Source organism: Rhododendron vialii, chromosome 9a (genome assembly GCF_030253575.1).
Source record: "Rhododendron vialii isolate Sample 1 chromosome 9a, ASM3025357v1".
Taxonomy (NCBI): Eukaryota; Viridiplantae; Streptophyta; class Magnoliopsida; order Ericales; family Ericaceae; genus Rhododendron; species Rhododendron vialii.
In genome coordinates this window covers 3,714,977-3,775,924 of record NC_080565.1, presented here as the reverse complement: position 1 = coordinate 3,775,924, position 60,948 = coordinate 3,714,977, and the positions used below count along the sequence as shown (strand labels likewise).

General features: G+C 36.8%; 6 protein-coding genes across 22 annotated transcripts in view; 2 read left to right on the top strand and 4 right to left on the bottom strand.

Annotated features, from left to right (window-relative positions):
• Positions 1–979: 979 nt before the first annotated feature.
• Positions 980–8,431, bottom strand: LOC131302011 (uncharacterized). The gene is made up of 4 exons (XM_058328561.1): positions 6,157–8,431; positions 4,672–4,938; positions 3,912–4,003; positions 980–2,167 (listed from the first exon to the last, which is right to left on the bottom strand). Exons 1-4 carry the CDS (start codon positions 7,138–7,140, stop codon positions 1,312–1,314), a joined length of 2,199 nt encoding a protein of 732 aa, XP_058184544.1. The 5' UTR covers positions 7,141–8,431; the 3' UTR covers positions 980–1,311.
• Positions 8,432–17,713: 9,282 nt separating this feature from the next.
• On the bottom strand, positions 17,714–23,506 carry LOC131302017 (probable amino-acid acetyltransferase NAGS1, chloroplastic). 15 transcript variants are annotated; one of them, XR_009191543.1, is made up of 5 exons: positions 23,267–23,494; positions 22,769–22,866; positions 19,578–19,734; positions 19,354–19,426; positions 17,714–18,149 (listed from the first exon to the last, which is right to left on the bottom strand). XR_009191543.1 is itself a non-coding variant. In XM_058328567.1 (3 exons), exons 1-3 carry the CDS (start codon positions 23,342–23,344, stop codon positions 18,142–18,144), a joined length of 243 nt encoding a protein of 80 aa, XP_058184550.1. In that variant the 5' UTR covers positions 23,345–23,494; the 3' UTR covers positions 17,714–18,141. The 15 variants fall into 15 exon arrangements, 2 of the variants coding, with proteins under 2 accessions (XP_058184550.1, XP_058184552.1); XR_009191550.1 differs by having other exon boundaries at positions 19,578–19,847; positions 22,769–22,863; XR_009191552.1 differs by having other exon boundaries at positions 22,769–22,863.
• A 2,550-nt stretch (positions 23,507–26,056) lies between these two features.
• On the bottom strand, positions 26,057–28,776 carry LOC131302018 (large ribosomal subunit protein eL38z/eL38y). The gene is made up of 3 exons (XM_058328570.1): positions 28,637–28,776; positions 26,936–27,119; positions 26,057–26,270 (listed from the first exon to the last, which is right to left on the bottom strand). The coding sequence occupies exons 1-3, from the start codon at positions 28,637–28,639 to the stop codon at positions 26,248–26,250; spliced, it is 210 nt and encodes a 69-aa protein (XP_058184553.1). The 5' UTR covers positions 28,640–28,776; the 3' UTR covers positions 26,057–26,247.
• Positions 28,777–32,945: 4,169 nt separating this feature from the next.
• On the top strand, positions 32,946–35,856 carry LOC131299514 (cell number regulator 2-like). Its single transcript, XM_058325103.1, has 5 exons — positions 32,946–33,033; positions 33,421–33,492; positions 33,990–34,020; positions 34,298–34,479; positions 35,551–35,856. Exons 1-5 carry the CDS (start codon positions 32,946–32,948, stop codon positions 35,625–35,627), a joined length of 450 nt encoding a protein of 149 aa, XP_058181086.1. The 3' UTR covers positions 35,628–35,856.
• Positions 35,857–39,703: 3,847 nt separating this feature from the next.
• On the bottom strand, positions 39,704–54,179 carry LOC131302015 (uncharacterized). Of its 2 annotated transcripts, none has more exons than XM_058328565.1 (11): positions 53,815–54,179; positions 51,732–51,922; positions 51,577–51,637; positions 50,673–50,721; positions 48,751–48,805; positions 48,582–48,669; positions 47,795–47,913; positions 46,489–46,614; positions 45,581–45,674; positions 40,696–40,850; positions 39,704–39,917 (listed from the first exon to the last, which is right to left on the bottom strand). In XM_058328565.1, the coding sequence occupies exons 1-11, from the start codon at positions 54,026–54,028 to the stop codon at positions 39,858–39,860; spliced, it is 1,212 nt and encodes a 403-aa protein (XP_058184548.1). In that variant the 5' UTR covers positions 54,029–54,179; the 3' UTR covers positions 39,704–39,857. The 2 variants fall into 2 exon arrangements, 1 of the variants encoding a protein (XP_058184548.1); XR_009191541.1 differs by lacking the exon at positions 39,704–39,917 and adding an exon at positions 41,816–41,892 and having other exon boundaries at positions 40,711–40,850.
• Positions 54,180–60,220: 6,041 nt separating this feature from the next.
• The window catches only part of LOC131302010 (uncharacterized), a 2,964-nt gene continuing 2,236 nt past the window's right edge, over positions 60,221–60,948 (top strand). The window contains exon 1 of one of the 2 annotated variants that reach the window (XM_058328559.1): positions 60,221–60,492. In XM_058328559.1, the coding sequence (XP_058184542.1) occupies positions 60,274–60,492 (219 nt within the window). In that variant the 5' untranslated portion in view covers positions 60,221–60,273. The remainder of the gene's footprint in view (positions 60,493–60,948) is intronic. The other variant, XM_058328560.1, reaches the window with a different exon arrangement.

The following is a 60,948-nucleotide window of genomic DNA, read 5'->3' as shown; positions in this document are numbered from 1 at the left end:
AACAAGAGTCGGACACGAGAGAAGATCTTAAATCTGTTAAACCAGTCCCAAACCAAAGCAGGGGCCTGTTGTGCAGCACCGTCCGAACCGTGTTTTAGATGATCCGGATTTTAAGAACTTTTCTAAAAGAGTTTTCATAAAATCCGAACCGTCCAAAACAGGGATAAAAGGCTGAGCTGATGCACGAGAGGGATGTTGTGCAAGGTGCACAACAGGACCCTGGGTTCGTCCCAAACCCATACTGAGATTTTGTGGCCACAAAAAACACAAGTCATCATCAAGAATAAGGCCAGGCCAATTTACCACAATCTCCTTCAACAACCCTGTTTGATGCACCATTTAGTGGCCCAGAAAAGGAGGAGAAAAGATGTCAAAAGTGGAGATGCATCATCTCCCAGTTCCTTCTAGGCGACCAATTAATACTTCCAGGAAATATTTTCCATCAGAACATGGAATGCACCATGCGAAAAACATCAACTTTTGAATCTGATTTTACCAATAGTTCTTTTGCGGTTCCATAACCACTATCGAATTCAAAAACATCAACTTTTGAATCTGATTTTACCAAAACAATGAAACTTTTGAGGTTCCATAACCACATGGATCGAGAGCAGTCAAACACGAGAAAATTCAAGAGCAGCCGAACGTTCACGAGAGAAAATAAAGTAAGAAAAACACGAGAAAACAAGATGAGAGCGCAAATCAAGGTATTGCCAACAAGAGTCGAACACGAGAGATCTTACCTCTGTTATACCAGTCCCAAACACATACTACTGAGATTTCGCGGCCACAAAAAAAAAAGAGTCAAGAGTAAGGCCAGGCCAATTTATCACAATCTCCTTCAACAACCATGTTTTATGCACCATTCAATAGCCCAGAAAAAGAGGAGAAAAAATGTCGGAAGTGGAGATGCATCTCCCAGTACCTTCTGGGCAACCAGTTAATACTTACAGGAAATATTTTCCATCAGAACATGGAATGCACCAAGCGAAAAGCATCAATTTTTGAATCTGATTTTACCAATAGTGGTACAACATACACATGAATGTTAAATATAAAAGCCCAATCTCCCCCTCTTATCTAAAACTCTTCCCATTTGTACCGTTTCGAGTAAAGAAAGTTGCCAGGACAGAAAAAATAAAAAAACACATCGGAACCTTAAACTCCATAACGAACGCATTTCTTCGTTACCATTTGACTATTTTACCTATGCTTGAACCCTGTGTACGATTTATATACACAAATTGAAAACACCAACCTCCTTTTACTGCTCAGCAGTGGGTCCACCCCGACATGTTACATGTCTTGGTGTCATCTTCTTGCTTTGATCTCAGTAATTGGCGATGGTAGAGATCCGCCGCCACCGAGTGCAGCAGCGGCGGATTCTACGTGCGTGAGAAGGTACTCATAAATCTTCTTCCGTATCCTATCAACCGTCTCCGGCTCAACACTTGGACATTCTCCTTCATCCTTTCCAATCTCATCTAACCAATCATTCACGCTCTTCAGCTGAGTCAACATGCCTGCAATTTGACCGTTATCTGATAAAGCGGAAGTATCCACGTCAGCATCCAAGAATCTCTCCACAAACCCTAAGAACCAATCCTGGGACACCACTCGCAACCTTCCACCCAAGTCAACCGCTTCGCTAAGCCCGTCACCTCTTACCCATTCCACCGGTGGAGGGGCCGGCGGCTTTTGATTAACCGCAGCCCCCTCCACTAGTCTTCGTGGAGTTCCCGGAGTGAGTGCCTTCGAGCTCACTGACAGGCGGGGTTTGGTGGCTGGGGCTTTTGTTGGAGCACCTTTTGCGGAGTTGTCAATGACTAATATGGGTTGACTTATGGAAGCGGTTTTTGGGATTTGAGCAGAAACAGGGATCTGGCTTGAAGCAGTTTGCTTGGTAAATGCAGTGAAGGTTGATAAATTAGTTGCTAAAGCAGCTTGGACCCAAGAAGTTGCTTGTTTTTGTCTTTCTGACGTGATTTTAAGTGCTTCTTCTGAAGGGCTTTCTTCGTGATCCGGAGATGAACAAATAGGAATGGTTTTAGATAAGGAATCGGCAATGAGACGAGCATTGTTCAAGTTTGTGTGAAGCGTCAAGAACTGTTCTACTGCCGGTTGTGGGTTGTCTTCCTTAGCAGAGGAACGTAGCTCAGAATATGTGCTGCCATAGGGAAAAAATTTCTGGATTAGGAAGAGTCATCTTTCAACAACAAACAATATGTAATAATAGACTCACCATGAAAAGAAGCAAGATTTCAAAGGCCCAAGAAGATTAAGAGCAGTGAAGCTGTAAGGCTCTGTTTGATTGGTCGAACTAGTGATGAGGTGATATGTAATCTCCTACAATGAGTAATTCCATTGGTGTATCTCATGGTCTACCCCTCCCTTGGTGTTACCCTCTACTGTAACCATATCACTACCTACGAATAATAATAATCTTCTAACAGGCAAACTTCGTCACTACCTACGAATAATAATAATCTTCTAACAGGCAAACTTCGTTTAATTGGATGCAACTAAGGAAAATTTTCAAGTGCTTTTCCAGGGCATGAGAAAAACTCCAAACCTCATCAAGTTTTCTGAATAATAATAACCCTCTGAGTTGATTACTTTCTCTTTTGATGCAGGAGAACTTTAGAAACTCAAAGTACTCCGACCTTCAATCAGTTTTGTTGTGGCTTAGAGATAAATAAGAAAAACAGACACTGGGGCAGGTTGATTGATAAGGTTTGCAAGTCAATAAATCTTTAGCAATGGTGTCGCTGGAAGGAGCGGAGACCAATAATTACGGCTCTGTTTGCAATACTGATTTCCAATGAAGGGATTTAAAATTTTGACAAAAGTAAAAGAGGTTTAGCTACTGGAGAAATAGGTTCCTTTTCGAAATCATTAAGAGCAATGTTGCATGAACAACTGGGTCGTGTTTGTATTTAGTTTTTCTAACATTAAGAAGAAGAAGAATCTCGGAGTCCCTCCTACATAACGTTGAGCCATTCTCAAAAACATGATCACAAATCATAACTTATCCCATCAAACAAAAACAAAACAAAAAACCATATGCGTAGGACATATGTAGAGGATGTTTGTGATGCTAAGGGTCTGAAAGAGTTCACTACCTTCTTCGTAATTCCCCTCCCAGGACTAAGATTTTCCATTAGAAATCCAGTAAAACCTACGATGACTGAACATCATAAACCTAGAATAGCTCCATGTAAGGCTTTTAGCACAAACCATATAGTACTCAATATGAAAAAAGTGTTCAGAACATTCACCCATGCCCCAAGATCCAAACATCCTAAAACTTAAATTTCAGAAGCTCCGGCGCACAGACCCGCACCCTATGCTCAAACCTTCATACATGCCCCACGATAGCTTAGCATGGTGCTGCCACTAATTCATTTATCCTACCCAATAGAATGCTTTTTCCATATTTTCCAATTTCATAGTTGTAGAATATTCCAGTTGAAATTTCTAGGCATAAAAGAACAATAGTGCAAAAATGTCGAACGTAAATCACAAGTTCAAAATCATTTACTAGACAACAAGCTGACAAAGATATCCGGTGGGGACACAAACTTGAGAAGAGACCCTTGTGAATTTTTCATGCCCTTCTGTTTGTCCTCTAAACTCCTTGTCCAGCTGATATATTGCATTTCCATTTTCCAATCAACAAAATTTTCAAACCTAAGAAATCTGTGCACCACTGTAGAACTACAATAGTATTCGTACCACAGAAAATTGCCAGGAAATACTGTTGGGTTTTTTCGTAACTTCAGCTTCATTGTGGAATACTAAAGGAATTTAAGCATTTTAATGGTATAAACAGGCGAGAGCTAATTTTGGTTTACTGGAAATAATTTCAATGCTTCATTTCCTTTTTCAGAAAGAAAAATAAAAAAAATTACCTTAAACAGCGAAGTATACTCTCTGCCGCAGCAGCCTCTTGCAGTGCCTCCATAGCAGATGTTTGTGCAGCATCTCTGTGCTTCAATACTTCCTGTTACATGAACATAGGAAAGTTCTTGCCATGAAAATCAGAGAAGTGTGGAGCAGAACAACTTAAATTATGTTTTTAATTTCAATAGAACTATCTGAGTCTGCATGTGAATGTATGCTAAGTGGAAGGTCAACACTAAACAAACAAAAAGCTGAACCACCCAAGAATTCAAATTGTTGATTGGTTAGAAGGCTATTGGCCACCCAAACCGATGCAACAACAACTACAACCGTGGAAAGGAGTCTAATCTGATAAGTAATAAACCTTCAAACAACTGATGGAGGTATGTTCATTTCACATTATCGCTTATTTAGTGGCTGTCATCCGAACTAGGTTGTAGACTTGCAGGCACTATCAACATCTATATTGTTCGCTCAAGCTGTATAACCCTCTTGGCTTATCTCTCCAAAAGTATAAGCTTACTAAGGCTGTGTTTGGATCTTGGATTTGATAATAGAAACAAAAGCAAGTGGGCAATGGGAAAAAACAATTAGCTTCATAAATACCTTGCCTTCTCTTTTCCTTCCCCATACATTCAATATACAATCACAACCCAAATTAATTAGGAGGCAAAGATAACTCCCTAAGAGAAAGACTCAGAAGTTTCTACTATGAGCTGGTCAAATATGAGAACAATATTGTAGCTTTGAAAATAAGAGAGTTAATACCTTTCCAAGCCTTGAAAGAGAAGGTGGGAGTGAAGCCCATGAAACACTTCCATCCGTTAATCTCCTGTTACCAAGAGAAACCTTGACCAAGTTTCCTGGTAATCCATGATTAGCAACCTCTCCCGATGGTTTCTTTCCAACAGAATTTTTCCTCTTATTTGACTTGTCAACATCATCTAAATCCCCGTTTGCAGTAGCTTTCTTGGTAGGAACCTGAAACTTATCCTCTTTAGATGGCAACCTTTCACTTGTTGATTTTCTCGGAACCTGGTCAATGTTACCGGTCAGTGGATAAGTGCGAGAATTGCTAGTTTAGAAGGACAAAACAACAACAAAAGACCAATCACTACATGGCTGATGGCCCTTTACAAAACAAAGGACAAAGAAAAGAAACAAGTTGGGAAATACAAGACAACTCAAAAGCGGGGAAATTTTTTCTTAATTATTTCTGCATTCAAATTAAAAAGCAAGACAGGCGAATAGATTTAATTGATCATGCATAATCTTTCAACACTGCAATGACGGCTAATCAAGCTTTCTGTAACTCTTTTGGGTACATTCAATCAACCTTTCTCCATCTAAATCCTTTTATAAATGCCATTAGCCAAGACTAAAACAAGACCAACAATGACCACACTGCACTTAACAAAATAAAGGATAAAACAAAACAAAGCAATTGAAAGAACGAGACAAGTCTCAAAAGCAGTGGAGAAAAACTAAGATTCGTTTGAAGCAAGACGAGAGAATAGATATAGTCTCAAGATTCATGTATCTTCTGACCCTGCAACCAAAGCTAGTCAAGTTCTTCTAATTTATGTGTAATATCCATCAGCCAACAAACCACCAACTAGGCCAATCCTTTGGAAAGGGTAGCAAATAACAATGAGGGACCTAATTTAACTTCAATCCACCTATAGATAAACCAGACAAATTTCACGTAATTTTCAGCAAACATCATAAAATTTCCAAATTTGAAGATACCAAAATATTGATAAAGGCGCAGCAAAAAGTTAAGTAAGTACAACAAACCCAATAATGGCCGCTTGACACTCCAAAAAATAAAGGGGGGAAATGCAGTTGAAAAACATGAGACAAAACTCAAAAGCAGCAAAAAGAAAACTACGTTTCAAAACCATTTCTACATTCGAATGAAAGCAAGACAAGGGATGTGTTTGATATGTAATTCATAGATATTTTGAGTCTTTGACCCAGCATGGAAAGCTAATTAAGTTCGTCAAGCGGAAGTCTTGTATAAAAACCATTTGCCAACAAGCGAACCACCAACTAAGCAAATCATATTGGAATGCCAGTGTAGATGCTAATAACAAAAAGGGACTACATCAACTACAAATTACAATCCATCTACACCAAAGATCACAAACCAAATAATAAACCTGACAAACATCCCACATTTTTTAACTAACATCTTTTTTCCTTCCAAATTTGAAGATTCATAATGCTGATAAAGGTTTAACAAAAACTTACAGAAGTACTCCGAGACTCGGGCTTTAACTCAAGCTTGGTGGTCCTCGATCTGGGACTGTCTTTACTTTTCATCTCCATGCTTCCTTCCCAGCTCTTTCTCAGAACCTTAGGGCCCCACTCAATCCCTTGAATCAAATTCTTGATCGTACTCACACCCGGTGCTGCTTTCTTTACCCTCGGACTGGCGCCGCTAACCGAACTGGTCTTTTCCCCCACCCCTGATTTACTTGTTGCCTTAGCCAACCCCTTAATCTTAGCCTGCTGCTTAAGCCCATTTGCAAACTTCTCAAAAGAATTTGGCACCGAGTAACAACTCGTTGGGGAAGAAGGGATCGACTTTGAATTTGATGTCTTCGATTTCACCACAGATTCCTTCTTCTCTAACAAACTCAAAGCCGATTTCGTCAATATAGATGACTTTGTTCGACTCAACACCGGTGTTTTCATACCCGATTTCTCCTCCTTAGATCCACCATCTATTCTCAACTGGCTAGACTTGCTACTACTATCTTTCACTCCAACATGAATACTACCCAATACTTTAGCAGGTGATTTTGATTTATCCAAGGGTTTTGAACCCGATGAAGGATCGAAATTGCTGTTGAGGAAATTCAATGAATGGGTTGCAACAATATCTTCTGGGCTTCCAACACAAGGGTGGCGGCCCGGGACCGGTCTAACCCCGCGAATAACGGGGACCGGAGAGGCGGCCTCTAACCTTTCTACATGTATGAATTGACCCAACTGAATTTTATCACTAAGTATCAAATCATCATGTTCATCAGGAAGAGATACATAAGTGGCATGAGATGAGTCTGATACCTTTATGTAAAACCCTTGGTTTGCGAAGAGTTCACCACCAGCTAGTGCAGGGACAATGCTAACTACTTGCAAAAGAGATGATCTGTGCTCACCAGCAATGTTCACCTCTGTGTTCATGTGCTGTAGAAGCTTCACTAGAACACCAGGGACCAAAGTAGCCATTCTTGAATCTTGAGGGATCAATTTGCATCACTCTGAAGAAAGCCAGATGGAGAAGTTCAAGATTTCCTATGAGAACATGCGAAATCTTTAAAATGAGGTTGGAAAATATGGATTTCCTGCCCTCACTCTTTTTACCCCCTTGATAACCTGTTCGAAAACCAGGTTCAAAAATCTGAAAAGGGAGTTTGTTGGGGACTTCAATATGAATCACTATGAGAGAAACCAAGATGGAAAATTTCAAGATTGCCTATGAGAACAAGATAAATCTTGACATGGATTGGAAAAAAAAAAAAAGTGTTATTTTATCCTATAGCACAAAGACTGAAACTTTTAGGGTTAAGAAATATGGATCTTGTTAGGTCTTGGAGAGCAGAAAAATGGGGTTGTTGGGACTTCAATTTGCATCACTCTGACAAACCCAAATGAAGAACACAATAAAATCTAGGGCTTTTTCCTCCTGGGTTTCTCCTTACACCCAGATTGTAAAGAAAGGTCACAAATTTCAATCTTGAACCCTTGATAGGTATTAGAAATAGGGGTAAAGGGGTATCAATTCATACCCAGTTGCAAAAAGTTAACCAAAATAGTTTTAGCAGTTTTTTGATAGAACACCAAAACTACTTAAGACAAAACAGAGACAGAACCACATGTCTCAACAACCCAGATCAAAAGGTTAAAGCCCTTGGGACAAATGATGGTACACAGATTGAGAAACAGAGTGGAGTACGAAAACAACCAAGATAAGATTTGTTACTAGAAATGCAACTGTAATGAAAACCTTTCAGACAGAAGTACAGATGAAATGTCCAAAGCTTTTCCAGTACAAGTTGTGACCAGACAATGGAGAGAGGGGGGGAGAGAGAGAAGGAGAGAAAATGACTTCACAGAGGAGTTGGTTTTTGTTGTGGAGTAAAATGTAAACAACAGATGAGCAGGTTATAGAACACTGTTTTTTTCTGCAAAACCCAGATGGTCGATTTCGTAAGTTTTGGAATTGGAAACTTAATTGAACCTATGGTTTACAGATAGGAATAGAGAAGCCAATACAGTGAGATCCACATGCAGTTTCGGACAAAAGCAGCTTTTTTAGGGGCATTATTGGGTGATGAGAAGAGAAAGCTTGAGAAGTCTCTATAAATTCTGAACATGGGAGGGGCTGATTTTGCAGAAGATTGGTTTTGTGGAAAAACAAAAAAACAAAAACCAAAATAAAAAAAAGGTTTAACTCAGAAATCAGAATTATTGATGACAGAGAGGGGAGAGTATTACCTGACACAACGCATACATTGTACACATGTTCCGGAGCTGGCACACTTTTTGCCCGTCGTATATCAGGAGAGATCCCTTGTATTTTACTCTATCCGTTTCGATTTGTTTGTTCACTAGTGCTAATCCGTGCCTACGGCACTACGCATCCCGATTGAAAGGGGATGGCAGTTATATGATTTAGGTGAAAATCATGGGTACTAAACCGGAGAGTGAGAAGATGCATTACAGTTTTTGGATCAAATGAATCTAAGCAGTTCCAACAATTTGTCCCCACACCCTTCTGTTTTATAATAGAGATTTTCACTATTTAGAACATTTTACAAAAGTGTCTATATATTTCAATTTATAATATTTTTTATATGCAATATGAATCTTATTTGATATATCTCAATTAGATCTAAAATATGATGTTTTCGAAATTATGCAAAACGTTATAGATTGTGAGATATAGATAATTTTTTAAAAGGCACGTATATCGAAATTGGACAAACGGTACAGAGGGAGTAGCACTTAAGCCCAAAATAATTTTTTTATTTTTTTTGTGGCCAGACAAAGAACAACAATAAGTTTTTTTTTTTTGGTAAATGAGAACAAAAATAAATTACTAATTGTGTTTTTGTATTTTTTTTTCCAAACGACAAGATGGTAGGGTTAATAGTTAGAAGTCACACTTACGATGGAAGTCGAACACTTTTTTTCATGAGTATTCAAACTCAAGACCACTATCCCGAAAGGAAATAATTAGGATTGAACAAAAAATCTGATAAATTGTGAAATCGGTCCGGACTGAACCGATCTGCACCTTTTGGATTTTGTACATAGATTAATGGTCTGAACACGGATTGAAAAATTAAAAAATCGTGACTCGCGATTCAATTTGCAGATTTTCATTACGAAACCGTGGATTAACCAAACGAACCGTGAGATATTTATTTTATATAAATAATAAATAAATAAATATATACAAATATATATGTATTTATATAATTAATTGTTAGGAATGTTAAAAAAATATCTACCAATTTTAGTATTTTAATGTTAAAACTGTTGCCGGTTGCCGAGCATTACATTTGGATTAAAGATACAATTCCAGCTCTTGTTGTTATTAGTTGTACCATTCTGATTTTTTTTTATTTGATTTTATGTTATGTACCGTAATGATACAATCTACTAGAGTTTAGATTCTTTTGAATCTGATTTTTGAAGTAAGTCTTTGGTAGTTTATGTAACAAATATTTTCTGGTGGTGTTAGTTAAAACTAAATTCTGAGTGTAACCTTTTTCGCTTTTAGTGTGGAATATTTGCTTGAGCTTTATTTTTGCTAAAATCTATGGACAAAACCCTAACCGATCCGCGAGTCACGGATTGGATTGGAACCGAACCGTAGGACTTTTGGTCCGGACAAAGATTACATTAGTAAAAACCGTGACTAGCGGTTCAGTCCTCGAATTCCTAAAAATTTGAACCAAACCGCGATCAACTCTAAAAATAACGAACCAACCACAATACAGCCCACACTAGCTGTATTGTTCGAGTACTTTTGTTTCTTGCACTACGGAAAATAATACAGTGCTCAATTCGGACCCGGGGACCCTGCCGAGCGGCACCCCTGTAGAGCGGATGCCGAGCGGTCAATCCGGCCGTTCATCTTGGAATCAACAGCCCGGATCGAAACATCTTTTTTCTTTTCCTTTTCTTTTTTTTTAAATCTGTTCGGTACATTTGCATCCGGGCCGTCCAAAACACTTTTGGAGTGCCGAGATGCACTCGGCATCCCTACCAAGCACCCCTGGTTGGCAGGGTCTCCCGGTCCGCTTCTCAAAAGCGATGGAGAAAGTAAAAGGGTAATTCACACTATTAGTTCTCATAGTTGTTGTAAGGTTTTATTTTGATCATTAGAGTTATAATATCATCAATTGAACATGTCACAATCATTTTTATTTTATAATTAGAATTTTAAGTAGAAGAAAACGTATTTAAATAAGAGAAATCAGGTGAATCACAAGAAGCTTACTTGTATTTTCTTCATTATTTGACAAAAACCGTAATACCATTGGTCACATGAGTTGCAACTCGTGACCTTGTTTGAAGCTCGAATTGGCGTAACCGAATTTAGGAGGACTAAAGTAAAATCCTACCAAAGTTAAGGGGCCAAGGACTGCATTTACCCAAAAGAGAGAATAGAGTTTGCATTGCCAATGAAGCAATAAAGAGACGGCAAATTGTCCAAGAAGTGGAGAGAGAATCTTCACAGAGAACATGGTTTTACTACTACATTATTTGGGTTTTATCCAAACAAGTAAAACAAGGTGGGTTGGGTTGTACTACTGCGTAAGGGGGATTGAATTGCAAATAAATGCGGCTATTTTATTTGATAGTCAAATATGCATTTGGACAGACAAATGAATATTTAAGGTGTGTACAAAATGGGGACATGTGCAAGGGTAATGGCCCTAATGGGGTTGTCGGTCACCTAGAGAGAAAGAGAGAGAAGAAGATGGTTATAAAACCCAAGTGCATACTAGGGAGTTGAAAGCTCAGATCCTGGTGGCATATCGGCAGTGGGATCCCTCTTTCTCTCTCAATGGAGTATATGTTTTTTTTTTTTTTTTTTATCAAGAGTGGCAGTAGGGGTGCAATCGAGTCGAGTCAAGTTTTGTAGTGTTTGAACTCGGCTTGTACTAAACGAGCCTAAAACTCTAGCTTAATTCGTTCATAAATAAGCTGAGATTTTAATGAGCCGAGTCTGGTTCATATGCTAGAGCTTCTCGAAACCGAACTTTAAAGTGTTAAGCTTGACTCGTTTACGATATAAGCCTAAAACTCGAGCTCGAACTCAAGTCAGTCACTAAACAAGTCAAGTCGAGTCTCAAGCTGCTCAACTTGGTTTGTTTGTAGCCTAATTCTTGATAGTGATTTTTACACTTCTTTTTTTATAATTGCATTTTCTTTATCTTTTGCATGTGAAGAATGTTTCATGTTTAACCTTTTTAGATGCTCCATCCGTATCAAAATTATAGTTCAATAATACAAATATATATACGCGTGTGTGTAATTTTTTTAGATAAAAAATTAAGTATTTTTGTGCATATTTTTAAATTTTTCACAGCAAGTTAAAAACCAATTAGGTCTTTAAATTTATGATCATCCGCTTTAATAGATATATTTCACACATAACAATTTTTAAAATATAAATGTACTTGAAAACACAATAGCAATCAATATCCGATGAATATGATTTTTGCCATGATTGTAGTTTTCAATGAATACTAAAACTTAAACGATTATTATCCTCAAGATGAATCCAAAAATGGCCCGCAATTTCCTTTGAAAGGATCCTTTCTTTTGGGAAACTATCCCCTTCCCTTTCATAATTTCATTTGTTTACAAACGCATTTTTTTTTTCTATTAATCATAGCTACACTTTTAAAGATATAGAATGAAAACATTACAACTTAAGTTTGTTTTTTATTTTAAAAAAAGATAGTGCAAAATTTGGTTACCTATATATGTATGTGCTTTGTATTTTATTAGCTAGTTTCTCTCTCATAAATTATGGTTTACAAGCACCATGTCAAAAAAACATGTGCATCATGAAAGTGTTGGGCCGTGGACCACCCTATGTGACTGTTGAATCTACAACTTATTATTTTACTTTAATTCTTTTAATAACAATGTTCGGGTAAATTATACAGATCTCCCTTGAGGTCTCAAACAATACAACTAGCCCCTCAGAGTAGACATAATTACACTCACCTCCCTTGAAACATATGTACAAGTATAGATGGATGAACACGGTAATTGCATTGGTTTTACAAGCAAAAATAGCTATTGCCCCTGATAAGCCGTTTTCACAATGCACGTTCATCCAAACACTGATATTCCGTGTATCAACCTCCGAAAGCCAAAATGCATCTCCTCTTCCTCACTATTAAACCCTCGTTTCATAGTCTCTTCGCTTGATCATCCTTACAACATCTCCTTCTTGTTCTCACAACTCTAGAAGCGTACTACATTGGCCATTGTTGCTCCCTTCCATTTCTCCTTTCCTCTCTTCTATCTCCTTTGTCCACCAAAATTAGGATTTAACTCATTAAATTGACAGTTGGTACAAAAGCACATCACAATGCTTAGAAAATATTAAATTGGATTGATGTTTGAAATTTTTTTTGAAAAATAGTAGGTGTAATAAGTGAAGAGAGATAGAGAGAGAAATGTTGGGAGTAGGGGGAATCTAGAAGGAATTTAAAAAAAAATGCTTTTCGAATCCTAAAGAGAACAAGGCAAAGCATCCTCTTGTCCATCATTATCGTTATAAGTACGTTCAAAAAATTAGACCCTTTGATCTTAAGGGTCTCATTGTTCAGAAATTTAAATTTGAATAAGTATTCAGATTTGTGATTCATCTCCGCCTTAGTTGCAGTTCTCCAATTATTGTTAGAGAAACATGGGGCGAAAAAGTGGAAAGGAGGCCCTGGTGGGAACTAATTATGTTCATCTCATATTTGATGGGGTTTATTGTGCTTATCTTATATTTGAAGGGGGTTCATTATGATTCATCCATATTCCATTCTATTTTGTATGCTACCATATGTTCCATTGGATATTTGTTTTCCCAAAAAATGGGGTGATTGCACTTAACCACCAAATTAGGTGGCATCTTTCTAAATATTCATGGATTGCTTCATTTCATTTTCCTTTCACTTATTGTTTTTCCTTTCCCAATTTGAGGATGTGCTTGAAAATTCAATTAAACCTAAACCAACCAAATCATATGGGAACTGCCACCAAAATGATTTAGCCTTTGTGCCTATTTGCCTCATTAAGAATTTTACTCGACAAGAGATTAAAATTGGTGACATACAAAAAGGGGATAAAAATACTGCTAGTATAATATAAGACTTTTGGTTTACCCAATCGGCTGGTGCCACCTGACCATTTTCCCCACTTTTTTGTGGTAAATTTTCTTTTCCCTTTTAGTTACCTGAGGTTGGCCCATTGCTCGTAAAGTCCAATGCTAGGTACCAATAAATATGCCACAAAAATGGGTGGCATCTTCAAACATTCATGTGAACTATATAGTATTTTCAAGAGTTTTTTATGGGTTTCAATTTTTTTACTCATTTTGGTTTTTTTTTTTTTTTTTTGCATTATTCAAGTCTTACGCAGCAATCTGCAAGTTTCCCTCTCCCTATCCTCCATGAGAGAGAGAGAGAGAGAGAGAGAGAGAGAGAGAGAGAGAGAGAGAACAAATTACCGAATTAAAGAAAACTGTTAATATAAAATTTATAAGGAAGAGGGGTTCCCCCAAGTCATGGAACCCCTCTAAGGCCATTAAATTTTAATACAATTCTTTTTCTATTTTCTCAATTTTCTTTTCTGAATTAATCTGATTATTCAACACTGGGTTCACTTGACCCATTGACTCGACTTGCAACAACCATTTAAATAGGTATGTATTCTAACTAATTCATAAAAATTTGACCGTAGATATCAAAAAACGCTACAAGGAATCCACTAAAAATTTAATGTTTGTAATTTTGCCAAATAATACTTACTTATGTGACCCATTGCTTAATGATCATGGCTCCGTTCTTGGGATCAATCCCACGCCATTCATTAGTAGATGCTCAGTTGAAGATGGCAATATATTATTTGCTTTTTGACAAAAACAAAATAAAAAAAACATATTAGTTCACAAACTAACAACTCTCAGAAAGAAATATAATTGTCTTTAAAAAAGTAATTACTTTATTTAATTTATACTATAAATTTAGATAAATTGGGAATCATATATATGGCCTACAATTGTTTGAGTACTGTCCTAAATGTTGAGATGCACCTAACCAAATTGATAACTTACCGACCGGTTCCATCAATTTATTTGTGTGACAATAACAACTACAATACATATTCCACATAATCACGCTACATATAAACTTTGAAAATCAAGCAATAGAGAATAAATATTAATAGAAAATAACTTCGACTCTAGCTAATATACCGCACGAGACAAGTGATCATTGTAGTGTGCTAATACACTACAGGGTGTAGTTTGCCTCGGTATGCTCTACCGATATGCTATCTCACCAAGAGGAAAAATGCGTAAATGGAATTTCTGCTACTTAGTTGTTGGAAAAAAAAAAACTCCGAGAATATCTAACTTAATTTCTAGTGTTTTTTATTTGTTCAGTTAGGAGAAAATTTTTACGTACTAAATATTGTTTTTCTCCAAATAAATAAAGAAATATTATCTTAGCTTTTTTTAAATTTCTTTTTTCAGATGAACACGTAAGAGAAGGTACATTTCCTTTCCCTTGTTTCTGTTTTCTTCATCAAATTCTTCAAACCATAGTATTAAGGTAACCAGTGGCTCTTAATAACCAGTGGCAGATGCAGGGTTGTTGATGCGAGGGACCGAATCACATGTATTCATAAATTAACAACAAAATATCATTGTCATACAATAATGACACAATTTTGAGGGGACCTTTCTTCATAATTTTTACAAAAAAAAAACCCAAAAATGTAGTAAAAATATTACGATAATTGGGAGGTGTGAGGAGACTTGGACCCCTGCTTGCACTCCCTCAGTCCGCCCCTGTTAAGGTAACGAAAAATTATAAACCTCCAAAAAGCCTTATTATGTCGAGTAATTATACAATAGATCAGGAGCACAATCAATTGGTGCTTCATTTCTTTGTAGTACCACATATTTATGTGGAGTTCATACACTTAATCATGAACCTTACGAGAATGTGTGGTACGATTGGAGTATTCCGAAATACCGCGTAATCTTGCCTCGGGAGCACTGAATAATCAACTTATATGATAGTAATTTTTGTTTTTGTTTTTATTTTTTTACCCAAAAAAAAACAAAAGACCTTACCGTTGCCTTCATGGGTGGTGGCTCATTACCTAATGATGAGAGCATTTGTCTTTAATCATATTGAAAAAAAAAAAGTGGTTGATACGACAAGAATGAAAACAAAAGAAGTAAAAGTAATGATTGTTGAAAAGTAGATTAAAGATTAAATTAAGCATCAAGTTTAAGCTTGGTGCTAATATTCATTAGGAAGCTACCTAAAAGCCAAAAGGTCAAGGTCGGTTAGAGAATTAATTAGAAGATAATCTTTTTTCTTTTCAACTAACCGAGATTTTGCATTTACGTACAAAACTCATCCAAATGACCGAGATTTTGCATTTGCGTACAAAACTCATCCAAATGACCTAGGATTCTGGTTTCTCTCAGGTAGAGCTGATAAATAAATCGAACTACTCATTCCGTTCCATAATGTTTGTTCAAAAAATTCATCGATATCTAATAAATGATTGAAAAAAATTTAAATTTTTCTTGCGAAAACCCATTAGAGATGAATTTGTTAGGCGAATAAACTAATTTGAACATTTTTTAAAAGCTCTTTAAGCTTTGAAAGCAAACTTCAACAAGATATACTACCTCGTCCGTTTAGGTTTTTTTTTTTTTTAAGTTTGAAATTGCTATGATTTGAAAAGTACAAATAATAAAACAGAAAATCAAGTTGCTCGAGATTGATTGGACTGAAACTCGTTTGAACTCGTTTTAGATCGGCTCGTCTCGTAAATAAACCAAACTTGAGGACATATTTTCAAGCGCGTTCAGTTTTTGAAACAAGCTCGTGAAAACAATCCTCTGCTTGAGTTGTTTAGGTTTACCAACCATATGTGTAGTCTTCTAGGACTGCACTTTCAGTTCGGGCTCATTTTTATGAGATTCGACCCGTCCAGTGTCGATCCTGACATTTTGGAGGCCTAAAACGAAGTTTAAAAAAGGGAACCCTTAATGTACATCACAAGCATAACGATGAAAAATAAATTCAAAACAATGATTATTAGAAGTCAACAAGATAAAAATTCTAATATCATACATCATGACAAAAATACGCAACACAATTCATGAGCACTTTTTCGTATAAATTGGGCTTTCTAAATGGATTTTAATTTTACAGACTTATTATAAAAGTATATACTAGATAATGTTAGGGCCCCTTAGTTTTAGGATATTTTGAGAGTCCCAAAGCGATCGCTTTGCTCGCTTCTTCTTGAGTCGGCACCGGACCGTCCATTTTTTTTAGTTGCTCTTGTAGATCTTCGGTGGAATAAATTTAGATTGATCCAACAACCATACGGACAAAAGATAATTAACGACAATTATATTTTTTAAACAAACCATCCTAACAAATTTAAGAACAAACCATCTATTTGTTAGGACAAATGTGATGAAATCGCATACCTATTTTTTGTGGTTGCGTGCTCATTTGACAATGATTAAATATTTCTCCTGAAAATAAAAGTATCACATTAACTCGATGTTTTACCTAAAAAAATAGAAGAGAGGGAAAAACTGTCCTGAAATAATATTTAATTAGCACATGCGGTCATCTATGTCGCGTACGTAATTCAAGAGTGGGAGCGTGAAAGTTTCTTTGAGGCACATCTCAACCTACTAAAATTTGTGAGAGCAAGGATTGAGAGCTGGAGTGCATGGATTGGCAGCATGAGCGCAAGGCAATTTGAAGATTTATATGAATAAGGTCGGATATTTGCACCAACAAATTCGTATCTATCAATTGCACTTAAGGCCACAATTGCATCACCTGCTTTTACAATCTTAGATTTTCTCTAATTGAAGAAATAAAAGTAGTACCTAAGTTTAAATTATGAAAAAGAGGAAAGAGAGATAGTGTAACATTGAGAATAAATTCTTTACACTGCCGGTGTAAACATTTATTTTCTTCAAATCAATTGCATTGCCACATGTGTTAAAACAATGGTCCCAATTAATAAAACATGATGGCGTGACGTAATACAATTAATTTGGAGGAAACAAATGTTTACAGCGGTGGCATAAAAAATTTATTCTCTATAACGTTATCTTCTATTAATTTGTGACTTCTTTTCTGACGGTCTAGTGGCATTTACAACAGTTTCTTGTCATGAATGAAGAAAATGGGCACACAAGGACAAATATGCATATGATTTTTCTTTATATTAAAAATTGATCTCGAATGAGCTTATCACGAACAAATACGAGCTCAAACTTAAGCTGCTGAGGACAAATGCGACTGTGCTAGATTCGCTATATATAGTTAAAAAAATTTAGTGTCTCCCTTACAATTTTATGATAAGGACTTCAAAAATTTTAACTATATATAGCGAGCCGTTCAAAAAAAAAAAAGTTAAATTTTTTGAAGTTCTTATTGTAAAATTGTAAGGGAGACGCTATAATTTGAAGTGCAAGAGCCCTAGGATATAAGCAAGACAATAGTAGCTGCGACTTAACAACTTTTACGTAAGCATGTGAATCAGCCGTCGTCTAAAGATCTGATACAAAAAAACTAACCTAGTCAGCTAGCCTTTCATGCGAATATTGCCTTTAACTAAAGCAAACAACGCAATCACCGTTAAGATGTAGAAATAAATAGATGTCACCAGGATGTTTTTTTCTTTCTTTGGGTAAATATGTCACCAGGAATCAGGATGTTTAAGATGCTTGAACCCTAAACTTGAGAACTTTGTTCCAAGTCTATTAGCGGGTAACATAACCAACTCCAACTCGATCGATGCTAATTCCACTCATGTCAGGTTGTAGCTTCTTCATATAGCACTTTGATCATCATCCACGGGACCGATTTATCTTCTTCCTCTTTTCCTCTGGTATGCATTCAACAGATCATGCTGAGAAACCACGCCTCACAAACCTGTCAAACACAGAGCCAATGATTGCACTAGATCAGTACACTAGATAAACAGTATAGTGCAAAATGTGATGCCACATTGAAAGAGGAAATTTATTTCCTTTTCTGTTGCTTTCAAATAACAATCAATTCATACATGTTTAGCACCAGAAGAAACAAATGGCACCCTTAAAGATGAATTGTAAACAGTAAAAATAAATCATGTGATATGGAGATGAGCATTTGACTTGACAATAGGGGTGAAATTTTAACCGGAAAAAACCAAACTAAACTGCCCGAAATGATCAGTTCAGTTTGGTTTGGATTTTTGAAATATCAAATTTTGCTTTGGTTTTGATGCATGTCGATTTTGAACCGAGACTAACCGACTGTTATCCTCATCAGAAGACTTAATTTGTGCCGTCCTTCTGGACCCTTGTGTTCGGTACTCACTGTCCATGCATTCCTGGTGCGCATGAAAGAAAACCTGCAAACCCAACTTTTTTTCTCTCTTCCCTATCGGAGACTCAATGGCTTCTCTATTTGTTTTTCACTGGCATTACACACTAACTCAATGACCCTAATGCTTCTCAGTGCCCTCTCTGGTCTCTCTCGGTTTCAGGCTCCTCTCTTCTCTCTGTCTCTCTGCTCTTTCCTCGCGATGTTTGTCTCAGTAATTGTTGGATCATGCGAGTTAATGCAATGTTCCTGAAAATCAACATGCAAAGAATACTGAATGAAAACCAAATGGTCCAGACCAGCTGCGAGTTCTTAAGGTAAATTTAAAACTCTCGTTTCTTAAGTAGTGATTCCTCATCTATGCTACAGTACTTAAGCGATAAGTCAAAAGCTGCTATACTCACGAAGTTCCATTTGCAGAATGTACTTCAATTGTGATGTACTTCGAAGAGGTTTTTTAAACTCTCTAAGGAACAATTAATACTCTACTTGTGGCCAAGCACAAACTAAAAGGTAAAAGAATGCAATTAAATTGTATCGACAATTTGGTCATAACACTGAGCTTAAGGTTCTAGCGTCAACAGTGGCACAAGATTAATTTGCTAGCCATGAAGAAAAAAGTAGGAACTCTTCAATAACATCAAATAAGACACAATGTTACTCGAATAACAATTACTGTTACATTATTTAGGATCATTCCCATGTAGCAGTCATAACCTAACACAGCTAGCATGCATTACAAAAACACGGTGGGACGCAAAAAGCATACCAATCAGCAGTCCAGGTTGTAAGCAGGAAAAGCATTTCAAATCCAATTGAAGATTCCTTCTTTACAACTTAATCTGTAAAATTCCATTTGTGATGATTATTCAGAAAAGTTGTAAAGGAAACGAAATTCCCAAACAGAGATAAACATTGAGACAAGTTCACCATTGCCAACTCAGGGAATAAAAACACTGCAGAAAAGTAATTGCTACATATTCACTACCATACCCAGTAATTTGTCTCCCTGTCCTTGCCCACGGCATTCAGGAGAAACAGCAACACCAGCAACTTCACATTTTTTTTCTAAAGAATGGAAAAGAGCAGCACAAGCGATGATTAGACCCTCCCTCACTATGATGATGAACGAATCCAGTGCTTGAAGTAGCTAAAATAGTGAAAAGACAAATGAGTTCCAACTACCCAATGCGCTGGATTCTTCTAAAGGCAGTATAAGTTGTTTTAAACAGGAAATGTCTGTAATCGTAGCCATCCTTGTTCCTTCGTAAAGATCACCAGGAGTGCGAATGAACAATGAGAAAAAATTCAGTGAAACAGTTGATGTGTTAATATAGCAAATAGGTTTTACTCTTTTGTTCTCAACAAAAAGATATCTTAAGCAAAATAACAGCATCCAGGCCTTGATTTTTTAGTTTTTCATTCACATAACTAAAAAGAATCCAAACATGCTATGACAATCAAATCCCCTGCAACCGCAACTATCTACAAATCCATATCATCCGTATCTTGACATCCAACAAACAAACACCTATGCCTCAACTGATTGATCAGCTTTTAAAGCTTGTTCATGCTAAGCTGGGTAAATAAAAGAAAGATCATTGGTAATTTGGTATAGAATGACAAGAAGTCCCTGTTAAATTCTTAATTAGGAATCCAAACATGCTGCAATGTGCACAGTTCTACCAGTAGCCAATACCCTATGGCCTATATCCAGCAGGTACTGCTCTGAAAAAAGTCAGACCCAGTGTCCAAAGCTTTCATGACAGCAAAGTCTAACTAAACGATTTTCAGCATAGAAATCCATTTCTATATATTAGTCTCTCCTAAGATTCGAATCTTTTTGTCAAATTTGTGAAAGTGGCAACCCAAAACTTAACTATAAAGTATATACCATGAACTTCTCATTGTCAAAGACTATAAAGTCCATAACTACATTTTGTGTGCCCTTAACAAGTATATTTGGACAAGCAAAAGTAACGGATATTCTGCATGAGCAAAAGAATCAGCAATAATAAACTAACAGACATCGTGTAAGAGTGGGTTTTTCTATGCGTCGTCTATCTATTTCTTTATTATTGTTTTTCTTTTAGATGCAAGGGAGACAAACTGAACAGGTGTGCTGTAGTAATGATATGAAAGAGGTGAGTAGGTTTCCTTTGTAATTCCAACCGGCCTACCCATAATCTAAATTAAAATAAACAAAGATAAACATCAATACCCTTGAATAACTACGGATTAAAACGACTCCTACTAATGTTGAAGTGCGGCCGGTCAACTGAAAAGAAAAAAAAACCGCGAAAAGCTATTCTCTCTCTCTCATCCCTAATAGAAACAAAACGTTAAAAGCTTGCAAAGAGGGAAAAGAGAGCAGAGAAACTAAAAATGGCAGAAGAGTAGAAAGAAGAGAAAGGGTGAATGGCTTGGAGAAGAAGCCGAGAGTAGTGCGTCTTTGCAACTACCGACCACTGAACGTCTCCAGATGGATAAGGTTTGCGATATTGAAGACAAAGACCTCGTACATGGGAAGCTCACAAATGGCCTTAGCTATTATGTGCACTCGAGCCCGGTTCCTATCTCCACCGTCATCGCATCTTTGCTTGTAAAAGTAGGGTAAAGTCTTCCATTTAGTAAAGTATATTATATGTGTAAATGTATGCATGTGTGGTAGTGTTGTTCGTAAACGGTCAATTTCTCGACATCATCATCGATAGCCAAAGCTGACAAAGGTGTAGGCGGGGTATGGGACGAAAATAATGAGGGATTGGGGAATGTAGGATGAGTAGATGAAGGAATAGGTGTGGGTGATGAGGACGTTGATGAAGACATCGAGAAAATGACCGTTTGAGAACAACCCATCACACATGCATACATTTATGCACATAATATACTTTACTAAATGTAACACTTACCCTACTTTTACAAACAAAGATATGATGACGGTGGAGGCGGAACTGGGCACTAGCGCACGTAATAGATAAGACCATTTGTGAACTTCCCATGTACGAGGTCTTCATCTTCAATATCATGACTTTGCCCATCTAGAATGTTCGGAAATTGCAAAGACGCACTATTCTCGACTTGTTATCCAAGTCATTCACCCTTTCTCATCTTTCTACTCTCTTCCGCCATTTTTAGTTTCTCTGCTCTCTTTTTCCTCTCTACAAGCTTTTCGCATTTTGTTCATATCTGGGATGTGAGAGGGAGAGAGTATAGCTTTTTGCGTTTTTCTTTCTTTTCGGGAATTTTGTTTCCAAAAAGAATACTCAGACATCCTACACTTGTCGCCTGTTCAAATTTGAGTGACACGTCAACCTAATCACGGAATTTGTTGACCGACCCCACTTCATCGTTATTCATTATTAGGAGTCATCGTTTTAATCCGTAGTTAATTAAGTAAGCTCTACGTATCAATTCTTTTTTACATCAAAAGCAAAAAGAAGATAAAAGAAAAAGAGATCCATTTTTAGGGGTATTTGAGAGCTTATCTTTGTCCAAAAAAATTCAGCAATCCTTCTCAAGATATGGAAGCTTATCAGGTCCCCCGCCTGAATCTAAAGTGAGGCATAGGTCTTGTGCAATCTAATTCCGACTTTATCATTCAATACAAGCTTTCTTTTCACGTGTTTATCAAGTACCCTATTGCTCCAGTAAAACCTACACTTTCCCAGACTCTATTCATAATTGTGGCCCAAGAAAACCCACCCGGTTTAACCTCCACTTTCCATCTGCGTATAAAGAAACATGAAGGCGAGTTGGACAACCAATTTTTGTTTGTGGCCGTGGTTTGACTGGATTGCTTGTTCTCACCCTTGCCTTTCCAAAACAAGTGCATTCAAAACTTACAAGCCTCAAGTTTCCATCTCTTCCCTTTTGCGACGTTCTTTTAGCCACAACAAACCCATTTTCTTTAGCATATCTTGAGTAATATAGATAAGTTTCGTTTGATATGTCAAAATCCATTCCCACCTTTGGTTCCTCAACTCTATCTTCACAAATTTTTGTTGCCTATTTTCCATCCTCGTTAGTATCTAACTCACCACACCCCCTTTTTGAAGAACCACTCGATACCTCTTCTTCTTCTATGTCTCCAAAAAATTTAAAATAAAATCAAGACTAACTAAATTATGTTCACCTATTGCCAAAAAAACCATGTAAAGTAAAATAAAGGATGGGGAAGATACCTTCAAAAATCACTTTGGTCATCTAGAGGAGGCCATACCGATGGAACAGACTCCAGCGACATGAAAGACCATGGTGATGGTAACGGAAACATCACCTTCTGGCAAAAAACTAAACTAAGCTATAATAAGCTTTGTTATCACAACAAAATGGGTAATGATGCTGCCACCACAATTAGCTTAAGATTGGAGTTGGAATCATCTATTTCTGCTTAGGGGTTCTTCTCAAATGTGACTACTACCTCTATCTCTAATTCTAGATCAGAAAAAGGGATTTTCGTTCCAAAATTGCTATTTTTCGAACACCTAGCAAGCAAGCTTGATTTAAGCTACAAAACTGAATCGAGTGGAACCAAGATAGACATAAACAAATAAAGAAATAAAAGTGAATCGATCAAAACCAAATTAGCTGTAAACTAATAATAAAAAAAAAAACTGTCTGATTCTGGGCTGGGATTTCAATCAGCAAAAATAACTGGCAAGGGCTTGAGAGAGAGAGACCTTGGCCGTGGGTGGGTTTGGCGTCGTTGGTTGCGAAGGGTGGCGCCTGCGGGAGGCGATCTTCGCAAAGGGTTGCATCGGTGGTCGCCGGCGGTGGAGTTGAGGCGCTTCCGATGGTGGTGGTGGTCGTTCCTCTACCTTTGTACGTTATGTCTGGTCAAAACGTGAGTTCTGCTTCGGAGGTTTGAGGAAAGTGGGAGAAACGAAGCGAAAGGAAAATGAGAGGAAAATTATCTTTTTATTTTCTCTCATTCTTCTCTTCCAATTAATGGGAGAGAAATTTTTTATTTTCCTTTCCTTTCCCTCAATTCCCACGAGTTATAAACAAACCTTTTTTTTAAAAGCTTGTTGAGTCAGTACCAGGTGCACGCGGTCTAGATTGATCTAGTTCTCTTGAAAATTAGTAATCGGATTATTCTAAATGATTCTAGAAAATTAAGAACAAAAATTTAACCAATATATGTGTGGAACCTAACTAGAACCAAACTGTAAGATTGATTCGGTTTTGGTTTGGTTTTAGTTCTATCTAATTAGTATTCAAACACCACTATGTTTGTTTTGGTATTTGAATTTTGGATTTTAAGTAATGAGTGGAAAGAGATATAGAGAGAAATGAGAGTAATAATTGAGAGAAAATTTATTAGAAACCATGCGCAAAGAGAGAATCCAAAATCCAAAATTCCCAAAGGAACAAAAATCCTTAAGGATAATAGGATAAAGTAAGTGTCCGTTCCAGAACACCTTCTTAAAAAGAAAGTACTTATTTTACCTTTTCAAACTTAAAAATAATATAAATAAAAAATTATTTTTTTATTTTTTTTGCACCATATAAAAAATTTCGATAAGATCTATCAAATAAGATTCATATTGCTAGAAAAATTATTTGTTTAAACACATTATTTTTGAGTTTGAAATTGCCTTCTTAAAAAATAAATACTTATTTTCAGTTCCAGAACGGGGCTAAAGATTATAGGAAGGTATTTTGCTGGAATAGGAAAAGAAGGAAGAAAAGAATTAAAGAACATAACAACGGGATTTAGTTGGGTAAAGTAAATTGTGGAATCTGAAAAATAGATAAATATTCAAGTAATAAAAAATAAAATTGCGTACACTCAATACTCTTAAGAATACTTAATAGTTTGGGTTCCTATAAATATACTACTAGTATATTAAAAACTTTCTAACAAATTAGATTTCTTCTTTAATAAATTAACTATAGCAAGGAAAAGATTAATTTACTAAATAAAATACATAATTATATAGATTATTTTTTTATATATTAGTTCTAAATGGTCCAGTAACGGTTCTTATTTTTTAGAACCATAACATGATCAATAAACGCATAATCAGACCAAATAAGATGGTTCGATCCTAATCGGACCGATTTTGTGGTTCGTGTGGTCTTCTTGAGCACCCCTAAGTCAGTACACGTGAGGGGTTGTGTTTTTGGATTATTGTGTATATGGCAAAGATAGAGAGAGCTGCTGTTTTTGGAAACGAATTTCTAAGGCCGAAGCACTAGGCCCAAACGTGACAACCCAACTCTACGACAATACCCAGAATCGAAGCCCACTGGTAAAGCCTGGCTCATCAAAATTGGCCTGTTGATGAGTTAAAGGCCATGGGTCTGGGCCTAAAATTATTAGTCTGTTTTGACAACAAAAGTACAAAACACAAGCAGATTATATCAAACGAGTCCACCTACTTTCGATAGGGGTGCTAATCGAGCTAACAAGCCGAACACAGTATTGCTCAAGTTTGGCTCAAAATCTCTCTACACCTGGGCAAACTCGAACCAAGCTTGAGAGTTATTTGAGACTAATCTTTCAACCTTGGCTCATATTTAGACTTTTGTTATCGTGGTAAGCTTGGCTCGTGAAGTGTGCAATCTCGAGATTTCAAGCCTATGTTAATTTCATGAAGTTCCGAACGACAAAAGTTGAAGAGAAAAACTGTACACTACCACACCTGCACAAAACTGAACGTCCAGCCTTTCATCGTGTCTGTAACTTTTCAAACACTAGAAAAGCAATTTTTGTCCGACGTTTTTCATAACTCGCTGAAGAAATTATCTCACTTGGATATGCAAGATAATAAGAATTGCACGAGATAGAAGTTATAAAGAAAGGAATGTGCTATTCCTAAATAAGGACTTGTCCCTTGTTTACGAGTAAACACTCGTACGATGGAGATTGGCTCAAATTTCTGAACAAAAAATCAGAAGCAATTGAACTCTGCATGTATTTTTTCAGATCAAGTTTGAACGTGCCCAAAGTTGAGCCCAGTTCCAACGAGGTGTTCGGTTCCATAAGCAGCTCTAGCTTGCAAGGAGTTCACAATTATCCTCTTTTAGGACCAAGAGAACATAATAACAAGGAATTGACATTTCAAACATTCTGTAGATCTAAAGGAAGTAACCAACCTAGCAAACACAAATACAATTCCAGAAAGAGACCATACAACAGGCAATAAATATTGAATTCTTGACTTCGACGAAAAAATTATCTTGCTCAATCCTGTCGTGTTCCTATACAGTTGTCATTAAACAAAATAGAAGGTTGAAGTATTCAGTAATGTCATAACGGATTGAGATCCAAAGGAAAATGTTGGTAAAAAAGGAGCAACTCTCCTGCAACTGTTCTTCATCCAGGTGTGGTACCTAATCAACACTGAACTTTTCAGTGTTTAAACCGAGTTTTTGCCGACACATCTTTTTCTCAGATCTATCAAGGTAACAAACAAAAGAACTCCAATTTAAAAAATAAATATCAATAAGCGAACCCTAGATAATAAGCAAAACTGACCAATCATAGTAACACAGAATAACCAGGTCTACATGCTTCAAGCTCATCAAATAACATCACAACTGCCTAAATGTTTGAATACAATAACACAAAGCCATTGCCAAGCAAGATTCTTTTGAAAGAAAAACAGATATCTAGAGGTACAACTCAAAAAAAGACTGTCCCAGCATTGATGATTCACAGGTCTTGCACACTCAAACCTGCAAAAACATGAAGAAACAAATAGAAAAAACAATTAGACAAAATAAAAAACTTGATAAAATAAATCCATTTTCTGTAACAAAAAGAGAAGTACAGATGCATAGGCAAGAGGCCACCCGTCGTGCCTTACGGTTACAAGGAACTCAAGACAGAAAAAAATGAAGACTAGAAAAAAAGCCTTTCATATTATAGAATTAGAAAAGCATGGACACCTCTTATTGATGTGCATTTCAAGTGTAAAGAAATTGTAAAGTAAAAACTCTTAAGAAACGTCAGTGAACTAAATGATTACTGCTTCCGCTGATAGTAAGTTGTAAATTCACATTCAAAATGGAAGAGTAACATGTTTCAGTATTGCTCGGAAACTGCTTATGATCACTTAGTTTTTAATAAGCAATTATGAAAACAAAACCATTGGGATGGGCTCAACACATTCTAAATTCAAATAGCATTTTGAAAACACTCTATAGATCCTAAAACTATTTGGCCATCACTTCCAGATCTGTGAACCCATCAAGCACATGCTATCCATTCCTACCTAGATCACTGCCTGGAAAATTCACAGTTTGCACAACCAAGTAAATGCGCCTTTGGGCAACTATACAGCGGTAGATTCTTCACACTAACTAACACAAAGCACGAGTGAATATGGTCACAAACTAACCTGGAGGAAGGGATTGCTTCAACTTATCAGCCTTCTCCGAATCAAACACACAGAGTGTGTAGAGGTACTTGGAGCAACGAACCTTGAACTTCACAACATCTTTGCTCCTCTTGATTTTCACTGAACGTGCATCCTTCCTTCTGGCAGTTAGAAGGAAGTCCTTGATCTCATGGATTTGCTTAGGCTGTGCATTAGAGAGAGAGACAAAAATTCACCAACATGAGCAAAATCAGCAGTTAGACAAAACATCTGAGACTCCAAATGCATATACATTACGAAACATAAACACCACAATTCCAAAAGCAGCTTTTAGATTGACTACAATACTCTTCACATGGATAATAGGGCAAAGAATAACCATGAACATTCAAGTTATAACTAGTAATGTTCATTGCCTATTAGAGGGAACAAATCAGCAGTAAGTCCAACATAAATCTAACACCGAAATTGTACTTCGGCAACATTGTTTTACAATTGAGAAAGAGAAATATTGCACTCCAACTAGCTTTTGAATTTCATATTCATATATTCGGAGAGTACCATCCTGATGTCTGAAGTTGGTGCGTGAAGGGTCTACTAAACCTTTAAATTTCTGACAACAGCTGTTTGAAAAAAATACACTGGAAAATGCTCTAACATAACACTACAACATGCGTTGCATTCTCTGATAAAGAAATTTTGTACTCCTCCCTTGAACAAGAGTGAAATCATATTTATTGCAAATAATAACAAGAAAGACATTATTTGTTTGTTCCAGGGATATGCAAGAAAGAAAATGAAAAAAAAAAAAGGAACTCACTTCACATCACATGGATACAGTATTGGCTCTAAACTGAACAGAATTTAAATGGTAATAGCTTCTGAAGTCAAGGAGGGCGGAGGGGTGGATGAACCCGGACAACAGCCCTGCCCAAGCTTCAAGTTTTGTTCATAGTTATAGTAGAATCCTTGTAGAAACTTTGAAATTATACAGGTTCGTCAACCTAATGGTTTCTTTTGAAATCTAACGCCTGCTCATCCAAAATTGGATTCTGATCCATAGAGATGTAACACTAGCTTCGATTATTATATGTTTTTCGGTAGAACCTTTGTAATTTATATGGGCACAATAGCGACTTCGAATGTTCAAAACAAAAATTTATAACGTCCCCCACCCGTCACTCAAATTCCGTGTTTGTCCCTATCTAAGGGCCAAAACACTTGTAGAGCCACTCCATGAAGTTCAATACACACAAGAAAACAATACAAATTAATCCCAGAGGTCTAGGTTTTCATCTCGTCATCAACACAACAAACTAGCTCATCAAACAACTGACTGAATTGAAATAGACTGTCACAGAAAATGAAAAATCTTCAATCACATCCACACGCACAAAAAAAAAAAAACCCGAACCACATTTTCACTCTACAACATGGTTTGAGAAACTAATTTAAATCACAACAATCCGGAAAATCAGAAATTAATTATCAAGCGAATCAAATATAATCCTAAATAACAATTGAATCCACGTCTACTCAAACACAAGAAGTCCTATACGTTTACTTTACACATGATTCGAAAAAAACTTCTCATTTGCGCGAATTAAATAGAAACAAAGTAACACTATATTCAGCCATAAATCAACAAGTAGAGATCAGCCACTTAAATGTACATATCTAGAGAGAGAGAGAGAGAGAGAGAGAGAGAGAGAGAGAGAGTACCATTTTCGTCTGGTGAAGGGCGCAGCTGCCGCGTTGAGAAGCCAAAGTTTGTGACGCTCTCAAAAGTGGAAGCAGCAGTTTTTATATCGTACAGTACGAGCTAAAGCACCAAAACCCTAGTGAAATATTTACCAAATTTAACCCTGATGATATTTCGTTTGCCAATTTTAACCCTCGTGAAATTTTTACATAGCAGTATGATCCTTCGCAGTGGATGGGCCTAAAGGTCAATATTTACGGTATTTCTCAAAATGAATTTTTATTGCTCCTCTGTCCTATGAAAATGGTAATTTTCAGCATTCACACGTTTAATAAAAAAAATTATGTTTTTAAGATCTCACTTAGTTTGGCTAAATAGAGTTTTTGGAATATAAGAAATATAATAAATTGTTAAGCGAAATATAATTTTTGAAGTTGCGAATCTGGAAATTGGACAATGTTTGTGGGACGAAGGAGCATTACTTTAGGATCATTTTTTTCCAAGTAACATTTTTCTTTTGATTAAGCTTTTAAATAAAGAGATTAATGAGATTTTTTAAAATTTCACAGATGAGGGAAAAGTATTCATGAATTTTTTTCCTTGTTTAGATAAGGGTTGAGCCTAGTCAAAAATTTATGAAAGCTATTGATTAAATGGAAATCATTAGGTTGACCGTGCGTGTAAAAATTTTATTTATTTATTTATTTTTTGTATTCTACTCCCTCCATCCCAATTTAAATATCCTTTACAGGAATCCGTGCATTTTCAAACCTCCAAAAAATATGATTTTGTATCATGTTTATTTTTTTACACCAACTTAAAATACTCAACGAGTACTTTAAATTGGTGTAATTTTTTTTGAAAAATAATATATATAAAAATATATATTTTTTGGGGTTTGAAAATACACGAATTCCGGTAGGAACATTTAAATTGGAACGGAAGGAGTAAAAGAAACATTTTATCATGATTCTTAGTTTCGAGTTTTAGGTGATTTAAAATTTATGCCGCACTACAAAGTGTCTTACAGACCCGTTTCCAAAATTTATGGTTACCAACTTACCATCGTAACCATCCTATCTTTGAATTTCCCCGTCAAAAAATAGATTTCATATCTTTGAATTTGTACGAGGGAGTTAATTAACAAACAAACAAATTGTCATCCTAAAACCCAAAAGCCAATGGGGTTCATTGCATTGAGTTTGGACCAACTGTCCTAAAGTGTCTATTGATAGGTTAAAGGGGGCCTCAAATTATGGGCTTCTGATAGATTGGTTAATATAAAGGCCGCTGATTTTGCCATTCATTTTTTGTTAACGTCACTCTTTTGTAAGTGTATTTTTTGTGCAAAAATACATTTGCAGAGAAGTGACGTTAACAAAAAAAGGGAGTGGCAAAATTATTTTCCTATATAAATTGGATTTATTGGAACTTGAAAGAGGCAAGGACAAAATGGAAGACCCTTTTAATGGGCTCACATAGAACTAGTCCATAGACCATAGTTATATGGAACTTCGAGGTTGATAACAATTTTGGGCTTTGAACCCCCGAAGGCCTAAACTAACCATCAGCTAAAGGAAAGGAAAACTAGAGTCTCTCAAAAGCTACTCCTCGCATGTCTTGCCTTCAAAAGAGGGATGATGTCTTTTGGCGGGATGACGTACAACACCATTTTATCTTCTTGGTTAACTCCCTTGTTTGCAAGTCTACCCGCTATCTTGTTCCCTTTGCAGATTGTGTGCTTCAGATGCATCATGTTAAAGCCATGAGTGCTTTGTATTGTTTGACAAGGACTATGTGAGGAGAGCGCTCAGGTGGTTATTCATTAATGAGAGTTATTGTCGCTGTGGAATCAGACTCCACTCCATAGCCTCCATTCCTTGATTCTGGATCAGCTCCAATCCTCTGAATAATCTCCAAAGTTCGTCTTCCAAGGTTGTGCAGTCTTCAAATCTTCCATAAAAGCCAAGAATCCAGTGACCTCTTTCCTCACTAAAGACACCACTGAAGCCTGTTGGTCCTGGGTTTCCATGGTAACTGCCATCCGTGTTCAACTTCATTTTACCGGTCCCTGGAAAATTCCAAGACACGAGTCTTACAGGTCTATGATTTGCACATGATATCGACATAAAGCTCCGAGATGTCTCACCAGCAAAAGCAAAACTTCTATGATAAGTATAAAGCCAAATTTTCCAATTAAGAGTAACCACGAATAAAACACTACGAAAGTATAACCCCTGAAAAGGTGTTAGCGTGCGGTGTAAAGTCAATCCCTCCAGTCTTGCAAACCGTCCGTCTGTGGTCCCTGAAAGTTAGGAAGCTGCGCGCATCTAAACATTAACAATTAAATGGCAATCAAAAATTAAAAATGAATGTTTCAGATATTCTTCCCTTAGCATAGTTACAGAGAGGGCAGTTACCAGTAACAGTCAGACCACGAATCAAACGTGGATGGTTCGTGAGTAATTTTCCCATGCATGCATAACCAAAGAAAACGTTTTAATTTAGCAGGTATTTTCAGAGACCAAATCCATTTCCAGTACTTCACAATGGAGGGAGAATTATCCGAAATGAAGTTGTAGGCAGATTTTACCGAGAAGTTGCCTATTGCTTGAGAGGATCCAATAAGGGGAAATCCTTAGTGTTAGCCCACCTGGGAATCATGACCTTGCTGATGGTATTGACAATGTCAGCACAAAATAATTGGTCAAGGAGAGGTATATATGTCCCACTCTTCGGAGAAAGGATCGGAGCAGAAGAAATAACTACGGAGTATCGATCATTCACTTTATTGTACTCCAAACGAAACATAAATTCATGAAAATTAATCTTGAATTCCATGCATTGGAGTAATTTAATCCATTTTCACCGTGCACGAAAATTTTCATTCATGAATATTTTTCGTTGTGCCAATCAAATACACACAATCAATTTGAGAAGGAAAACTCCCAATTTGTATTACTCAAATCAATTAGTACAAACCAATTGGGAAGGACTCTTGCTTCTCATTGAGAGGTCAGGAGTTTGAAACTTCTCACCTGCGTGTGTACCAGTTCTTCTTTTAGATGGTTTTTCCTTTATTTGTTTCCACCCTATAATGGACTTATTTTTTGTATTGCTTGAGTTGTTGGGCTTGATTATCTCGTAGACTCTCACAATTGATGTAGTATCTCGGATTTGTACTCTGTACTTCATATCTGATATAAAAATGATCATTTCTATCAACTGAAAAAAAAAATTCAAATACAAGATTCATGAAAAACATCTCTCTCTCAGGTTTGACTAGATCGAGATGTTGCCACTATTAAGTGATCACGTGTGGCCACTTTTGGGTCCTATCATCGTGCAGCCTTTTTGCTGGTCTGTCATCGCGGGGTGTGGATTGTGAATTTTATAAAATGTGGGGTGGAACGAGCCCCGCTTTGATACCATATAGAAACTTTATATCCATCTCAAAACCAATTGGCAATGAGTGGAGAGGTCCCAGATGTTATTAAGTGATCACCCATTCCACTCTCAAGCAATGTGAAATTTTATTTCCTTAACAGCCACTTCAATCAAGGCCCTCTTCTTTGAATATACAGGTGCCGTTTCTAATCATTGCGTAACTACCATTATACCTATGAATCTTTCAAATAAACCCTACTGTTTTTTTTTTATCTACAAAAGAATTTTATTAATCTCAGAACAAAAAGTTACAAGGATTAATGGGAACGGGAAGAAAGCGGCATCACAACAAAAAATCTACATCGCAACTATATTGGCACCTAGGCTAAGGACAATCATATGTCACCCGCTACCAAAGAAACATAATTCGTTGTTTAGTCCTACACATCAAAGTTGCACGTGTGATGATCAAAACCCAAGTTACATAACGCGCGTGCATGAGCTTTGCGAGTATAAGAGCGTCTTTCGAAAGCATTCCAGGAGGCCCTCGTGAGCAAAATGCTTTGAAGTATGATCATATATTTATTGCTTTATTATTTTCTCTAGTCGAGACTGGGGAAGGATCAATCCAAGGATCCACACGTTTTTTTTTTTTTATGAAAACGTAACACGCTGAAATTGGATACAAATCAACCTACGAACGCCGGTAATTAAGACCAAGTAAAACTTCTTTAAACAATCGTAAATTCGATTCATTGTTTACACTCCTCCTCGTGTTTATATATCCTCAACGCGCGGTTCTCCCCTTCATTGATCATATCCACAAATCAAACATCAATTAGTCATCCCTCCGATCATCGAAAGAAACAAAAAAAATGCACTCTTGGAACCCACTTGATTATCAGAATTCCTCCTCGAACCCATCTGCAGGGCTGCCGTACGATGGCCAAGAGCAGCAGCCCAGTTTTTGGTTCATCGCCGGGGCCTTGGCACACCGGCCTCTTCGGCTGCTTCGAAGACGTTCCTAACTGTAAGCTTACCAAGCCCCCCGAACTTAATTATAGGGTGACATACACTAGGTATAGAAAGAAAAAAAAAAGGAGTTATTCCTATTATATAAGGAGTAGTATGTTTGTGTGATTACTACTTTTGTCGCTAAAAATTCAAGAAAAAAAGATATTGAAGTAATACTTTTAAATTCTCGTTATGGTCGCTACTTTGAGAAAGTTCTTTTAGTTATTTATATGTTCTTTCTTCATCTTAAGATTAGTATTTTTTTTCCCTCGTAAGGGGCCGTAACCTTAAAGTTTATTTAAAAAATATCAAGAAAGGTCGTACAGGCTGCATCTAATGACTTACTTCTAAAAGAACTTTGAGTCCAAAGGTTTTGCTAATTACCTACTTGATTATTTTGCAGGTTTAATTACATGTTTTTGTCCGTTCGTTACTTTCGGACAGATTGCGGAGATCGTAGACAAAGGGGCAACATGTAAGTAGACTGTGCAAGAAGAGGGTTGTACAAAGGGAAGGGATCACAAATGCTTTACCAAAACCGCACCCGAGGTTTTAGCAAATTATAGATTACCCCATCAAGTTTGAAAAATTATATAAATTATCCCCCGTTGCATGACAAATTACCCCCTATAATGATGTAACTGCTAGAAAAATCAACGAAATATATCATCAAATCATTACTATAATGGACCACACTGTCCATTCGTAACTTGTGAAAAGCTAGACTTGTGTGATGTGAAAAACAACCTTTCATACGATACAAAAGGCAATTTTGTGCATTATCACTAAGATTTGAAAATGTTTGATGGCTTCCATCGAGTTTTCCACCGGCTCCATCACGACCAATCGAAAAGGGAATAATTTGTTGCTCGACATGAGGTATTTGTAATTTTCCAAACATGAGGGGGCAATTTGTAATTTTTAGAAATCTCGGAGGTGGTCTTGGTAATTTACCCTTTCTTTAATTCTTAGTTATTTTCCAAAGTCGTATTTGTATTGCTGGGTAAGTTGGTGGTAGTTTGAGCAAATTTTGTTTACAAAGCAGCGGTAAACAAGTGTTTACGAAACTTAATCTCGACCGTCCAAAAGTGTTTTGAATGATTCGGATTAAAAATAATCTATTATGGTTAATAGATTATTTTTAATCCAGGCCGTCCAATGCCGAAATAGACGATTGAAATTGCTCAGCTCCGTAAATAGCCACTTTGCAGCGGCTCTTTAAATAAGTATATCTCTTTTTTTATATATGTAACTAAATTTTTTGAGAATTAATAATGCAGCATGTGCTGCGAGTGTACCGGCGGCTGCTTGTATTCGTGTTTCTATCGTTCCAAGTTGAGGAACCAATACGCACTGGTTGAGAGCCCTTGTGCCGATTGCTGCGTTCATTGCTCTTGCCTGTGTTGCGCCTTGTGCCAAGAGTACCGTGAGCTCAAGAAACAAGGTTTCGATATGTCCATTGGTATGGAGTATTTCACTTCTCTCTCTCTCTCTCTCTCTCTCTCTCTCTCTCTCTCCCTCTCTGTGTCATGCACACCACATATGCACAAATATACGGAGGATTTGAATATGGACAGTCGTTATCGCATCATAAATTTCTTAAAATCAGCACGCATCAGAAGAATTTATAAAGAAATGAAATCTGCCACGTAAGTGAAATGTTCGCGGCCAAGGTTTTGAATTATTTATGAAAAGTATGAGTAGATAGAGGTTAATGAGAAACGGTTGACCGTGTATCTATTGATGGAGTCAAAGAGAGCCCCTCAATATGTTACTTCCTCCGTCTAAATTTATTTGTCCAATTTTGAGGTGCAAAATGATTAGAGCTAAATGTTTTGAGTTTCCAAGAATATCCCTCAAATTTTCTACATTAAATGAGAGTTCACATTATCCAAAATGCATATTTTCCAAATGAGAGGAAACATTTTAAGTCAACTTGAAATTGGACAAACATTTCGCGACAAGTAAAAGTCAAAAAATAGACAAATAAATTGGGACTAATGGAGTACAGTTTTATTTACACCTTAAACAATCACGAAAATGTATCCCGGTGTATGCTTTATTTTTATTTTTTTTCCATTCGTTAAACCTGATGTATACTATCCTAGAGGACTTGGTGAAGGAGAAGGGGGCTTACGGGTAGATGTAAACGAGCCGAGCCGAACCGAGCTTCAGCGAGCTCGAGCTTGGCTCATTTACTTAACGAGCCAATAACTCAAGCTCGAGCTCGGCTCGAGCCTTAACAAGCCGAGCCCTTAACGAGCCGAGTTTAGTCATTTAATAAATGAGCCTCTCTAATCGAGTCGAGCCTTCCTTAACGAGCCGAGCTTTTGTCGAACGAGCCTGCTTGGCTTGTTCAGTAAACGAGCCAAGCCGAGCCGAGCCGAGCTCGCGAGTAGCTCGGCTCACTTATAGCCCTACTTACAGAAATTGAATCTTGTCTAGGTGCATGAGGCATAAGACCTCGCCATTGAGGCACTTGCGTATGCTTTATTGTTGATGGTGTTTTATTTGTACTCCTTGAATTGCATAGGATGGGAAGGAAATGTAGAGAAAAAGCGGCATCAAATGAAGATGGCACCAATGGCTCAAGGAGGGATGACTAGATAAAAGAGGTGGGATGATATCGAATTTGGTTGGTCGTTGAACTTTTGTGATGTTGTAAGACATAAATTTGTACGTTTCTTTCGGGATAAATTCCTCTTATATCCCTTTGACTTTTACACGAATTCCATTTTAGTCATTCTTCCATGTACAACATGGCATGTATTTTCAAGAACAGATGCTGATGCTTCATTTGTTTATTTTCCTTTGTTAAGTGTGTGTCTTGCAACTTGAATAGTACATAGTACTCCTACTCTACTCAGAAACAAGTATTTGAGGTTCCATCTAGGATCTCGATCTCTCTTTTGTCATGATTAATTGTTACTTATTACCGACCTATTTAAATTCGTTCAGGGACATGAAAATTGTTGAGATGCATTTCTTTTAGCAATGAGGTTATCGCTGAACTATTTTATACGACGAATCTATATATATTAGCCTCTTTTGGTTTTGGTTTTGTCAATCGATAGAAGATGTCATTTACATCATGTATGAAGTATAAAGTACAAATTCGGGATAATACATCAATACTTGTTTGTTCTTGCCCAATTTTTCAACCCATTTGGCTAATTTTGTTAGCTCATTTTATCTTGGCCTTTACCGTTTCTCAAATGAATAGAGCCCAAGAATTTGATGGACCCAATATTTGTTTGAATACTTTGACCGACTTTTTACTTCAATTAATCAAGAAATTTTTTTTTAATTGGCAAAGAAAATTTGATTAATCCAGTAACCATAGTTACACCGATTAAAATTAAGGAAATGGGAAAAATCGGCATCACAACCAAATTAAGACCTACATCCCAATTATGTTGGCACATAGGCCTAGAACAATCATCTGTCACCCGCTACCAAAGGAGAAAAAGTTGATGAGAAACCAACCAAATGGAATGAAACCAGAGTATAGCCAACCATTACAAACTATGCACCAAGGCAACAAGGGTGATTCTAATCTACTTAAGCAGATCTCACAATCAACATGGAGTTTAGCAAAATTGTTGACAGGATACCCCGAACATCATCCAACCACATCCAATACTAGAGCATCCTCATCTTGATTAATTCCAAGATGCAACATATTAGTCCATCAACCAGCTCCAGATCAAAATATAGGATTTTGTATGAACAACGAGAATTATTCAATGCCCTTGGGCACCCCGCACACTTATGCGATCGCCGTTACAAAGTGTGTGAAACCCATACAAATATGTGGGTATAAAAGAGTTTGCAGTGCCCCAAGGCAATGGAATAATCACTCATGAACAATCATCACAAGGCACGGCTTGCATAACATACTCATCACAGATTTCCTTCCAAGATCACAGAACCCACCTAATTTTGGACTTAGGGGTTACTTCTGTATCTCAATCTCTAGCCTGTATCTCCACAGAGATTGGAGTCTGACCTAGTGCAAGCCGGGATATATGTTTATAGAGAGCATCTAAATTCGTGGCCGCTATGTCTACTTGCCTGGTGCCAAAAATGTGTAGATTATTACTATTTCAACATGCTTTCAGTTATATAGCAAGTTCATTATTTACCCACTGAACTTTGCTGGTTTTCTCTCAAGCTGAAGACCCCGTTCAGGGGGATTTCGGGAGTGGCGGTATGGGCTAATACACATCACAATACTAGTAGGGCCCGTTTGGATGCGGAAAAAAATTTGGAGGTATTAGTTATGAAAGGGGATAAGATAGTAGGGGGTGTTATTTAAGAAGGGTGGGCCCACAATGATGTGACTTTATGGAGGGGGGATTAAATAGTAATTGGTTTGGATGAAGTATTAGAGAAGAGGGATTAAATAGTACTTGGTTTGGATGTGGAATAAATTGGGGGTATAAGAGCATCCACAATATAAGAGCATCCGCAATGGTACTAATCAAAATCAATAATTAAAATGTGCCATGTCAGCATTTGATTATCTATGTAGTCCATAATCAAACTTAACAACATCTACCTCCACATTGGTTATTTTTGTATCCTAACCAAAAAAACCCCCACAATACACAATGCACATTTGTCCAATTGCAAACGAGTTTTAATCACGCACCCGATTACACCAAATTATTCGTCTCGATGAGACGATTCCAATATGGGGTGTTTTGAGTTATTGAGTTTTGAGTTTTGAGTTTAATTGTTGAGTTTGGTTATTGAGTTTTGGTTATTGGTAAAAGTTGTTAAGTTTGATTATAGAATGGGTGGAATTTGGTTATTTACTAAAAGACTTGTAACTTTGGTTATTACAATTACAATGTGGGGTATTTTTTGAGTATTGTTGTTAAATTTGCTTATTCACATTCATTTGCTTATTACAATACGGATGCTCTAATAATCAAAATCAAAATATTGCTAAAATTAGCAATGCGTGTTTAAAAAAGTGCTCACATTGTAATAATCAAAGTTAACAACCTCCTAACCAATAATCAAATTTGGTATTTAAATAATCAAAAGTAACAATGTGGAACTTCATATTGCTAATTTTAGCAACCCTCTAAATGAATAATCAAAAGCTGACATGGCAAATTTTGATTATTCACTTTTGATTATTACATTGCGGATGCTCTAAGAGCATCTCTAACCCAATTCTCTTAAATAGAGAATCAAAATACTTTTTATCCAAAAACCAAGTTTAGAGAGTTTTCACCATTCACTCCAACTTCAATCCTAAAATCTCTATTTTCATCTCTACGTAAAAAGGGTAAAATGGTGATTTTAGAAAGGCAAAAAGATATAGAGATCATTCTCTATATGTTTGAAACATCTCTATATATAGAGAACCAAATTGGGACTCAAAAATAGAGACTCAATATAAAGTTTGATTGGAGTAAATTGGTTCTCTATTTTAAAGATTTAGAGCTTGATTGGAAATGTTCTAAAAAAAGGTATATGATGTAAAAAGCTGTCAATTGACTATTTTGCTATTGTACAGTGTTAAGTTAGATTATTCATTAGATTAAATATATAATTACGAAATTCAATTTTAATTAATTTTTTATTCACAAATAATTAATTATAAATTATTTAACTGATATAATAATTATATAAAATAATTAAATATTAATATTCCATTTTTTAAGTGGTTTACTAAGTTAATGTTATATTTTATTAAAATATTTAATTCAACAGAAATTTTATGTTTTTTTTTTAAAACCAAATTTTATTAAAATTTATAAGTGTGGATTGATAAGGTTGTATGGAACACATGGGCACACATGCACATAATTTATTTCCTTAGTTCTTTTTATTTTTCTTGTTCTTGCCGTCAAATGTGTGTGCGTGCGTGTGTGTGAGAGAGAGAGAGAACGCAGAAGACAAAGAAGAAGAAGAAACCCAGTCACGATCAGAGCTCCCCGATCGTCGCCGGCGACCGTCACCAGCTCCATGCCGTTGTCACGGTATCCCCCCCCTTCCATTTTTCCGATCTAGGCGTGCATGTGTGTGATGGGTGGCTGGGGGTGGGAGAAGGGGGATTAGGAGGAGGGGTGAAATCGTCACATTTGGCGGGGGATTGAGAGGGATAAATTATGGACACCTCAAACCCCAGGCGAAACTAAGTCCACCGAATCCCCTCTTCTCCGGTCTTACCGAAGGAGGAGGATTATGGAAAACCCCTGCGCGTTGCCGTCCCAAACTGGGGCAAGAGATGGGCCCCAGGTCTAATTGAGGGGTATTACTTACCCCTTTCTTTCTACTGCATCCAAACAAGCCCGTTCTACCATTTAAGATGCTTCTTAAACAGACACATTTTTTAACGACTAGATAGCCAATAAAAATGGTCAATTATCCTTCAAACCAAGTATTGAATAGAATACTTCTGGGTGACTATGACTCACTTTTGATGTTTTACGCTACCAAAACTATACTTTCATACTTTAGTTCATTCATGCGAATGGAGGTTCAAACAAGGGAAATTGGGTTCCAAACTCAACTAACAATAATGAATCACTTGCTAATGACCATCACTAAATAGCACAGCACAGAGGTGGTCATCACGCAGAAACTGCAATATACAAGAAATGCCACCTCCAGCAGCAGCAGAAAAGAAAAGGAGTTCATAGCTACATGCAGTCAAGGACTCTTGGTGCATCAAATATTCAATCATGAAGCCATAAATATGTTGTATAAAACGATTTGAAATACATACATCGATGCTTAGAAATTATATGTTCCAACCATGAAAATCGAAGTGTAAAAAAATCCTACAAAAGGAATAGTCTTACAAATCTCTGTGTCAAGTTAGTGCTTCCATCTATTTGACTGTCCATCTTCCATGTATGGCTCGAGGAATCCTATGAACTGCAAGAATATGTAGATACCATATGGAAATCACAAGTCTTAGTTACACGAGCATTGAACAAAGTGACTCCATTTACTATCCATAACTTGTGACTCCACTGAACATTTAGTCACACCCTCCTAACCCAGAAACTTCACACGTAGAACAACTATCAATAGAATATGAAATACCCATCGATCCTTTGCTTAATTTTCAGTTAACCATTAACTTTCACGGCAGTTCCCCATACATCAAAGCCCAAGCTGATTTTAGACCTCTTGTTTGACGAGGCAATCATTCCACAGATGTGTCTTATCCATTGTCAGGTCAGAGGAATACAAGTATTGATGATAGTAAGGTCAATGTTTACTTATTACTACTTGTCGTCTTCTTATGTTACTGTTCTATAATATCTTCCAGGAAAACAGAATGGGGTAAACAGTAGAGGCTATTGTAAAACAGCCAAACATTTACAAAGAACATGAAAACTAAAATTAAAGGAACAGGACAACCGTATACAAATTAGCAGACTAGCAAGTTCTTTGAAATTGTAAATTTCCCTATCTAGTTTCAGGACAAAATTGTTACCTACAGCAATATGTGAATCTTAGCAAAAAGTAAAACACAAAAACTCATTCTGAAGAAGGCTCTTCAGTGAACCTAACTTTTACCTTAGACCATGTTGGCTCCTTCCAAATCTAGATAGTTCAAGCTGAAGCCAAGTTAATTTGTAGCCCTACTATGAAGATTTTAACTACAAATCTCTGCATAAAAAAGTAATTTTACCGCACTTCATACCTCACTTCCATCTTCAGACCACCGTGCACCATAACCATCAGCAGTCCTTATTTCATAGACAACTCCATGTGGTGGAACAACATGCATATTCTGCCAGCAACAATGAGCCATCAAGTGACTGATTGCATCCTTTGCGAGGCTATTTTTAGTGGAATCTGGACAGGAAAACAAAGAAACAAAAACAGATCCATCGATTCAACTAGAATAGGAAAAATCTTGCTTATTTCTCCTGTGATGAAAATAATGTTATCATCCACTAAGGCAACATTAAATCAGCTCATCCAAAAGCTAAATCCAATGGGCTAACACATTTTATGTGATGAATCATGAACCAAATAGAGGTAGATATGCTATTATCTAACAGAGTGAACTCCAATCCCTATCTTCCCAAGCATACATCACCATCCCAAAATGATACTGCCTTAAATGGCAAAACTACTTAGAACAACTATGGCGCAGGGGAGAAGTGGGGTCTGATCCAATTAGATGATACCATATCATATAGGGACCCTTCTGTTAGTCTGTCAGTCAACAATCTTGATAAGACAGAATGCATTTTTTATTCCCCTATTTTTTGGGTTATATTTTAACCTATGTTAGACAGATGTGGGCGCGGGTATCGGGTGCGAGTGGATATCTAGGGGTCAATAGAGCCTAAAAATTGAGGATACGTGGATACAGATCCAGGTTTGGGTACAAATATGGGGATCATTAACTAGTTATGTGTTATATATTTTTGATATTATTCATGTTCATACATGAAAGAATATACACAATCCATGTATTGAGAATACACCTTTTTTTGGCAGCAAAGGAAAATAAAATCACATGATGTGAAGAATTCTGGAATCTACTGTACCATACAGAGCCTTATGCCCCAATCAATTGGGGTTAGCCACATGAATGCTTTTTCTCCATTCAGCTCTGTGGAGGGCATCGTGTTTTGTGATTTCAAAAATTGGAACTACCACCTCTAATGCCGATTTTGACTAGCTGTACCTACCCTTTCTTGGGGTCAATATCAGCAAAGCAGTTCATCCAACCAGAAACCTAATCCGAATTATAGAGCTACAACATAATCAAACCTAAACGAAGAAAATGTTGAATTGAATCGTATTACCCTCAACAGTAATCATATCACTCCTCCTAACCACTGCATCTGTTGATCTGCAACACACATGTCCAAACCACCCTAATATGTCCAATTGTAGCCCAAAAAGAGTAAATAACACAATTATCAGTGTACCACAATGAAAACCTTGCCGTGCCTTTCGACTCATACACCTTATGCATTGGACATGAAACTCATGAATGGAGTCCTTAAAGCTAATTCTTGCCCTTTCAAGGCTAACAATGTAAGTTATAAAGCATGCGTAGAGCAACATAGACGTCTTAATTAGGCTTGAGGTAGTAGAGAGCTGGAAATTAAATGGTTTGACAAGGCAGAAAAACGGTTCCAGGCTGTTGATTGGAAGTGGCAGAATTGGCTAGATTTGCAACACAGGACACAAATGGATTTTCTGCATAGTAGTTTCTCGGAACTATCTGAAGTCACAAAGTTTTTTAGGTTGACTTGGAACTTCAAAGGGACACGTACAGAGATAGTGAGGGTTTATTGGAGCTTCACAAAGTAGAGATTTTGTGTAAAAAGCATTTTGATAGAGCAGAGGCGATGAAGAGAAAGAATAGATCATTTACCCACACCAAGTGTCGCCTGTCTATATCTGACATCACCCTCAACAATTGTGAGAACTATTCTGGCCTCCCTTGAATTCCCCCCAAATATCCTTGCATTCCTTTAAAGCCAAATTTGACACAATATAACAGCTACGCACAGCTTGAATAGCAAAGCTTTAGAAGATTTGCCGCTACAACGATTAATGCCATAATTCAGCTCCACATCCCATTGGCAAGCCACTGTATGAATCTGAAATTTCTCTAACACAACTTTCCAAATCTGTCTAGAGTAGTTGCAGTCAAGGAATAAGTGTTGCAATGTTTTATCTTTCTGAGAGCAAAGAGCGCAAACAACTTCCACTGCCATACCCCAATATCTTAACCTGTCTCTTATAGTAGCATAAGTCTTATGCTTTGTTCATTGCAAACATATACAGTCATAATTATCACCATTTTTGGTATTTTTTGACAGGTTGAATTGATGAATATTATAAGAGCCAGTATCAGTTATCAAGTGAAAAACACAAAAAGAAAGACTCTCAATGCATTCCCGAGATGAATTGGCACGAAGTATTTTCCTCATTGCTTTAAGACTCCAATTGAGCAATATTGATGGGGCGTGAACATCGATTCCACCGGCACAGCAGAAGTTTCACCTCATACGACTTACGAAATTATCAGAACTTGCATGGAGGAGGGAACATACCACACGTTAGAGAGTATCTTAACTAAGGTGAATTTTTCCAAAACTATTAACAATGATAGTATCCTAATTTCTTATTAATACTTCGAAGGTGGCATTATAATGTGTAGGTTGCCAGAATCCGTATATTCAAATTTCAAGATCCGGAGATAGAACGTGCTAAAAAGTGGTTGCTTCAAAATAGTGAATGGAAAATTGCATACTCGACGAGTGGTGGCAAAATGAACTCGAAGGAGCTTGGAGAAGCTTTGAAAGAATCATACCATCGTTTTAGTGAAAATCATACCATCGTAAGTCATAAAAAGAATCATACCCTCATGTATGTGTTTCCAAGTTCCTCCGAGTTCATTTTGCCACCACTCGCCGAGTATGCAATCTCTTATTCACTACTCTAAAGCAACCAAGTTTTAGCACATTTTATCTCCAGGTCTTGAAATCCGAATATACGAATTCTGGCAAACTACACATTATAATGCCACCTTCAAAGAATTAGTAAGAAAATAGGATAATATCACTGTTAATAGTTTGGAAATTCACCTCAGTTAAGATACTCTTTAACGTGTGGTATATTCCCTCCTCCATGCAAGTTCCGACTATTTCGTAAATCGTATGAGGTGAAAATTCTGTTGTGATGGTGGAATCGATGTTCACGCTCCATCAATATTGCTCAATCGGAGTCTTAAAGCAGTGAGGAAAATATTTCGTACCAATTCATCACGGAATGCATTGAGAGTCTTTCTTTCTGTGTTTTTCACTTGATAACTGATACTGACCCTTACAATACTCATCAATTCAACCTGTCAAGAATACCAAAAATGGTGATAATAATAACTATGCATCTGCAATGGACAGAGCATAAAGACTTGGGCTTCTATAATTTGGTTTTCCAAAAGTGTCCCTACATGGGTTTTTATTTGTTAGTTAGCTTGTAGAGGTAAGCTGGCTACAAGAGACAGATTAAGACGTTGGGGTATGGTAGTAGAAGCTGTGCGCGCTCTTTGCTCTCAGGAAGATGAAACATTGCATCACTTATTCACTACTCTTTGACTGCAACTACTCTAGACAGATTTGGAAAGTAGTGTAGGGAAAATTTCATATTCATACAGTGGCTTGCCAATGGGATGTGAAGCTGAATTAGGCCATTAATCATTATAGCCTATTCAAGCTGTGCCTAGTTGTTATATTGTGTCACATTTGGCTTGAAAGGAATGCAAGTATATTTGGGGGAATTCAATGGAAGCCAGAATAGTTCTTACAACTGTGAGGGTGATGTCAAAATAGAGAGGCGACGCTTGGTGTGGGTAAAACTCGTGATATGTTGTATACATGAATAGTAAGAATAAAAAAGCCTTAAACTTAATGAAATAACAAATTTACTGACGATAGTAAATTTTGCAAAATTGATAAGTAATTAAGTATTGAGTTAGGTTTTGCTGATAAATTCTACATACTTGGATATTTTGTGCATACATGGATCAATATGTTGTGTATATTTACATCACATCGGTATGGGGCGAAGGGTCCAACAAGTGTGGCAATGCCCTACAAGCGTCAATTGTTATCATAGGAATGACAGGACCACCACGGGATCGTACAGGAACGAGGGATGGAAATGTGGTAAGCAACACTCTAATTTTGGTGTCGTAGAATAGGATTCTATAGTACAAAATTAAAATGTACTTCAAGCGATAAAACTATGAAACAAAATAAAGTTTTCTAAATTATACACGCAATACAAATATCTAGGACCATAATGAACAGTATATTAACATTCTCTTGTCAAAACTTTTATACCTAATTACCAGTAAATTAGCATACGAGTTCTTACAAAAACATAGGGGGGCATACTCTATTTTTACCTTTTTGGAACGAAGGAGCACCATATTAACATGCATTCCAAAACTTAAACTGCTATGATACAAATGTTCCCAGGTAACATAGGGATGCACCCATGCTCCATAGTTTTTGAGGTGTCATAATGCTAGAACCTCTTGAAGTACAAATTTTTACTTGTAGATTTATGACGAGATCTCACTACAAACGCACTTATGATTTTATATAAAATGAAATTGAAAGGTTCTATCAACCTTAAAAACAAATGATTTGTTTGGATTGCTTTTTGAAAAAAAATTCCCAACTCAAAAAACACTCATTACCTCTACTTTCAATCATTACTCACCCCTATCTCCAATCATTATTCTCATTTCTCTCTCTATCTCTCCCCAATCATTACCTCTACTTCCAATCATTACTCTCATTTCTCTATCCACTCATAACCCTACAAAATTTCTCAAAAACTCATCCAAACACAGCATTTAAGTCATTCTCACAAAGAGTGTGTCAAAGGTAGTTTCCATAAGAATAAACGAAATAACATTTACCCTTACAAATAAGGTTATGGTCTCATTACTAAATAAAAATAACAAATCAGTCTTATCTATATTGGAAATTTTGAAGTTGGCTATGAAAAAGCCTTGTATCTGAAGGGACGTGCTAAGAACTAACCACTTCCATTGAAAGGACCCCAATATTTCGAGCCGCTCCTATCAACATGCTTAGCCAAGGCCCTGGCTCCATCAGTCAAGGTAGAACCTTTTACCTCCAGCCATTAAACAAAGAACAATGTCAAGACAAAATTCTAGCAGCAGCATTTTCTGAAATCAACAATAACAGCGAAACAGACACAAAAACACGAAACAATTAAGTTGTTCAAAGATCAGTCTGACCACCAACCACCAAACAGAAGATTCCAATTTACAGCATCCAGGGAAATCTCGGTGAGCAAGTAATATAAATCCAAAGGCATACAAATGGACTCCAAAATTTATTTAAACTGGCATCTATCAGGATTTAATGCCATAACTCTTATTTGTATTTTACTTTTTATTGGTGCTGTTGGGAAATCTGCACAGATAGGATTGCATACATGATTACCTGATGCTATGGAGGGTCCCACTCCAGTATCCGCTTTGATTCATGCAGCTACTGATAATACTACCAATACATAACAGAGACATCCAAAATAAACGACTACTAATGCATCTCCGGAAATAAATAAATAAATAAGCCAACGGTGAAGTTCTACATTTTAGTGGGCATTAAAACCATTAAATGATTTTCCCAACTTCACAGTCTATTTGCTCATGTCTACATTGATATATGGTCATGCCATTAAAAATCATTTTCTTCTTTAGCAGCCAAATCATTTTCTTCTATATTTGTATTATCTTCTCCTCATATTGCAAAGACTATTGGCTTGGTATTATATGACAGACATAATTCAGGAAGTCAAAGAACAGGAAATTGTCTATCAAAAATAAAAAAATAAAAGATCAGGAAATTAAACAATTCAAAAAATTATAGCAAAAAAGGAAAACATATGATATACAATGATATACAAGCCATCACCATACATTTGGATTATGCGGCAACATAAATGAAGAGAGAAGAGTTGATCTTGGCGGGGGAAGTGCTTCTACAGTCGTTCCCACAGTGTGCACAAAACCCAGCAGCCTCTGAAGCCCCCCATAACTCAGACCCTAAATAAACATGTGAAACCAATAAATTTAGGACTGGCGAGCATATACCGCTGCAATTTGGATTAATATTTCTTTTTTTGATAAGTAAGTAAGTATATTAAAAGAGGCATTACGGGAATGCCGGCCGTATACAAAAACAAAGGCCACTGAACAAAAAGGCCCTGTACACCATTCAAAAAAACTTATGGCTACCAGAGCAAGCTTCCCTGTGATGTAAGGTACCTTTAAAGTTAAACCATCATATGCTCCTACGAATCTACAACAGCGTGCTCACCCTTGGTACAAACATCAACAGTAGAGGTAACTTTTCTAAACATAACTACATCGTATGGATTGACATAAATTCTCCTATAAGCTGCTAACATCTATTTGAAATTTTCTTCCTTTCCAATTTATCAAAACTGGAAATAAAAGGAAAATTTTCTCAATCTTCTGCAAAGAAGAAGACAATAAAGCTTTACGTTTGGTTTTACACTGAGACCTACTTGTCCAAATTGTAGGAGTATTAAACCCCTTCTAGCAATTGTAATCCACCTAATTAAAGATTGCAGAGGTATACAGATTCAAAGAAATATATTTGAATAAAGTAGAGAAGAAAGATCACATGCTCTTTATTTTGTAACAGCCTTCAAAGGTTATAAACTAACCTAAGCACCTTTTGGAAAAAAAATTAAAAAACCCTAATAACCTACAGTGCCGATAATTAAAAAAAAAAAACTAGTAACCTAAGCTGTGAAGTTTTACGGGACGGAATGCGAAATGGCCTACAAGAATTAGGTTGCACAATCAAACAAAATGAAAAGCATCCCTATATATTTCCCAAATTAAGTTGCAATTTCTTCTCAAATGTACTTTCACCACATATTTGGAAACGAGTTTTCCAACAAGAAACGAGATTCGATTCAAAAAACACAAGAAACAAGAAAAAATACACAATCATTCAGTTGTTATACAGTTTGACAACCTATAGACATCTAATATGTTCCATTAAGGAACTGCAGAACCCACAGTCCAATTCGCAATGAACCTGAATAACCCAGTTTGAATACCGTGGAGTTAAATATTGACATCATAGCATGCCAAATAGTCACTTGCACACTATTTTAGAATCCTACTAACACATTTTCAAGTGATGTCAATAAGACGTGCTAACATAAGGGCAAGCCGCAAGCATACTCACTGAAAGCATGCCAGCCAAAGAAATAAAAGGCTGAGCAGCCGGTTTTGTAACACCAATTGCAAGGACACCATTCAGCTTTTCCTTCTCTTCTGAGTAAAATTTCCTGTAGATTTGTACACCTGAAAAAAAAAAAAAAAAAAGCATACCCATTCATGTTATGTGATCCAGAAGGTACTTCTAAGTGAGGAAACTCAAGGTCATCAATGATCTCTGATTCTCTCTTGTGCATGTCAAAGCTAATGCTAACCAATAATGGGTACTATCCTTCTCATCTTTGACATAAAAGAAAAAAAAAAGGTAAAGTACACAAGCTTCCTAGTACTTGTTAGCGTCTTCCAAATTTTGTGCATCTTCATATGGATGATTCGACAAGTTTAAACTTCCAATGAACACATACAGAAACGTGACTAGATTCAATTTGATGTTCAGAAAGAACTTTCAAAGGCTGAAAGAATTTCAGTTACCGCCATTGAAAAACACAAAACTGCCAAGTACCCTCCAAAGGAAATATCTCTTAATAAAGTTGACCATAGAGAAGGATTTGTGTAGTTCTGGCGTAAAGTTTTTGTTGGATTTGAAAAAGTTTATGAGTATACAATCTTCCAGAGGCTATCCCTATTTTATTAATTATTACCCTTTTCTAGGCACTGTCTACTATTCAAGCATCCCATACCCTCAATATTTATTTATAGAATAATGTGATAGCTCTGTTTCGCTAACATAAACGTGGCAGTAAATATGCCATCACCCTGTGTGTAACCATAGGTGATAGCAATGTGAGGAATACCTTCTTCAATAGTTTGTACTCCAGGAAGGACTTTTGTCAGACTCTCGGCTTCCAACATCTCCAAAAATGAAGCATAACGGCGAACATCCTGCAAGTTAATAAAGCTACATGGGTTCAAGTGAAAATGCATAAAAAGTGAGTACAGGTGAGCTACAATAGACTTAATCACCTGAACTTGAAGCACCAAGCATTTATTGAACAGAATCAAAGCTCCTGAAAAAATTCTAAAACCCAAAAAGAAGTCACAATTAAATAGGGGGAAAATGTTACCAAAACTGCATGAATGAATATTCAGTCAAAAACTTTTTGAGCCTGGCCCAAGTGGCTTGATCTCAAGTTCATACCACGAGGACTCTAGTCACTCGGCAGCCACCACATTGTTGAATCAAGAACGAATTACATTTTTGTTCACACAACCCAACAAATTAAATAAAGCTGCTTTTATTAATAGTTCAGAAAACTTGCAGAAATATTTGAGCATGTCTGGCATGAACCTCTCTTTTTTTTCTTCTTCTTTTTTGCATTCGAAGGGTGTATGTGTATGTTATCGCCCGGCCAATTATAATCCTCAGCAGCAAAAAGGTGCTCCCGAGCGACCCTGGGGACCCAATGGAGCTCACTACTTTACATTACCCCTACCGATTCCTACCTATTCTCCATCCTTCTGACCTGGAAAACCATTTCTCTGCCCAGAGATAAACCACTCCGCCGTACGCCCGTCACGCATTCAAATGCTTGGAAGCTTGAGGGTTCCACAGATTCAATGACAGGGATCGTAGGACTCTCGTAGATAGTGAAGTCCTCGTCAGCAAAGATTGTGATCAACTTTGTGCCGATGATGAACTTGATCTTCTGATGCAAACTAGAGGAGCCGAGAATAGAAGCAATCTCGAGATGCCCGCATCATAGGAAATGTGCATCGGTCTGTAATTACACTATATAATCGCTAGAGAGTGGGGAAGGAGAGGAACATGACGCGAAGATAATGTGTACCCTAACCCCTACTGGTGGATCAACTTCACGATCTGAACAAACAGATGTCTATCAGGGAAAACCTTGATATGTATCAACTATTTGGGCCGGGGAGCAACACTAGTCACTAAATCATTAATTTGAGCTTTAAGCACAGGTCATTTAGGTACATCATTCTTTTACATTTTGTGTGAATTTAACCTTCGACACCCACACTGAGTAATCGATTCAGAAACTGGCTAGAATCATTGGGAATAACTAAGCCTGCTCAAAGAACTCAATAATAAGTCTACCAGTTTGCTGTTTCGAATGCTAAGCCAATAAAATAAGATTCCAGGAACCTTTCTTTGTGACCTTCAGAAATACAAAAACCTCTTCCCCTTACTAGATCAAATAGGGCTTATTAGTTAATAACCGGCAGATAAATGCAACTAAGGAATAAAAGCTGAGTCGAGTAGAGCCTTTTTTTTAGTACCCTACCCCCAAAACTCTTTTCCAGATACTTAAACAAATGCATGAGATATAGAAACCACACCATATGCATCGCTATTTTATAAGAATCTCAATTCGGAAGTTAAGAAAGTATAATGGAAGTTTTTTTTACTGAATAGTGGATTGACCCGCCTTCTCTAAGAAAGCCTTAACCTTCACTGAAGAGTAATGAAGTGAAGAGAGGTACCTGAAAGGTCAGTCATTGTGTGGACAACTATTTTAGTGGATAAGCCTAATATGAAGAGCCAAATGTTCACATTCCTCCATTTACGTGAATTTTTTTTTCCAGCCATTTAAGTAGCACCCTGAAACATGGGGTTGGTCAGATGACTCAGATGAGTTAGTCCTCGAGTTGATCACCTTAGGGGCCAAGGAGAAACTATTTCATAATCCCTTTAGAGGTCAATACAAATCTATTTCTCCTTGGCCCCTGATGAATTCTAGGCCTCATTTTCCCCTACGTTTTATTCTTAACCAAGCCAAGATACAAGTTGCATCTGAATTATATAATACACAATAGAATATCATACATGGGGGTAATGGAGAGAGGAGAGTAGACTGCAGTCCACTGAGTTGGGTGTTATTAGTTATTACCAATAAATAACGTGGATTAAGAACAAATCATACTTGTTATAGTCCCCAACTGCGCATCTTCCTTCAACTGTTTTCATGCCATCTAGGATCTCAAATAAATGAAAGAAATATTAGCTGGTCGCCATACATAAAGAATTCAACAGGAAAGCAAGAATAGAAACAAGGGGAAATTACATTAACCCCCTTTAACTACCACCCGGTGCGCCGAATTGCACAAAGAATCCAGAAAGAGGGATTACCGAGAGGGCAAAGAGAACGAGGGGGGATTGAAGAGAGTTGATCAGAAAAGGAGAGAGAGATCGACAGAGAGAGAAATTCAGAAATATCTTCTTCTTGTTTCTTTTTCTGTTCTAGCTTTTCTTGTTCAATACTGTTAGGATAATGAACTTCTTCATACGGACCCTTCAATCAAAGTTACTAGCATATTTGGAGCGGAACATCCGGCTACCATTGTTAATCAAGGACTTCAAATCACAGCCGATTCAGCCCAAGAGGAATTCAACCTCAAATATCAGTCACGAAGAGTGTTTCTCTGAATCGACCGTTCAAGATATGGGAAGGTATTCAGAAGAAGAAAACTCTGTTTGATAGTTACCGTGAAAACTCTGAGAGAGATTGTAAACTGCAGTTGCAGTTCGGAGAACAAGAGAGAGATATAGCTGCTTTTTTTTTGTTTTGGATAGGCGAGAGATATAACTTTACAAGGGTTTTTCCATGTAAAGGGGAAATGAGGGCAAAGTAGTCCAGTATTTGATTTGGCACCACTTTCCGTTCAAATCCTTAACAGATTGCAAATGGTAGGCCAAATGTGTGCAGCGAATGGTAGTTAAAGGGGGTTAAGTGTTGGATTTTGTAGTTAAAGGGGTTAATGTGATTTCCACTAGAAACAAAATTAAACTTTGAAGTGCAATGATTGATAATGCTACCATATTTGTACCTTTAAGCTGGGAAAAGAAAGGCTCTTGAACATGAAGTTCAAAGTCCACATTTTCCAGTACCTAATACAAAAGTAATGATGGTTAGAGGTTTTGTTAAGCATAATATAACTACTGGATGACACTGGAAATAACATTGCAATCACTTTTAACTCACATTTATCAACTCAGATCCCTTTTCCATGACCAATGCAATCCACGCAACTTCTTTATGCTTCAAAGAACTGTCTTCATGCATCAACGGCATTCTGTCATACGGCCTACTAAAGGCTCCAAAGGATAGAGATTGGTACAAAGTTGATGCCAGATGCTTGTACAAAGGATATGTGGGAACCCCCTCCGCAATATCTATATGACTCAAATTGATTCAATGACAACAGAACAGACAATTATCTGTTCGCAATACTGATGCCTAGACACTTCAAGCCATGCCATCAGTCTACAAATGCAATTTTTAGATTCCTGTCTGTGCGTTTACCCAAGTTTCATAAAGTATGCTGACTGACTGAAGCATTTTGTGCTTAGCCCAACTAAAAAAGCCACCACTTGTAAACAGAAGACAAATGAAGCCTAAGAATTCTTGCTCAAAGTCTCTAAAAACTAGAAGGTCATGTCGAACTCCATCTTCTCTCGAGTTTATCTATTTTTAGGGCTGCATATGAACCGAGTTGTTCCTAAATTGTTCGAGGCTCGATTCAGTAAAGGCTTGTTCGAGTTCAATTCGTACTAAACAAATTGAACCGGAGCCTCAATTTTTAGGCTCGTTTAATAAATGAGCCGAATCTGAACATCACATTATTCGGCTCAATTAGGCTCGCGAACCTAGAGTATAAATGTGTGCGCGCTCGCACACATATATATAATAAGAATTTCCTATAAAAACCTTGGATATGTATGAACTTATACATGTACATAACTTACAGTTTGATATTGTTTTATAATCTTATGCGTAGGAACTTAATTATGTACAAAATAAATAAAAAAACATTTATTTGCAACTCTAGACCTATATGAGAGCATAAAGATATGATATTTTTTACTCGATCAAGCTCTTGAAGAAACTCACGTTCGACTGAAACCTAGGCAAGCTCAGCTTGTCAAATTTTCATTGAGCTCGAGTTGCTAAAAACTTAATGAACAAACCTGAACGTTCTAAAGCTCGGCTCGATTCGGTTTGTTTGCAGCCCTATCTATTTTGGTTCTCTTAGCCTGGCTCTCAGTCTTTGTGAGAGAGTTGTCTTCTTTTTATGCTAGGTTATTCAAGTGTTCTCTTATTTGGAATGGTTTCTCTACATAGTCGTGTGTGCCCCAAGGGGGCGCATGTGTCGAGCCTCATTACAAATCTTCCTTCTTTTTTCAGGGTCGATAATGCTCTGCTATTTGAATTCACATCATTAGAATAAGTTTTTTCATCTTCGTTTCTCCTATAATCTCTCCTCACGTTCAAAAATTCCTCAAACTTCATTCAATGTCTGTTCAAAAAATATCTTCACTTCCTAACAATGCAACTTCTCTGTCTGTGAATAACAGCTTGTTTCTATGTGTATGCCGGAGCGTCAAACACATGCATTAAGAGTTATTGACTTCAATTATCTACAACTTTCCAAAATAATCCCATCGAAAAAATGATTTGGAAAGGGGGAAGGAAAAGAAAAGCATACAATTTGATCACCCAATTCCTCTTTCTTTTGTCGAGGGAACTGCTGTGATACACTCCCCTTCCCCATCTAAGTGTGTAAACTCCTCTATTTCCATGTGTACCATATGCGCCCCTCGAATCGCCTTAAATTCCCAACAACAAAGTTCAAATTCATAACTTTTGTGTAGCAATTCATAAAATTTGGACATCGATTCATACTATTTGGGTTACATTCGAAAATGCAGTTTTTACCGAGTAAAATAGATCTTTTTTTTGGTTCGACGACGATCAGGGTGTTCGGGCCAACTTATGCGCACCTCAACTAATCTCCTCCCCGGTCCGGTCAAAGGCAAGTCAGCAACTCATCCACGCCAAAACTAGGGAATTCACAAGAAATTACTTACGTGCGGCCTGACCCCAACCAAGAATAGAACCCAAACCCACCCACCAACCGGACTGACCCTTTGGACTAAAATATATAGTATCGCTGTACATGCTTAAACAGAGTTAATTGACTTTGCAAAGTTGATAGACGAAGTGTGTATGCAACTACCGAATGCGGCATGTAACAAGTGAAAAGGATTGGAATGGTTACACGTACCAGAGGCATTGGGGGTAGGGTTTATTTCTGGGCCATCATCGTCGGTGAGGAGTTTGGAGCAGTAATCTTTGGAGAGGCCGACGTCGAGACTTAGGGTTCCGTCGATTGAGGAGGAGAGCGTGAACTTGAGGAGTTCTTCTATGCAGTCCTTGGCTTTGATTGGCCTCACTCCTGGTGATGGCGGCTGTTGGTGGTGGTCGTTCATTTCCTCCATTCTCTCTCTCTTTTTCTCCAAGCACGGTTTCGTTAAAGGAGACTATCGAAGCCTTGTGGGAATCCGGTAATGGTGGTGCCCACCATCTCGGCTGTCCGTTGATTTTGGATACTTGAATGGCAGAACGGACAGTCGAAACGGTGCATAACATAACACAGCATCGTCTACGGGAACAGCCGAGATAGTGCATATAACGATATTGTGCACAACCCGCACAGCATTATCCTCAGGCTCCTTAAGGGTCCATTCATAAGGAGCAATTGCTCCCATTTTAATTTAGGGGTTGTTTCAAGTCGACCATCTTTTATCACTTTTTAGTTGTTTAAGCGCTGCACGTCGCACTCATTCCGCACAAGTTCTTTTTTCCTTACATCCACCCGCTTTGTGATTTTAGAATAGGAAAATTATCCCAAGTGGATGAAACATTATATTGTAATGTCCCAACTCATGTATTATTGGTTAATGTTGTGGGACCAATCACTTTTCGTTAGTAATTTGATAAACAAACTAACATTTGATATTTGATGAGTGGTGGAGCATTGTTAGAAAACCATCAAATAAATTTTCTAATCATAATTTTTTTATTTTTCTCTCTAAAATCGTCACATGTTTCCACTCACAGATACTTGTCCATATATATACTGTACATACATAATTATATATAGCTCATATATATTTAAAACTTTAAGCAATTATAACTTTTGTTGTGCATATTCAATTTTGAAAAAAAAAATTGAAACCTACTCGATAAGATCTTTTAAACAAGATCTATTTTGAATATAAAATTGTGTATACATAAAAAATTTATTTTATACACTTAATTAAGAATTCACACCCTTCCTAAACAAATTCACATCCTCCAAAATGAAAAAATTTACACCCGTCAATATACAGAATTCACACATCCTTGATACAATTCACCCCCTAATAATAGACACACTTGTTATACAAAATTCTGTGGGCTCTCCGACCGGCACACTCTAGAGTCACCACCCGGATTTTTGAGATAGATGATCTGAGAAATCGAGAGTTTGTTTGAGAGAAAAAAAACTTTTGATTTAGTGAAAACGTTGAGACTTTAGATTCGGGCGCCACGTTACGAACGGAAAAGATTTTGTTGAAAAGCACCCCACTCGCCGGGTAAAGACCGGTCTCTACTAAACATTTTTAATGGAAGATTTACTATCATTTGATAAATTTAACTTTGATTAAAACATGTATGGGAAATGGATGTGGGATTTAATATGACACATTGGCGTGCTTGTGGTGCGAACTGTACAGTATAAAATAGATAAGTAATGTACAGAAAGTGAAATAACAGCATTACAGCAATCTGCCAATATCATGTGAAACACCGCACGGCAAATCGGATACATCGCACAGTGTAACTAAAACATTGTGCGGTGTACCTGTCTACGCATTCTAGAATCAGTTCGCTTTTACATGACAAAACAAACCATAGGTGCGTAAAATAATTTTTTATATTTTTCGAACATCTAAAAAAATGATTTATGAGACCCTTTTATTCATTTTATCCTGTAAAGCAATGTTAAAAAGCTTTTTGAAATGATGAAAGATTTTAATAAAGTCAAAAGATGACTTTTAACATGAAACTTAACTTTGGAATGAACCCGTACAATCTTTAAACAACATTAGTCGAAGTAGAAAAACAAAAAAAAGAAAAGAAAAAAAAACATTACTAAAATAACACACGGTGTTATACACTGCGCCGTGCAGTGTTTTAAAACACCGCACGATGTAGCGTATTCAGTGCAAAAATTGTTTTTGGTTACTTTTTGAATGTAAAACTCGTTTGAGACCAAAACCCAGTATAGAATGACTAGGAAAGACCTCAGTAAGCTTCCTTCAAAGCCAAAACATGGTTTAGCCAAAAGAATTTATTTATACCTTTTGATCGAAGCTTGGATGTGTTTGAAGATGGAGGAATGAAAGTTGATTTGAAACTCCTAAAATCAATTGGGTTTCTAAGTTTAGTGAGATTTATGTGAGTTTTGTGAAGATTTGATGTGCTTTTGTAGAGAGAATGGGAAAGAAAATAACTTTGAGATTGATTTTGTAATGAACCAACTTGTGGGTTGATGTAGAGAGAGAAAAAGAGAAGAGGGATCCCAGAAAATTTCAGAATGGCTATTCTCAGGATTCAAGGGGTGCCTTTCAACTAGAGGAGGGGTGTATTTATAGGCAAAAATATGCTTAGAGTGCACCCAAAGGCAAGGAATGGGAAAAGGTCACACGGTGGAGTGATTTCTGGAATGCCGCGTAGTGTTTCTAGAATGTCGCGCTGTATTTCGAGACAGCATAACACACTGAACTTTGCGGGGGCGTCAGATACTCCTGAACTCGGATTTAAGCACGGTTTAAAGCGTTGGAAAGCTTGTCAAATCCTCTTTCTAACCCAATTGGTTTCAGTCAAAGACGTTTTATACATTGAAATATGTGACCATTTTACCATTAGTGTGTCATGAAAAAAATTATTTTTGACTAAGCAAACGCATCTTTCTCTTTGCAATTGAACCGGGGGCTACCCTACATGTTTAGAAAAGGAGTTTTCTTGGGATTTAGAAAATGAGCAACAATCTAAGTCTTGAAAGTATTTTTTTTTTATTTTATCATCGGAAAACTTAAAGATTATTCAGAAGCCCAAATTGGAGGGTCTACAAATTCACACACTCATTAAACTCATTTTGTACATGCACAATTTACATTCTTATACAACAACTCACACATGCACCCCTGTTATAAACAATTCACTATTACCAACAATTCACATTCCATAAAATAGAAAATTAGGACCCCATGAACTTCTCTTATATATAATTCACACTCTTAAAATGACACGTTATTTAGTATTTGCATCCAAAATGTACAATTCACACTTTCTATAATAGGCAATTCACACCCCTGTTATACAATTCACACCTCTTACAACAGACAATTCACACTTATATAATAGACAATTCACACAGCCCTTAAATTATGTACACGTAAAAATAGTTACTTACACCACTTAATGAATAATTCTTACCTCTTCTGAACAATTCACACTCTCCAAAATGAAAAAATTCATAACCCTTAAATGCAGAATTCATACCTCTCTATACAGTTCATTTTCCAAAATATACAATTCACACACTTTATTATACACAATTTCCACCTATATATAACAATTTCCACCCCTCATAATAGATAATTCACACCCCATATATCACATAATTCACACCCACAAAATAGACAATTTACACACCTTTAAAACTTTTTGTTATACACAATTCACATCTCCATATATAAAAATGCACAACCTTTGTAACAGACAAGTCACACTATAATTCACACTCAAAAAATAGACAATAATTCACACTACTATTACAGACAAATATAATAGATAATTCACACCACAATTCAAACTAAAAAAAATCGACTATAACTCACACATCCTATAACAGACAATTCACACCTTTTAAATATCTGTTGTACACAATTCATACTCCGTAAACTATGGGTGATACCGGTCCGGTTTCGACCGGTTTGGGTGTATTTTTCGGTCGAAACCGGTTATCCGGTTTGAGATTTTTAGAAATCGGAACCGGTTGAGATAAATCGGTCCGATTTCGACCGGCTCAACCGATTTCGGTCCGGTTTATCCGGTTTTCATTCATGGGCCATATTTTTTGCCCAACACATCAAAAAATTCATAATTCAACCCATAAAAATATCAACCAAAGATCTATAATTCAACCATTTTTTTGGGCCCAACAAAAAAAGATCAATTTTAAGCCCAATATATAAAAAAAAACCCATAAAAACATAATTAAGCCCATAAAAATAGTTTTTATATAATAAATATATTTATTAGACCAATATACACCACAAAATATCAACCAAAAATCCATAATTCAACCCCTCCCCCATGTTTATATATATATATATATATATATAACCGGTCCGGTTTCAACCGGTTTTTAAAACACATAAACCGGATCGAAATTATTTTTCCGGTTTATAAAATTTTATAAACCAGAACTGGATCAAAATTATTCAACCGGTTTAAAAAATTCGGTCCGGTTCGATTTTCCCGATTTCGATCGATTTTCCGATTTCGAGTAACAGCCCTACCCTAAACAGACAATTCACACCCCTTATGATAGAAAATTCACAATTCACATTATCTATAACAAATAATTTACACACCGTGTTATACACAATTTACACTCTCTTAACAACCAATTCACACCTCAAAAATGCACAATTCACACCACAATTTTTTTCCCTGTACATAATTTCATAGTCAATATGAATCTTATTTGATAGATCTCGTCGAGTAGATTCTAAAAATATAAATTTTACAAAGAACAGATATATATAATAAAAGATATTATATTTTAAAGTTTATACACGCCAGGACCTATGCGGAAGGCAAATACAATAAAGGATTTCTATGGGACAAAATTCTAAAAGCGAGGTTGGCTAAAAATTTCCTGTTTAATTTAATTGGAACATCATCTTTGAGTGAAGTCCCTACTCCCAACTGGAACAATTTGAAGTCTTAACTATCAAGCATGTTCATCAGGAGGCAAACAAATGCGCAGATGCCCTAGCCAAGCACAACACGATAAAATAAACGGGCCGATACGACACAATCCACGCGGAGATATGTTTGATACATCTGCTTTTAATTAATTAGGGAAAATGATGGTCCAAGACGTGTTTTGATAATTAATACCCTCTAAGGACAAGTTAAGAACATTTGTTAATGCTAAAAATATTCTTGACGAATATTAATTATTAAAACACATCATTAGCTGTCATTTTCCCTTTTAATTACACACACAAAAAGAACGGGAAAGTTAGCAAACCGCCGTAATTAAAAGCTCGTTCGGTCTAAATTTCCAGCGGGCCGGAAACTGGGCCCAGTTACAGAGACATCAGACATATCAATTGTCAACCCAACCCAGCCTAAATAGACGTTGACCCAGAGTCCCACACCAACTTTGAACACACGGGCTCAAATGGAGCTTGACCCAGACCCACTTTGAACATACCTCAATCCCATCTATAGGAGAAATTTTTGGGTAGTACGCAGTCGTGTCCACGTGGTATCCGAACAACTCATTCGGACCGTTAGAAAGTGTGTTGGACATTTCATATTGAAACTCTCTCTCTCCTCTTACCCCACCACTCTCTCTCCTCTTTCTTTCTCATTTTTCTCCTTCCAAATTCAAGCCGTCCAAAACCGGAAATGAACGATCCGAATGCGCTGAGCGAGTACCACGTGGCACCCAAAAATTTCTCCATCTATATAGGTATCGAATTGAACTGAATTTTTGCGAGGTTCTTGAAAAATATTTTACACTTAATGGATGGCTCAGATTGTTCGTTTGGAACCCATAGTTGGGTCTTTAGTGCAATCTGTGCACAGAATCAAAATTAGCGTACTTTTGCTATGTGACTAGTAGTGTTGAAACCGCATGCTTATATATATATACGGGCCGATTCTACCCTAGCCACCACCACTCAGATTCACTTTCCAGTTGGCCTCCCGCCCCTTTGCTGCCGTCGCCGGTCTCATCCTCCGCCATCTCCATCGTCGGGTCTCGTTTCTCCAATTAGGTCGACCCACTTGTGTATATATAAATATATATATTTATATTTATATTGACAAATATGAAGATAAATTAGACATGATGACAAGCCAGTCAAATTTACTCTTTTTGTGAATTCAAATGCTCAAGCGTTGTGTTCATATCTTGCCTAGATTGGAAATAATTTTAGTTTCTGTCAAAATCCTTGCAAACAACTAATCTACTTTCAAAAAAATTTCATATACTTGGACCTAATTCAACGACAACCAATTTTACCGTACGATTGCAAAAAGAATGAGATGAACTAATCTGCTGGGGGCTATGGTTAGGGTTGTGTGGTAATGTTTTGGGAGATATGTTAAGTTTTAATCTCAGTCATTGATTTTAATGGCTAAGATGAATTGTCACAATTTGTGTTAAAATTGTGACACTCCCGATACCTATATATGCGATTGTGCGTATAATCTCAAACCCTAATTCTGAACTTCTAAAGGTTGTACTCCTGTTTCGCTAAGGATTCTTACAAATTATATACTTATTCACAATTCACAATTTTTAAATTTAAAAATAATGAACTTACTCAAATAACTCCATCCCTTATCTTAACTTCTAAAGCCTCTCTCTCCCTCTGTGACGCAGATCGGAATGGAGACTGTTAGCGATTGCCGCACCGCCACCAGAGATACCATCGGGAACACAACCAAACACATGGCCTCTCTCTCTCTGGATCAGTTTGTACAGATGGATGAATCTGGAAAAATCGAAGTGGAATGCGACACTGGAATGTTGCCTGATGATCAAGGTTGTGAAACTCACAATGAAGCTGAAGATAAGAAGGAAGATACCATGCCGACGGCTCCTAATGTAAATTTTTTCCATTCTTACTTTTATTTTTTTGTATTTGGTTTTGAATATTTTATTGCTATTAAGAGATTAAACTTTTTGCTTGTGTACATGTGAGATGCTTTGTTCATTTGGTCTCTAGAAACCCTAATTTTGGTTTGGACGAATCGACTTCATGTTAATTTCTCATTCATGTATTGAGCATCATATCTTCCTATGCCCTAATCTAAGGGCCGTTCTTTATAACTTTTAGTACTTTTTGTTCTTATTAAAAAAAAATCATTTTTTTTAGTTTTGCGCAAAACTTTTTTGATATAAGACGAACAGGAAAGTAAAAATAAATTACCTTCACCAAAATATTTTAAGAAACAACTGCTTTTTAGAAAGAAAAAAAAAAGTCAAATAATTTGGGTTTTTTTTGCAAAAGTAAATTTTTTATATTTTTCGGATTTCTCACGTCGATACGAATCAATAAGT

What these genes read in the sequence shown, in the direction of transcription:
- LOC131302017 (XM_058328567.1), bottom strand. Translation starts at nt 23,344, where the DNA reads ATGCAACCCTTTGCGAAGATCGCCTCCCGCAGGCGCCACCCTTCGCAA. An exon ending in CAAACCCACCCACGGCCAAG is followed by an intron (nt 19,735 to 23,266) that starts GTCTCTCTCTCT and finishes TCACTATTTTAG; the next exon opens with CTACTTCAAGCACTGGATTC.
- LOC131302015 (XM_058328565.1), bottom strand. Translation starts at nt 54,028, where the DNA reads ATGGAGGAAATGAACGACCACCACCAACAGCCGCCATCACCAGGAGTG. An exon ending in CCCTACCCCCAATGCCTCTG is followed by an intron (nt 51,923 to 53,814) that starts GTACGTGTAACC and finishes TGAGTCATATAG; the next exon opens with ATATTGCGGAGGGGGTTCCC. An exon ending in TTTCTTTTCCCAGCTTAAAG is followed by an intron (nt 50,722 to 51,576) that starts GTACAAATATGG and finishes TTGAGATCCTAG; the next exon opens with ATGGCATGAAAACAGTTGAA.
- LOC131302011 (XM_058328561.1), bottom strand. Translation starts at nt 7,140, where the DNA reads ATGGCTACTTTGGTCCCTGGTGTTCTAGTGAAGCTTCTACAGCACATG. An exon ending in CTCTTTCAAGGCTTGGAAAG is followed by an intron (nt 4,004 to 4,671) that starts GTATTAACTCTC and finishes TTCATGTAACAG; the next exon opens with GAAGTATTGAAGCACAGAGA. An exon ending in AGTATACTTCGCTGTTTAAG is followed by an intron (nt 2,168 to 3,911) that starts GTAATTTTTTTT and finishes TCCCTATGGCAG; the next exon opens with CACATATTCTGAGCTACGTT.
- LOC131302018 (XM_058328570.1), bottom strand. An exon ending in GAAGCAATCCCTTCCTCCAG is followed by an intron (nt 26,271 to 26,935) that starts GTTAGTTTGTGA and finishes ATGTTTTTGCAG; the next exon opens with GTTTGAGTGTGCAAGACCTG.
- LOC131299514 (XM_058325103.1), top strand. Translation starts at nt 32,946, where the DNA reads ATGGCCAAGAGCAGCAGCCCAGTTTTTGGTTCATCGCCGGGGCCTTGG. An exon ending in CTTCGAAGACGTTCCTAACT is followed by an intron (nt 33,034 to 33,420) that starts GTAAGCTTACCA and finishes ATTATTTTGCAG; the next exon opens with GTTTAATTACATGTTTTTGT. An exon ending in AGTCGTATTTGTATTGCTGG is followed by an intron (nt 34,021 to 34,297) that starts GTAAGTTGGTGG and finishes TTAATAATGCAG; the next exon opens with CATGTGCTGCGAGTGTACCG.